General features: G+C 49.6%; 1 protein-coding gene and 1 long non-coding RNA gene across 2 annotated transcripts; both read right to left on the bottom strand.

The window, feature by feature from the left end:
* Positions 1-25,588: 25,588 nt before the first annotated feature.
* LOC144784992 (uncharacterized) lies at positions 25,589-31,918 on the bottom strand. The gene is made up of 3 exons (XM_078664114.1): positions 31,661-31,918; positions 26,510-26,725; positions 25,589-26,024 (listed from the first exon to the last, which is right to left on the bottom strand). Exons 1-3 carry the CDS (start codon positions 31,793-31,795, stop codon positions 25,740-25,742), a joined length of 636 nt encoding a protein of 211 aa, XP_078520240.1. The 5' UTR covers positions 31,796-31,918; the 3' UTR covers positions 25,589-25,739.
* Positions 31,919-31,960: 42 nt separating this feature from the next.
* On the bottom strand, positions 31,961-42,831 carry LOC144784993 (uncharacterized). Its single transcript, XR_013601737.1, has 3 exons — positions 42,767-42,831; positions 38,300-38,335; positions 31,961-32,097 (listed from the first exon to the last, which is right to left on the bottom strand). It is a non-coding gene; the product is annotated as an uncharacterized LOC144784993 (long non-coding RNA).
* Positions 42,832-71,740: the final 28,909 nt, after the last annotated feature.

Genomic DNA, 71,740 nt, shown 5'->3' on the forward strand with positions numbered 1-71,740 from the left:
GGAGCTCAGACTACACTCATTACACCGAGGGCCCAGTCACTGGAGGGAGCTCAGACTACACTCATTACACTGAGGGCACAGTCACTGGAGGGAGGTCAGACTACACTCATTACACCGAGGGCCCAGTCACTGGCCGGAGCTCAAACTACACTCATTACACCGAGGGCCCAGTCACTGGAGGGAGCTCAGGCTACACTCATTACACTGAGGGCCCGGCCACTGGAGGGAGCTCAGGCTACACTCATTACACCAAGGGCCCAGTCACTGGAGGGAGCTCAGGCTACACTCATTACACTGAGGGCCCGGTCACTGGAGGGAGGTCGGAGTACACTCATTACACCGAGGGCCCGGTCACTGGAGGGAGCTCAGACTACACTCATTACACCGAGGGCCCAGTCACTGGAGGGAGCTCAGACCTACACTCATTACACCGAGGGCCCAGTCACTGGAGGGAGCTCAGACTACACTCATTACACCGAGGGCCCAGTCACTGGAGGGAGCTCAGACTACACCCATTACACCGAGGGCCCAGTCACTGGAGGGAGCTCAGACTACACTCATTACACCGAGGGCCCAGTCACTGGAGGGAGCTCAGACTACACTCATTACACCGAGGGCCCAGTCACTGGAGGGAGCTCAGACTACACTCATTACACCGAGGGCCCAGTCACTGGAGGGAGCTCAGACCTACACTCATTACACCGAGGGCCCAGTCACTGGAGGGAGCTCAGACTACACTCATTACACCGAGGGCCCAGTCACTGGAGGGAGCTCAGACTACACTCATTACACCGAGGGCCCAGTCACTGGAGGGAGCTCAGACTATACTCATTACACCGAGGGCCCGGTCACTGGAGGGAGCTCAGACTACACTCATTACACCGAGGGCCCAGTCACTGGAGGGAGCTCAGACTACACTCATTACACCGAAGGCCCAGTCACTGGAGGGAGGTCAGACTACACTCATTACACCGAGGGCCCAGTCACTGGAGGGAGGTCAGACTACACTCATTACACCGAGGGCCCAGTCACTGGAAAGAGCTCAGACTACACTCATTACACCGAGGGCCCGGTCACTGGGGGGAGCTCAGACTACACTCATTACACCGAGGTCCCGGTCACTGGAGGGAGCTCAGACTACACTCATTACACTGAGGGCCCGGTCACTGGCCGGAGGTCAGACTACACTCATTACACTGAGGGCCCAGTCACGGGCCGGTGTTCAGACTACACTCATTACACTGAGGGCCCAGTCACTGGAGGGAGCTCAGACCTACACTCATTACACTGAGGGCCCGGTCACTGGAGGGAGCTCAGACTACACTCATTACACCGAGGGCCTGGTAACTAGAGGGAGGTCAGACTACACTCATTACACGGAGGCCCAGTCACTGGAGGGAGCTCAGACTACACTCATTACACTGAGGGCCCAGTCACTGGAGGGAGCTCAGACTACACTCATTACACTGAGGGCCCAGTCACTGGCCGGAGGTCAGACTACACTCATTACACTGAGGGCCCAGTCACGGGCCGGTGTTCAGACTACACTCATTACACTGAGGGCCCAGTCACTGGAGGGAGCTCAGACCTACACTCATTACACTGAGGGCCCGGTCACTGGAGGAAGCTCAGACTACACTCATTACACCGAGAGCCCAGTCACTGGAGGGAGCTCAGACTACACTCATTACACCGAGGGCCTAGTCACTGGAGGGAGCTCAGACTACACTCATTACACCGAGGGCCCAGTCACTGGAGGGAGCTCAGACTACACTCATTACACCGAGGGCCCAGTCACTGGAGGGAGCTCAGACCTACACTCATTACACCGAGGGCCCAGTCACTGGAGGAAGCTCAGACTACACTCATTACACTGAGGGCCCAGTCACTGGAGGGAGGTCAGACTACACTCATTACACTGAGGGCACAGTCACTGGAGGGAGCTCAGAATACACTCATTACACTGAGGGCCCAGTCACTGGAGGGAGCTCAGACTACACTCATTACACCGAGGGCCCAGTCACTGGAGGGAGCTCAGACTACACTCATTACACCGAGGGCCCGGTCACTGGAGGAAGCTCAGACTACACTCATTACACTGAGGGCACAGTCACTGGAGGGAGCTCAGACTACACTCATTACACCGAGGGCCCAGTCACTGGAGGGAGCTCAGACTACACTCATTACACCGAGGGCCCAGTCACTGGAGGGAGCTCAGACTACACTCATTACACCGAGGGCCCGGTCACTGGAGGAAGCTCAGACTACACTCATTACTCCGAGGGCCCAATCACTGGAGGGAGGTCAACCTACACTCATTACACAGAGGGCCCAGTCACTGGAGGGAGCTCAGACTACACTCATTACACCGAGGGCCCAGTCACTGGAGGGAGCTCAGACCTACACTCATTACACCGAGGGCCCAGTCACTGGAGGGAGCTCAGACCTACACTCATTACACCGAGGGCCCAGTCACTGGAGGGAGCTCAGACCTACACTCATTACACTGAGGGCCAAGTCACTGGCCGGAAGTCAGACTACACTCATTACACCGAGGGCCCGGTCACTAGAGGGAGCTCAGACTACACTCATTACACGAGGGCCTGGTCACTGGAGGGAGCTCAGACTACACTCATTACACCGAGGGCCCAGTCACTGGAGGGAGGTCAGACTACACTCATTACACCGAGGGCCCAGTCACTGGAGGGAGCTAAGACTACACTCATTACACCGAGGGCCCGGTCACTAGAGGGAGCTCAGACTACACTCATTACACTGAGGGCCCAGTCACTGGCCGGAGGTCAGACTACACTCATTACACCGAGGGCCCGGTCACTAGAGGGAGCTCAGACTACACTCATTACACCGAGGGCCCAGTCACTGGAGGGAGCTCAGACTACACTCATTACACCGAGGGCTCAGTCACTGGAGGGAGCTCAGACCTACACTCATTACACCGAGGGCCCAGTCACTGGAGGGAGCTCAGACTACACTCATTACACCGAGGGCCCGGTCACTGGAAGGAGCTCAGACCTACACTCATTACACTGAGGGCCCGGTCACTGGAGGGAGGTCAGACTACACTCATTACACCGAGGGCCCGGTCACTGGAGGGAGCTCAGACTACACTCATTACACTGAGGGCCTGGTCACTGGAGGGAGCTCAGACTACACTCATTACACCGAGGGCCCAGTCACTGGAGGGAGCTCAGGCTACACTCATTACACTGAGGGCCCGGTCACTGGAGGGAGGTCAGAGTACACTCATTACACCGAGGGCCCGGTCACTGGAGGGAGCTCAGACTACACTCATTACACCGAGGGCCCAGTCACTGGAGGGAGCTCAGACTACACTCATTACACCGAGGGCCCAGTCACTGAAAAGAGCTCAGACCTACACTCATTAAACCGAGGGCCCAGTCACTGGAGGGAGCTCAGACTACACTCATTACACCGAGGGCCCAGTCACTGGAGGGAGCTCAGACTACACTCATTACACCGAGGGCCCAGTCACTGGAGGGAGCTCAGACTATACTCATTACACCGAGGGCCCAGTCACTGGAGGGAGCTCAGACCTACACTCATTACACCGAGGGCCCAGTCACTGGAGGGAGCTCAGACTACACTCATTACACCGAGGGCCCAGTCACTGGAGGGAGCTCAGACTACACTCATTACACCGAGGGCCCAGTCACTGGAGGGAGCTCAGACTACACTCATTACACCGAGGGCCCAGGCACTGGAGGGAGCTCAGACCTACACTCATTACACCGAGGGCCCAGTCACTGGAGGGAGCTCAGACTACACTCATTACACCGAGGGCCCGGTCACTGGAGGGAGCTCAGACTACACTCATTACACCGAGGGCCCGGTCACTGGAGGGAGCTCAGACTACACTCATTACACCGAGGTCCCGGTCACTGGAGGGAGCTCAGACTACACTCATTACACTGAGGGCCCGGTCACTGGAGGGAGCTCAGACTACACTCATTACACCGAGGGCCCAGTCACTGGCCGGAGCTCAGACTACACTCATTACACCGAGGGCCCAGTCACTGGAGGGAGCTCAGACTACACTCATTACACTGAGGGCACAGTCACTGGAGGGAGGTCAGACTACACTCATTACACCGAGGGCCCAGTCACTGGCCGGAGCTCAAACTACACTCATTACACCGAGGGCCCAGTCACTGGAGGGAGCTCAGGCTACACTCATTACACTGAGGGCCCGGCCACTGGAGGGAGCTCAGGCTACACTCATTACACCAAGGGCCCAGTCACTGGAGGGAGCTCAGGCTACACTCATTACACTGAGGGCCCGGTCACTGGAGGGAGGTCGGAGTACACTCATTACACCGAGGGCCCGGTCACTGGAGGGAGCTCAGACTACACTCATTACACCGAGGGCCCAGTCACTGGAGGGAGCTCAGACCTACACTCATTACACCGAGGGCCCAGTCACTGGAGGGAGCTCAGACTACACTCATTACACCGAGGGCCCAGTCACTGGAGGGAGCTCAGACTACACCCATTACACCGAGGGCCCAGTCACTGGAGGGAGCTCAGACTACACTCATTACACCGAGGGCCCAGTCACTGGAGGGAGCTCAGACTACACTCATTACACCGAGGGCCCAGTCACTGGAGGGAGCTCAGACTACACTCATTACACCGAGGGCCCAGTCACTGGAGGGAGCTCAGACCTACACTCATTACACCGAGGGCCCAGTCACTGGAGGGAGCTCAGACTACACTCATTACACCGAGGGCCCAGTCACTGGAGGGAGCTCAGACTACACTCATTACACCGAGGGCCCAGTCACTGGAGGGAGCTCAGACTATACTCATTACACCGAGGGCCCGGTCACTGGAGGGAGCTCAGACTACACTCATTACACCGAGGGCCCAGTCACTGGAGGGAGCTCAGACTACACTCATTACACCGAAGGCCCAGTCACTGGAGGGAGGTCAGACTACACTCATTACACCGAGGGCCCAGTCACTGGAGGGAGGTCAGACTACACTCATTACACCGAGGGCCCAGTCACTGGAAAGAGCTCAGACTACACTCATTACACCGAGGGCCCGGTCACTGGGGGGAGCTCAGACTACACTCATTACACCGAGGTCCCGGTCACTGGAGGGAGCTCAGACTACACTCATTACACTGAGGGCCCGGTCACTGGAGGGAGCTCAGACTACACTCATTACACCGAGGGCCCAGTCACTGGCCGGAGCTCAGACTACACTCATTACACCGAGGGCCCAGTCACTGGAGGGAGCTCAGACTACACTCATTACACTGAGGGCCCAGTCACTGGAGGGAGGTCAGACTACACTCATTACACCGAGGGCCCAGTCACTGGCCGGAGCTCAAACTACACTCATTACACCGAGGGCCCAGTCACTGGAGGGAGCTCAGGCTACACTCATTACACTGAGGGCCCAGTCACTGGAGGGAGCTCAGACTACACTCATTACACCGAGGGCCCAGTCACTGGAGGGAGCTCAGACTACACTCATTACACCGAGGGCCCAGTCACTGGAGGGAGCTCAGGCTACACTCATTACACTGAGGGCCCGGTCACTGGAGGGAGCTCAGGCTACACTCATTACACCAAGGGCCCAGTCACTGGAGGGAGCTCAGGCTACACTCATTACACTGAGGGCCCGGTCACTGGAGGGAGGTCAGAGTACACTCATTACACCGAGGGCCCGGTCACTGGAGGGAGCTCAGACTACACTCATTACACCGAGGGCCCAGTCACTGGAGGGAGCTCAGACTACACTCATTACACAGAGGGCCCAGTCACTGGAGGGAGCTCAGACTACACTCATTACACCGAGGGCCCAGTCACTGGAGGGAGCTCAGACCTACACTCATTACACCGAGGGCCAGTCACTGGAGGGAGCTCAGACTACACTCATTACACCGAGGGCCCAGTCACTGGAGGGAGCTCAGACTACACTCATTACACTGAGGGCCCGGTCACTAGAGGGAGGTCAGACTACACTCATTACACCGAGGCCCAGTCACTGGAGGGAGCTCAGACTACACTCATTACACTGAGGGCCCAGTCACTGGAGGGAGCTCAGACTACACTCATTACACTGAGGGCCCAGTCACTGGCCGGAGGTCAGACTACACTCATTACACTGAGGGCCCAGACACTGGCCGGTGTTCAGACTACACTCATTACACTGAGGGCCCAGTCACTGGAGGGAGCTCAGACCTACACTCATTACACTGAGGGCCCGGTCACTGGAGGAAGCTCAGACTACACTCATTACACCGAGAGCCCAGTCACTGGAGGGAGCTCAGACTACACTCATTACACCGAGGGCCCAGTCACTGGAGGGAGGTCAGACTACACTCATTACACCGAGGGCCCAGTCACTGGAGGGAGCTCAGACTACACTCATTACACCAAGGGCCCAGTCACTGGAGGAAGCTCAGACTACACTCATTACACTGAGGGCCCAGTCACTGGAGGGAGGTCAGACTACACGCATTACACCGAGGGCCCGGTCACTGGAGGGAGCTCAGACTACACTCATTACACCGAGGGCCCAGTCACTGGAGGGAGCTCAGACTACACTCATTACACCGAGGCCCAGTCACTGGAGGGAGGTCAGAGTACACTCATTACACCGAGGGCCCGGTCACTGGAGGGAGCTCAGACTACACTCATTACACCGAGGGCCCGGTCACTGGAGGGAGCTCAGACTACACTCATTACACCGAGGCCCAGTCACTGGAGGGAGCTCAGACTACACTCATTACACTGAGGGCCCGGTCACTGGAGGGAGCTCAGACTACACTCATTACACTGAGGGCCCAGTCACTGGAGGGAGCTCAGACTACACTCATTACACCGAGGGCCCAGTCACTGGCCGGAGCTCAGACTACACTCATTACACCCAGGGCCCAGTCACTGGAGGGAGCTCAGACTACACTCATTACACTGAGGGCCCAGTCACTGGAGGGAGCTCAGACTACACTCATTACACTGAGGGCCCAGTCACTGGAGGGAGGTCAGACTACACTCATTACACCGAGGGCCCAGTCACTGGCCGGAGCTCAAACTACACTCATTACACCGAGGGCCCAGTCACTGGAGGGAGCTCAGGCTACACTCATTACACTGAGGGCCCGGCCACTGGAGGGAGCTCAGGCTACACTCATTACACCAAGGGCCCAGTCACTGGAGGGAGCTCAGGCTACACTCATTACACTGAGGGCCCGGTCACTGGAGGGAGGTCGGAGTACACTCATTACACCGAGGGCCCGGTTACTGGAGGGAGCTCAGACTACACCCATTACACCGAGGGCCCAGTCACTGGAGGGAGCTCAGACTACACCCATTACACCGAGGGCCCAGTCACTGGAGGGAGCTCAGACTACACTCATTACACCGAGGGCCCAGTCACTGGAGGGAGCTCAGACTACACTCATTACACCGAGGGCCCGGTCACTGGAGGGAGCTCAGACTACACTCATTACACCGAGGGCCCAGTCACTGGAGGGAGCTCAGACTACACTCATTACACCGAGGGCCCGGTCACTGGAGGGAGCTCAGACTACACTCATTACACCGAGGTCCCGGTCACTGGAGGGAGCTCAGACTACACTCATTACACCGAGGGCCCAGTCACTGGAGGGAGCTCAGACTACACTCATTACACCGAGGGCCCAGTCACTGGAGGGAGCTCAGACCTACACTCATTACACCGAGGGCCCAGTCACTGGAGGGAGCTCAGACTACACTCATTACACCGAGGGCCCAGTCACTGGAGGGAGCTCAGACTACACTCATTACACCGAGGGCCCAGTCACTGGAGGGAGCTCAGGCTACACTCATTACACTGAGGGCCCGGTCACTGGAGGGAGCTCAGGCTACACTCATTACACCGAGGGCCCAGTCACTGGAGGGAGCTCAGACTACACTGATTACACCGAGGGCCCAGTCACTGGAGGGAGGACAGACCTACACTCATTACACCGAGGGCCCAGTCACTGGAGGGAGGTCAGAGTACACTCATTACACCGAGGGCCCAGTCACTGGAGGGAGCTCAGACCTACACTCATTACACCAAGGGCCCAGTCACTGGAGGGAGCTCAGACCTACACTCATTACACCGAGGGCCCAGTCACTGGAGGGAGCTCAGACTACACTCATTACACCGAGGGCCCGCTCACTGGAGGGAGCTCAGACTACACTCATTACACCGAGGGCCCAGTCACTGAAGGGAGCTCAGACTACACTCATTACACCGAGGGCCCAGTCACTGGAGGGAGGTCAGACTACACTCATTACACCGAGGGCCCAGTCACTGGAGGGAGGTCAGACTACACTCATTACACTGAGGGCCCGGTCACTGGAGGGAGCTCAGACTACACTCATTACACCGAGGGCCCAGTCACTGGCCGGAGCTCAGACTACACTTATTACACCGAGGGCCCGGTCACTGGAGGGAGCTCAGGCTACACTCATTACACTGAGGGCCCGGTCACTGGAGGGAGCTCAGGCTACACTCATTACACCAAGGCCCAGTCACTGGAGGGAGCTCAGACTACACTCATTACACTGAGGGCCCGGTCACTGGAGGGAGGTCAGAGTACACTCATTACACCGAGGGCCCGGTCACTGGAGGGAGCTCAGACTACACTCATTACACCGAGGGCCCAGTGTAGTAACTTACTCCACGCAGGTAGGTGATATTCAGGTAGATTTATTTGATATTAATGGAGATTAGTAATACATTAGTAGATAGCCCCACCAGGAGTGTCCAGCTAGGCACTCAGCCCTATTCCAACTGCCAGCTTCCTAGATTAACACTCCAAATGACATCATACCTGAGTGTTCCATATGTGGAGCAGTGGGAGACTTGTATACACTTAATATACAGGATATTACATATCCTCCTTTCTAATGAAAGTAAAAGAAGGTATTCAGGTGTAAAGTTAAGTATATAGAATTAAAGAGAAGAGAAGTGTAGAAACAAAGCTGTAGACAGAAATAAAGAGAGAAGACATGTATAAACAAAACTACATCTGAGAGGATTGAGAAGAGAACTAGATAAACAAAGTAAAGCTGGATAACAAGAAAAACTAAAGCTGAGAGAATTGAAAAGAGAAGTAAAATAAAGCTGGATAATAAGAAACAGAAATACAAGATCCGTTTCCCATCCTCCTTTCTGATGAATGCGAAAAGAAATAAAGAGAAGAAACAGAAACCATCAATGAGAACCCTCTGTGCACGAACTGGCCAGGAAGGTACACAAAAGAGTAAACCACATCAGGAGAAATTAAGATGATAGAGAAGAAGTGAAAATCAAACTAGAATTCCTTCCTCTCTATACAATAAAAAACATTAGAATAAATAATACAATAGAAAAGTACTGGGCTACAGCGAAATAAGTTTGAAAAACACAATATAGAAATGCCCAGTCTTAAGCAGGCCTCTGCAGTAAAGCTAAACCATACACCCAACAGGGTAAAATATGAACGTGCAGAGGAAAAACGAGATACTTAAAACTTGTGCACAATTCACGTAAAACTATTACTCTTCATTTGACCCCTTATGAAAGGTTTAAAACGTGCACTAAAATGAAGGTAAACACATGGAATGCCATGAGTAGTTGTGCATAGTAAACAAAAAAAACATTGACCTACACTGAAGTGAAGGTATACATGCAATATTAAGAATAAAAACATGTGTGTTTTAAAACGTACCTCGACATGAGGTCAAGTTATGCACAGGATGATGGGCGGACCTAATAAACACACACCTCCAGAGTGGTCAAAATTGTGTAGAAAACAAGAGATAACACTTAGACTTAAGGTTTTAACAAAACCCAGAGAACAGCATATGATTGCGGCACAAGGTAACTAAAGTACACAGGGACATACCTCTGTATATAATAAACCCCAAAACATGCCAAGACGCATGTTCCGTTAACATTCATGTATCTATTAAATAAACATTTTATGAAGAACGCAATTTGACCTTGAAGCGTAAACAAACTCTTAACCTCCATTTCTATGTTAAAACATGTAATTGGTGTGCCTGTCACACTCACTACCAGTGTCCCTAAAGTAAAGGAGACAATAATATCAGCTATATAGGTAATATAAAAGAAACACCAATTATATTTTGCACTCATAAACTAGTAAGATAGATATATTATTACGAAAATTTCAAATGACAGTGAAGTACAAATAAACTTTTAACCCTCAGTTCTTTGTGACAGTGGTGTGCCTGTCACCGTGTATAAGTGGAGGCAACGTGGAGGGAACACCGGAGCTCGAAACTAGCCCCCGAGAAAGATATCCATAAAGTAAAGAAAAACAGTCTGTGGGTAAACTTCTAACTCTCTCACCAAGAAGAATAAAACACAGTACCTTTGATTTTGTACAGCGTTCAATGTACAGCATCAGAAAAACGGAAGCTTGTAAAATAGTTTTCTTCAAGGACATGAGAAACAAGCATCTACAATGCAACGGTTTCGCCTTTGGAAAAGTTAGAGCTATTGGCATTGTAAAAGAAAAAATTTGTTTTTATGTGTTGGTTTTGAAAACAGATAAATAAATGGCATTGTCATTTACATTGCCAATAGCTTAATCTCTCGCAAATGTGAGACCTATTGTACCCTACGGACGAGCTCAGCAGACAGCAATTACTACCACACACACACACCCAGAGCCACACACACACACCCAGAGCCAGACACACCCAGAGCCAGACACACCCAGAGCCACACACACACACCCAGAGCCCCACACACAAACACACACCCAGAGCAGTCACATACACACACCCACTGGAGCAGTCACATACACACACACACACTGGAGCAGTCACACACACACACTCTGGAGCAGTCACATACACACACACACACACTGGATCAGTCACATACACACACACACACACACACACTGGATCAGTCACATACATACACACACACACACTCTGGAGAAGTCACATACACACACACCCTGGAACCCCGGTGTGTCTAAGACGACAACGTACGTTTATCAAGCATCTCAACAAAGCATCAAGGGAACCCTGTTTTGCAAGACTATTTCACCTCAGTTATCATACCACAAATGAGCGGTTTTAAAAAAGAGACCATATTCCATATTTTTAATTGTACACCATGCACCCATAATGACATTTATCCCATATTCAGGTTTAACCATGCTCATTTTTGCGCCTCAAGTTCCTGCTGAATGACTTGTGCAGAGGTGGTCATGGTGCAGTCAATGAGGAGAAAGGTCACAGTTCAAACCCTCTAATCAATACCACTGTCGAGAAGGCTACACAGATTTACCAGCCCTGGATTTAAAGGTATCCTGGCAACAGCATCACCCCACGCCTGGGCGCTGACAGCAGTGACGGATTCACAGGGAGAGGACCCCCGAGCGGTCACAAACTATCCCCGCGCGTGCCGAGCAAGAGGGTGGCGCACATGTTGACAAAGACAAAAGAAGCCTTGGCAAAGCCAGAATGTTTGGTTTGCATTTTGAGTGCCGGCTAAAACATTAAGAGCGCCTGATGCACAGGAAAAAACGAACTAACCGATTTTTATATACGATGCATCTACGGAATATGTACTTTAATGTGCCATGATTTCAGAGTTCTTTTGAGATATAAAATATTCCTTCATGCGCTGCAATGCAATCATTCCATAGCAGGCTGAATACTATACCACCAAACGTCAGTGCTGAACGCTTACATCCCTCAGTCTTCTTGCCTATTAACCAACCTCATCTTAGCTATCCGTTTGTTTTTTGCCACATGTAGTTCCGCATTTATCAAGCGAAAACCAAAACAAAGGGCAACAACAAACATACACTGGAGATCTTTTAATAGAATATCCCATTTTCGGAGTTTTGGTACAACAGCGCACAGTGCATGTTCTGGACACAGGGGAAGCTATTTTAATCTAAAACTATAAACTACACTCTGCAATTTCCCAAACGTCATATTCATGCTATTAGCGTAGATGGGATGAAAAGTATGACATTAGGACCCCACCAGGATGGAACATAGCAAAAACAAATGGTCATGTTCCTTTTAAAATAAAATAAAAATCTGATTGAAAAACGACGTGTCTATAGCAGTCCAAGTGTGCACGTGTTCACACAAATAAAGTGAGGTGCCTCCTGGCACGTGGCAAGGACAAAAGGTAATTTCGGTGAAATGCCATCTGCCACTCAGCCGCCCTGTACCTCAGGCAGCCTCCCTAACGTCTAAAGTCAAATCATTTCTTCTTTTTCGGACATCAAAGGGCTGTAATACAAAGTTTCTCTTTTTCTGCCCAGAAACAGTGTTCATTTTCCAAATCCTTCGTGTACACGTTTCACTTATCCCTTGTGCAGCCTCTGATGTGCCTGTCACCTTGCACACTTTTTATCTGAACAGAAAAAAGCAGCTGCTACTTCCTAGACAAAACGCCTCGTGGAACACGTACGAAGTGGGAAGTGGGAAGTTGCAGCATAGCGCTGGCGGTACACGGACGGATGGGGGGGGGGCGCAAACGGACAGCGGGAACGGCGCAAGAAAAATAAAACAGCACTCACTGTGGTGTTTCCCAAATAAAGTAGACACTCACCTGGAGAGGGAGGCGGGGATCTGCTGTAGGAGGGGAGGGGGAGAGCGGAGGCCGTGTTACAACGGCATCGGGACCGGCTGCGGCTCGGGAGGCGGGGATCTGCTGTGGGAGGGGAGAGGGAGGCGGGGAGAGCGGATCGGGATCAGCTGCGGCTCGGGCGGCGGGGATCTGCAGTGGTAGGGGAGGGGAGAGGGAGGCGGGGAGAGCGGATCGACATGGAACGTGTTGTGAGGCAGCCGCCGACCAGCAAACATGCGCGAGAGACCAGGAAATGCCGACGTGGGCCCAGAATACAGCGTGAGTGAAAGATCGCTCATTGCAACGGTGACTGTAGCGCCGAAAACAGTAATTTTATTAAATGCACCTCGGCTCACCCTTACAGCAGGAAGGCGGGTGCCGGCAATGCCGGCTGTTCATCATGCAACGGTGACTGTAGCGCCGAAAATAACGAAACTTGAGGGGGCCCCCCTGCAAAACACATGGAGGGGGCCCCCCCCCGGCAGCCCAGCCCACCACTTTGCCCCGGAGCCCAAAATGCTGGCATATTTTGATTTGAAACCTCCAACGTTGTAACCGCGCAGTGCTTGATACAAACTAACCTCCTGGGCCAAGCATCATTGAAAACACATATCTAAATCTCATGCCAGGAAACAGAAATCAAAGTTCTTTGCCAACCTACGGGTTGAAAGTGTGTTTTGTCAAAAGCTAATAGGAGTGTTCCATAACGCAGGGCCGCTGGGAACACGGTTTAAGCACATCTAATGGCTTGTGGTACACATCATGACCAGTAAGGAAACTCCTGTGTTGTATGTGGGGGTAGAAGGAATATTTAAAACAGCTCCTGATATTTAATCTGCACATTCCCATATGCTTTTATGAAATACAAGATTGCTGCCTGCTGCAGAGGCGCCCCTTGGATTGCCAGTCTTTGCCAGCACTGGGCCCCCTCCCTACCAGCAATCAATCAGGAGAGGTCCAGGGCCTCTCTGTCCATGTGGGATGCAACCCAAAAGGATGCGAGGCAGTCCCAACAGGAATAGTTACAACACACGGATCCATCTTAGGTGCTAGTGTGACACTGACGCACGCTCGGACAGGCCCCATACTGCATTCTCCTCAGGCTGAGGGAGAAGCTGTGCAGTAATCTCACAGCAAAACCAACAGGTAGTATGACTGTCAGAAGGGACCCACCTGTTTTAAATTACCCCCAAGATACACAGAAGCACGGCTGCCAGAAAGCCGGCTGCATTTGCCAACAAGCGCTTGAAATAATGGGCGCACGTACCTGCAGCATTGCTGTCTAGTTTTTAAGATTGCTGATGTGCGACATTTCAATTGTGATTGCAATCGCAGAGCCCACCTAGGCACATAAGGCATGCATTAGGCAGAAGTGGTCTCGGAAGTGTAAGAAAGTGCACATAACATTCCCAACTTTCAAGGTTGTATGAGGAATTTAACATATCCCAGCCCTGTTTTTTCAGGGAGCGAAAAAGCAAAAATCATTGAGAAAGGCCTTTTTCAGAACAGAAAGGTAAGATGTAGATCTACCTCATGTAAGCCTATCGCTACGGTGAATCAGGTAAAACATCAGAAATTGTCACAGTGCATAGGCCTCTCTATGTATGCTGTAAGGTATGTTTCTTTGGTGACTACGCGGCCGCCCATTATCTCTAGACTGGAGGCCTATATTATGCTCCCAACTTTGATTATGGTTACGGCTTGCGCACTGTCGTGTGGCTGCAATAAATCACAATTTTTAATCATGATGATTTTGACAATAATTCAATTTAGTTGTATGAATTTGGACATTGCAGCAGAGCAGTCCACTTGCTGTCAGCTGTATGTAAATTATTATACCCCAGGCCGGCTTGTTTGTTTGTTGACACCCCCCAATTACCACCAAGCCAAGGACTCCCTCACTAACACGCTTTAACAGTGCCCCTCAAGTCTCCATAACCACTCTCTTGCTGAAATGCATTTAAATAGTTTTATAGCGCCACTCATACAAGTGTAGGGTGTCAGAGCACTCTACATCACACACACATTACACTGAGACAACCAATTAAAGTGTGAATACAGTGTATTTGGAATGTTACATAAGATAGAGGACTACAAGGGGTACGAGTCACATGCCATCCATACAGATAGACAGTATAGTTTGAGTGCTTGATCTAGAGAAGCACAAAAACTCAGAATTTAAAACGTTACACTGTGGTTAGGGGGTTCTCTTTAATAATAAGAAGTTGTTTTTTTTTACCAAAATGAACCCTTTTTGCAACATTCTAATAACAAGCATTGAAAATGCAATAGGTCTCGCAGCATTAGAGTTAGTGCATTTAGAATTGTTTATGGGTTTTTTGTTGTAAATCTTTTGCATTTTTTTTTTTTTGTAGCCAATGCTAAAGAATTACAAATCAAAAAAGCAATAAACAATTGTAAAAGCTGTAACTAAAAATCCTATGAGACCTATTGCACTGTGTGAGGGTGAGGTGTTGAGGGTGAGTGAGGGTGGGGGTGAGTGAGGAGTTGAGTGTGAGTGAGGTGTTGAGGGTGAGTGAGGTGTTGAGGGTGAGTGAGAGTGAGAGTGAGTGAGGGTGAGGGTGAGGGAGGGTTATTGTGAGTTAGGGTGAGGGGTTGAGGGTGGGTGAGGGTGAGGGTGAGGTGTTGAGGGTGAGTGAGGATGAGTGAGGGTGAGTGAGGAGTTGAGGGTGAGTGAGGGTGAGTGAGGGTGAGTGAGGGTGACTGAGTGTGAGTGAGGGTGACTGAGTGTGAGTGAGTGTGAGTGAGGGTGAGTGAGGGTGAGTGAGGGTGAGGGTGAGTGAGAGTGAGTGAGGGTGAGGTGTTGAGGGTGAGGTGTTGAGGTTGAGGTTTTGAGGGTGAGGTGTTGAGGGTGAGGTGTTGAGGGTGAGGTGTTGAGGGTGAGGTGTTGAGGGTGATTGAGTGTGAGTTAGTGAGGGTGAGGTGTTGAGTGTTAGTGATGGTGAGGTGTTGAGGGTGAGTGAGGGTGAGGGTGAGTGAGGGGGAGGGGGAGGCGTTGAGGATGAGTGAGGTGTTTAGGGTGAAGTGTTGAGGGTGTGGGTGAGGAATTGAGGGTGAGGGAGGGTGAGTGTGGGTGAATTGTTGAGGGTGAGTGATTGAGGGTGAGGTGTTGAGGCTGATGTTTTGTGGGTGAGTGAGGGTGAGATGTTGATGGTGAGTGAAGGTGAGGTGTTGGGTGAGGCGTTGAGGGTGAGTGAAGTTGAGGGTGGTTGAGTGAGGATGAGTGAGAGTGAGGGTGAGTGAGGAGTTGAGGGTGAGTGAGTGAGGGTGAGGTGTTGAGGGTGAGTGAGGGTGAGTGAGTGTGTGATGTTGAGGGTGATTGAGGATGAGTGAGAGTGAGGGTGAGTGAGGATTTGAGGGTGAGGCGTTGAGGGCGAGGCGTTGCGGGTGAGTGAGGGTGAGAGTGATTGAGTGTGAGTGAGTGTCAGTGAGGGTGAGGTGTTGAGTGTGAGTGAGGATGAGTGTGAGTGATGGTGAGTCAGGTGTTGAGGGTGAGTGAGGTGTTGAGGGTGAGTGAGGAGTTGAGGGTGAGTGATGTTCAGGCTGACTGAGGGTGAGGGTGGGTGAGGTGTTGAGGGTGAGGTGTTGAGTGTGAGTGAAGCGTTGAGGGTAAGTGAGGGTGAGTGAGGGTGTGCATTTGAAGGGTAGGCGTTGAAGGTGAGTGAGGGTGAGTGAGTGAGGGTGAGATGTTGAGGGTGAGTGAGTGATGGTGAGGCGTTGAGGGTAGGTGAGTGAGGTTGAGTGTTTGAGTGTGAGGCATTGAGCGCGAGTGAGTGAGGGTGAGGTGTTGAGGGTGAGCTGTTGAGGGTGAGCTGTTGAGGGTGAGTGTTGTTGATAGTTGTAGAGTGAGGATAATTGAGAGTGAGTGTGAGTGAGGTGTTGAGGGTGAGGTGTTGAAGGTGAGGGGTTGAGGGCGAGGCGTTGAGGGTGAGTGAGGGTGAGGGTTATTGAGGGTGATGTGTCGAGGGTGAGTGAGGGTGAGAGAGGGTGAGGGTGAGTGAGGGTGAGTAAGTGTGAGGATGAGTGTGGGTGAGGGTGAGAGTTTGTGGGTGAGTGAGGGTGAGTGTTTGAGTCTGAGTGAGGATGAGATGTTGAGGGTGGGTGAGGGGGGTGAGGGAGAGTGTGTGGGTGAGTGTTGATAGTGTTAAGGGTGTTGTGTATGAGGGGTGTTAGTATGAGGGATTTGAGGGTGAGGGGGTGAGGGTGAGTGTAATGGGAGGGGAGGCATAGTGAGTGATGTTGAGGGGTTAAGGGAGTGTAAGGGAGAGTGAGGGTGAGACTGAGCGGGTTTGAGCGGGTGAGTGAGGGAGTGTGTGAGAGTGTGAGTGAGGGAGTGTGTGAGGTGTTGTGTGAGAGCGTGATTGATGGGATGTGTGAGGGGTATGTGAGAGGGTGTGTGAGAGTGTGAGGCTGTGTTAGGGTGAATGAGGGTGAATGAGGGGGTGTGAGGGTGGTGAGGGTGGGGTGTTGAGGGAGTGAGTGTGAGTGTGTGAGGGGTGATGTAGAGGGGATGAGTGTGAGTGGGTGAGTGTTAGGGGGTGTGAGGGGGGAGGATGAGTGAAGTTATTTGCGTCAGAGAGTGTGTGAGTGTGTGAGTGTGAGGGTGAGTAAGTGTGTGTGAGGCTGAAGGTGTGTGATGGTGTATGAGGGAGATGTTGTTTTAGCGTTACTGAGCGGGTGTGAAAGAGTGTGATAGTTTTGTTGTGTGAGGGTGATGTTAAGAGTGTGTGTATATGTTAATATTAATTAAGTAATGTGTTGTTTTTAACAAAAGGTGTCACATGTCCCCTTTGTATTACTTCTGTCTTATGTGTATATTAGTATGTAATTTTCGTGTGTATGTATTGTACTAACTGTGTTATTTTTTTGTAACGTGTTTGTGGAGTCTGTTTTTTAATTTTTTTTAAAAATGGCCGACGTATAGCGTCACGTCGACGTCTGCTATGTTTAGCGGTCTAGTTTATTTTTGAGTTGTGTGTGTTTTTTGTTTACGTATTTTTCTAGCCAATCGGAGCGCGACGTTTTTGACGTAGCGTTCCGATTTGCATACGTCAACCGTTGAATTCCCCATTGATCGAGAATGTTGGTGCGCGGAAGGCGTGTTCTTGTTCCTGTGGTGTTGCTGCGTCGTTTGACAGGTAAGAATGTAATCCTAAGTTTCTTTTAATGTAATGTAATGTAGTATATATACTATGTTAAAGTTAAATACTTGCTAAATGTATTTATTTCGCTCGTAATATTTGTAAATGTTTGTAATGTAACATAAAGTTGTGTTTTTTATTGACGATATGTAATGCATATGTTTTGTTAAACTGTAATGTAATGTATTAATTTCCTTTTTTTGGTAATTTGACATACAAAAGGTGTTTGTTTCATTTTGAAGTGCTAAATGTGTTTTAATATATTGATGTAAGTTGTGTTTTGATTATCTTTTTGTGTGATGCTGAAGTAGTCGGATAATTTGTTATTGACGTACTTGAAGTATGAAATGAAACTTTGTATTTTTGCTGACTGTAGTATTCTTAGCAATGTATGAACGACATGTACAGTGAAGTAATGTATTTTTCGTTAGCTTTTTGTGACTGAATATTCCTATGTTCGTAATATGTTTTTTTTATTCGAACTAATTCCGTCTGGATAAATGCTATTGTGTTATGCGTATCTCTTTTTGTGTAACTGTCGACTATTGTATTCAATGCGTCCCATTTCCCGGATGAATCGTTCTTGTTTATTTCCCTCTGAAAAATTTGACTGTTTCCGAATATTTCTTTTTTCGTCATATTTGCTTTATATTAGACGGAATTCCGTGAGAAGAAGTGCTATTGTTGTATGCGTCCGGTTTTTTGTGTAACTGTTGACTACTGTCTTTAAACCGTCCCATTCTCCGGATGAATAGTGCTTGTTTATTGCCCGACGAAAAAGTTGCCTGTTTCACTTGTGTCTTTGTATCTCCTCGTCCTCGCTTCCTGCCACATATTTGTATTTGTTTCCTTTGTGTAATATTGTTGTAATATCGTACGAATTAAATTTACTTTTTGGCCCGAAGACTGATTAACATCCTTGCATCCTTTTAGGTCAATTATGTTAAGTTTTTTTTGTGTCTAACGTATCTGATGCTGTACTCCGTCGACCCCCTTGTTTTCCGTCCTGAAATTTTTTTATGTGTAAGAAAATGGCCTAACATTCCTAAAATTGCAGAGTGGGTGAATGCTGCAGAGTGGGTGAATGCTGCAGAGTGGGTGAATGCTGCAGAGTGGGTGAATGCTGCAGAGTGGGTGAATGCTGCAGAGTGGGTGAATGCTGCAGAGTGGGTGAATGATGGAGATTGGGTGAATGTTGGAGATTGGGTGAATGATGGAGATTGGGTGAATGATGGAGATTGGGTGAATGATGGAGATTGGGTGAATGATGGAGATTGGGTGAATGATGGAGATTGGGTGAATGATGGAGATTGGGTGAATGATGGAGATTGGGTGAATGATGGAGATTGGGTGAATGATGGAGATTGGGTGAATGATGGAGATTGGGTGAATGATGGTGAGTGGATGAATGATGCAGAGTTTCTGAAAGATGGATAGTGTGTGAATGATGGATAGAGTGTGAATGATGGAGAGGCAGAGTGCTGTTGCGTTTTTGAGGGTTAGTGTGTGTAACTGAGGGTGAGTCGTTGAGGGTGAGTGAGGGTGATGTTGAGTGAAGGTGAGGGTGAGGTGTTGAATGTTATTGAGGGTGAGGGTGAGGTGTTAAGGGTGAGTGAGTGTGAGTTGTTGAGGATGAGTGAGGGTGAGTGAGGTGTTAAGGATGAGATGTTGAGGGTGAGTGATGGTGATGTTGAGTGTAGATGAGGGTGATGTGTTGAGTGTGAGTGAGGGTGAGTGATGGTGAGGGTGAGTGAGGGTGTGGAATTGTGGGTGAGGTGTTGAGGGTGAAGTTAGTGAGGGTGAGGTGTTGAGGGTGAGGGTCTGAGGGTGTGCTGTGCTGTACCTGCTCCGTGTGTGAGGGAAGCTTGCACTGCTGCCGCCTGTGCTGTACCTGATCTATGTGTGAGGGAAGCTTGCACTGCTGCTGTCGGTGCTGTACCTGTTCCATGTGTAAGGGAAGCTTGCACTGCTGTTGGCTGTGCTGTACCTGCTCCGTGTTTGAGTGAAGCTTGCATTGCCGTTGCCTGTGCTGTACCTGCTCCGTGTGTGATGGAAGCTTGCACTGCTGCTGCCTGTGCTGTACCTGATGTATGTGTAAGGGAAGCTTGCACTGCTGTTGCCTGTGCTGTACCTGCTCCGTGTTTGAGTGAAGCTTGCATTGCCGTTGCCTGTGCTATACCTGCTCCGTGTGTGATGGAAGCTTGCACTGCTGCTGTCGGTGCTGTACCTGTTGCATGTGTAAGGGAAGCTTGCACTGCTGCCGCCTGTGCTGTACCTGATCTATGTGTGAGGGAAGCTTGCACTGCTGCTGCCTGTGCTGTACCTGCTCTGTGTGTGAGGGAAGCTTGCACTGCTGCCGCCTGTGCTGTACCTGATCTATGTGTGAGGGAAGATTGCACTGCTGCTGTCGGTGCTGTACCTGTTCCATGTGTAAGGGAAGCTTGCACTGCTGTTGCCTGTGCTGTACCTGCTCCGTGTTTGAGTGAAGCTTGCATTGCCGTTGCCTGTGCTGTACCAGCTTCGTGTGTGATGGAAGATTGTGAGATCTGGCATAACGGAAGGATTGGTAGTGCGTGCACAGCTTTGTTTTTTGTTTGTTTATTGTTGTAGAGAAAAGTTTTATGTATGCACTGTGTATGTTCTCTTTGTGTGTTTTCTTTTTTATATTTTCTTTATTTCAGGGAATGAGCTGCTACGATCGACAGGTAATGACAAATTAATTTGCATAATATTAAAGCGTGTCTTTGTGACTTTTATACTTTTGTTTATGCATTTGCTTATTGTAAAGCTAATGTAATTATTGTTTTAGGTCTCTCTGCTCGCATTTACTTTCTGCCTGGCTTCTTGCATTAGAGTTTTTTTTTTATTTTATCAATGGCTGCTATTTCGGTGTATTTGTTGCCATGGATTGAGTTCCGTTTTGCCGTACGTGTTTTTTGGTCGCACTTGGCTTGTGTATACGTTTGTAAAATTATTTAGTGTATGTACTTAAAATGTGTTTTATTTCTGTTCTAGTAAAGGGTATTACGCAATGTATTCCCTTTACGTTTGTTACGTAAGGGATGTTAGCGTTCTATTTTTTAATTGATGGTGATGTAATTATGAGCGTTACGTAATTTTTAGCCAATCGCAGCTCTACGTTGTGTGACGTAGCGTTGCATTTGACGTGCGTCAACGGGGCGTTTTCTACATTGATGTGAATGTTCGTGCGGTAAAGGTGTGTTATTCCTCCGTGTTTGTTGCTGCGTCGTCTGACTGGTAAGATGTACATTTATTAACATTGAGTACATGAATTTGAATGTATTAATACGTGTGTGTAATTACGTATTATTAATAATGTTTTATTAGGATGTATGAGTGTTTTATTTGTATTGCGCCTTGTGTATTATCAAGTTTTGAGTTACAATATTCTTTAGTACTGTTCTAAAAGATATATGTTTGAAAAATTGTTTTTTTTCGAAATGTTACATAAAGCAATGTTTATTTTTGTATGTGTTATGTCTTTGAAATTGCGTCCGTTGTTATTTCTCGCTCACTTTCCTTGTGTTTTGAATTTTTCTTGATCTTTATGCGAATGTTGGCTCGTGTTTAAGTTGATTCTTCGGGATGCATTGAGTAATCTTTGCTAGTGTCTTCCTGGTATGTAGTTTCAGTAGTTCCGTTTCGCCTGAGGTGGCACTGTGATGTTTATTTTTCCTCTGACTTAGCTTTTGCTTGTGTCATTTGTACCGGTATGTGACTTGTTTCGCCGCTATTCATTTATTTTGTTAGTTGCTTGTTGTAGTTAAAAGTATTATGTATGCACTGTGTATGTTCTCTTTTTTGTGTTTTTTTTTATATTTTCTACATTTCAGGGAATGAGCTGCTACGATCGACAGGTAATGACAATTTTATTTGCATATTATGAAAAAGTGCCTTTGTGAGTTCTTATACTTTTGTTTATGCATTTCCTTTTATTGATGTTAATGTAATTATTGTTTTCGGTCTTGCTTTGCTCGCATGTATTTTCTGTCTGGCTCCTCTCATTAGAGTGTGTTTAGTATTTTATCAATGGCTGCTATTTAGTTTTATTCTTTGGCATGGATTGAGTTTCGTTTTGCCGTACGTGTTTTTCGGTCGCACTTTCCTTGTGTGTAGTAATTTTCTCTTGCACGGCATCCCTTATGTCCATTTCGGCAGCAATAGCACATTATTAACATTCTGCAACCCCACACTACAATTGAGCAACATGAGATCATCACTCATTGCCACTAGAGCCGTATTTAGAACTCCCCCAGTCTCATTTAGACATAGAACTGCAGTACTGTACAGCACCAAAGCATGCTTGTATAGCTGTAATTGTGTGTGCAACGTACAAAAAGTTGTTCTAAAGCGTGCACTTCAGGCTGGTGGTGTGTGTGACTGTTGAAAGCGTGGATTGATGGCTGTTTGTGTGGGTGTATGCATGGTGAAAGGATGCACTGATGACTGTTGTGTGTGTACGCCTTGTGAAAGTGTCCATTGCTAGCTATTAGTGTGTGTGCCTGTTAAAAGCGCACATGTTTGGATTGTATGTCGTTTGTCTGCTGAGTAATGCTGTAGTGGTAATGAGTGGTGCTGTGGTGGTAAGTGTTTGTGTGTGGTTGTAGTGTGATAGTGTGTTGATGGTGAGTGAGGGTGAGGTGTTGAGGGTGAGTGGATGATGGTGTGAGGGTGACGGTGTGAGGGTGAGAGTGAGTGATTGTTGGCGAGCGTGAGGCTATGAGGCTTATTGAGAATGTGAGTGGGTGTGCGAGGATGTGTGAGTGTGTGAGTGTGGATGTGTGTGAGGGTGGGGGTGTGTGAGCGTGTGGGCATGTGAGTGTGTGGTGCTTAGTAATGCTGTAGTTGTGATGTGTTGTTCTGTGCTAGTGATGAGTGGTGTTGTGATGGTGTTTAATAATTACCACCACAGCATAACTCAGCACCACAACAGTTGCAGTTCTCCCAACAATGGCATCACTGATGTCCACGAATGCAACATGCAGCAATACCACTTTATCTTTCTGCAGCCCCACAGTACCATTGAGCAACAACACTGCATCACTCTGCACTTCCACATCCGTATTTTGCACACCCACAGTCTCATTTAGACATAATACTGCAGTACTGATGACTGTTGTGTGTGTATGCCTGGTGAAAGTGGCCATTGATAGCTGTTGTTGTGTGTGTGACTGTTAAAAGCGTACATGTTGTTATTGTATGACCTTTGATTGCTGCAGTGGTGATGAGTGGTGCTGTGGTGGTAATTGTTTTTTTGTGTGGTTGTAGTGTGATAGTGTGTTGAGGGTGAGTGAGGGTGAGGTGTTGAGGGTGAGTGAGGGTGAGGTGTTGAGGGTGAGTGAGGGTGAGGCGTTGAGGGTGAGTGAGATTGAGGGTGAGTCAGTGTGAGGCGTTGAGGGTGGGTGAGGCTATGAGGGTGAGTGAGGCGTTGAGGGTGAGTGAGGGTGAGGTGTTGAGGGTGATTGAGGATGAGTGAGAGTGAGGGTAAGTAAGGGGTTGAGGGGGAGATGTTGATCGTGATTGAAGTGGTGTTGTGGTGGTAAGTGTTTGTGTGTGGGTGTAGTGTGATAGTGTGTTGAGGGTGAGTGAGTATGAGGGTGAGAGGGTGAGAGTGAGTGAGAATGAGGGGGAGGTGTTGAGGGTGAGTGAGGATGAGTGAGGGTGAGGAGTTGAGGGTGAGTGAGGGTGAGGGGCTGAGGGTGAGTGAGGTGTTGAGGGTGAGGTGTTGAGTGTGATTGAGGATGAGTGAGAGTGAGGGTGAGTGATGTGTTGAGGTTGACTGAGGGTGAGGCGTTGTGGGTGAGTGAGGGTGAGGTGTTGAGGCTGAGGGTGAGGAGCTGAGGGTGAGTGTGGGTGAGGCGTTGAGGGTGAGGCGTTGAAGGTGAGAGAGAGTGAGGTGCTGAGGATGAGGGTGTGAGGGTGAGTGTGGGTGAGGCGTTGAGGGTGAGTGAGGGTGAGGTGTTGAGGGTGATTGAGGATGAGTGAGAGTGAGTGTGAGTGAGGAGTTACGGGTGAGGTGTTTAGGGTGAGTCAAGTGTTGCTGTGGCGAAAAGTGTTTGTTTGTAGTTGTAGTGTGATAGTGTGTTGACGGTGAGTGAGGGTGAATGAGGGTGATGTTTTGAGGGTGAGTGAGTATGACAGTGAGGTGTTGAGGGAGAGGTGTTGAGGGTGATTGATGATGAGTGAGATTGAGGGTGAGTGAGGAGTTAAGGGTGAGGTGTTGAGGGTGAGTGAAGTGTTGCTGTGGTGGTAAGTATTTGTTTGTTGTTGTAGTGTGATAGTGTGTTGACGGTGAGTGAGGATGAGTGAGGGTGAGTGAGGGTGAGGTGTTGAGTGTAATTGAGGGTGAGGTGTTGAGGGTGAGTGAGGGTGAGGGGCTGAGTGTTATTGAGGATTTGAGGCTGAGTGTGGTTGAGGTGTTGTATGTTATTGAGGATGAGTGAGAGTGAGTTTGAGTGAGAGTTTAAGGGTGAGGTGTTGAGGGTGAGTGAAGTGGTGCAGTGGTGGTAAGTGTTTGTGTGTTGTTTTAGTGTGATAGTGTGTTGGGGGTAAGTGTGGTTGAGGGTAATTGAGGCAGATGTGTTGAGGGTGAGTGAGGATGAAGTCTTGAGTGTGAGTGAGGATGACGGTGATTGAGGGTGAGGTGGTGAGGGGCTGAAGGTGAGTGAGGTTGAGGCGTTGAGGGTGAGTGAGGGAGAGGTGTTGAGAGTGAGGGTGATTGAGAGTTTGAGGGTGCGGTGTTGAGGGTGAGTGAGGGTGAGTGAGGGTGAGGTGTTGATGGTGATTGAAGGTGGGTGAGGGTGATGGTGATGTGTTGAGGGTGAGTGAGGGTGAGGTGTTGAGGGAGAGTGAGGGTGAGGTGTTGAGGGTGAGTGAGTGTAATTGAGGGTGGGTGATGAATTGAGGCTGAGTGAGTGTGAGTGAGGGTGTGATTGGCAAATGTGAGTGTTTTGCATGTGTGAATAGTTATTTTAATGTGAAGTGTGTTTGTGTTTTTGTATGTTGTTGTTGTAGAATGATGCTGTTGTGGTGGTGTAGAGTGATGTTGGTGTGTTGATGAGTGATGTTAGTGTGGTGCTTCCTAATGCTGTTGTTGTGATGTGTTGATGATGAGTTGTGGTTTGTTAGTGTTCAACTATTACCACCACAGCATAACTCATCCGAACAACAGTTGCAATTCTCACAACAACCTAATTTGTGATGTCCACCAATGCAACACGCAGCAATACCACCTTATCATTCGGCCCCCCCACAGTAACATTGAGCAACAACACAGCATAACTCGGCACCAGCACAGGCGTATTTAGCACAACAACAGTCTCATTCTATGTGCCTCGGAGGGTGTTACGATCTGTCGATCTGGCCAAATTGGAGGTGCCTCCGGCTAAGCGTGCTCGGATGGGAGAACGAGCCTTTCAATTTGTGGCAGCCCGATGTTGGAATGAGCTCCCTCTCCCTCTACGCAAAGCTACGAACCTCCTGGCGTTTAGGAAAGAGTTGAAGACTCTCCTCTTTTCTGCGTAATTCTTTTGACAACTGTGCTGCTCCTCTATGTGTCTGTAGATCTCAGGCCTCTTTGCAAAAGCGCCGGGACGCCCCTTTGGGCAGCCGTGCGCTCAAAAAATAGGCCCTTAACATAACATAACATAACATACTACTGTAGTGCGTGCAAGCTACAAAGTATGTGTATTTTGTATATGTGTTTGTCATGTCAAATGGATAGGCTGAATGTTGTATGTGGGTGTGACTATGTTGTATAAATTGAGTGTATTACTTATAATTTGCCTTTTGTATAGCAAAAAATACCATAGAAGTTGTAAAATTTGTATCCCACACTTTTTTATTTATTTTAAAAAAAAACAAATATTTATTGTTTAACTTTGTACAAAAATAAGATATCCTGGCAACATGCAAAATTTAGTCAGAACATATTGCATCGTCTTTTTCTTGCAGAATCTTTATGATTTGGCCATTACAAAAGACAACTTCAAAAGTTTGTGGCAAAAAATGGACAAGGGCATCTCCGATGTTGTCAACTTCCTCATCTAACATAAACCATTTAATTAAGATCTGGTTTTCGATGGGCATAGATTGATATTCGTCTGTGTTTGTCACTTTTATTGTGATAATACTATTTTGCTCTGTAGAGCTTTCCACACCATAAATTAGAATGTCCATCTTTTCCTCTGGTGGGGCTGTTACCTGTTGAGAGAAAACAAAAGCAACAATTAGTTTTTAAATTTGTATACTTTATGTTTTGTGTAAGGCCTATAGTGGGTGAAAGGAACAGAGTTGTTGAAAGTGCCACATTGGGTGAAATGGACTGAGTAGGTGAAAGGGTCCCTGTTGTTGATAGGGTTTGAGTGGGTGATAGGTCGAGAGTGGGTGATAGGTCTAGAGTGGGTGATAAGTCTAGAGTGGGTGATAAGTCTAGAGTGGGTGATAAGTCTAGAGTGGGTGATAGGCCTAGAGTGTGTGAAAGGGCCAGAGTTGTTGAAAGGTCCCGAGTGGGTGAAAGTTCCCGAGTGGGTGAAAGCTCCCGAGTGGGTGAAAGGTCCCAAGTGGGTGAAATGTAAAAGGTCCAGAGTGGGTGCAAGGGGCAGAGTGGGTGAAAGGGCAAGACTGGGTGAAAGTCCAAGAGTGGCTGAGAAGAGATAATTGACAAAAGTTTTGTTTGTTGTGCTTACCTCCATTTTGCTATGGCGCGTTGTATTCAATATTTTTTGGCAATTGAATTCATGTACAGTGACGTGAGTCAGGGTAACATATTTCCCAAGATGTATTTTAAATAGTGACGCTTCTCTCCACAGTGTCACTTTTATATCATCAGTTGCATCTTTTATTGTAATCGATTTGAGTGGGGTATCTTGCCCATTGATAAACACAGTCTTTGCATCCTCTTCCTACACAAAAAGAAAGCATTCTATTAAATAGTGACTGTAAAAACACATATTACTAGTGCCTTGTATGAAAGGCAATATAATGTATCACATTTAACGACCCAAATGAACATCCTTTCTAAAAGATTGAATTGTTTATTTGAAAAAATGGCTTTGTAGAGAGTACTTGTGTTTGTAGTATACACCAAAGCACTGCCATCTTATAGTTTTCAAAAGTCATACTTGCTACTATGTGTGAAGAGTGTATAATTCTAATTTTTTTGAGTTAGTTATTGAAGTTACTAAAGGTGTAATGTGTGTGTAAGTCAACTATGCATTTTTTAAGTAGACATGATGACATGAGTGAGGGTGAGGGTGAGTTATTGAGTGTGAGGTGTTGATAGTGAGTGAGGGTGAGGAGTTGATGGTGAGTGAGGGTGAGTGAGGATGAGGTGTTACGTGAGTGTGAGGGTGAATGTAAGTGAGGGTGAGTGAGGGTGAGTGAGGGTGAGAGGGTGAGGGTGAGAGATTGAAGGTGAGTGAGGGTGAGAAGTTGAGGGTGAGTAAGGATGAGGGTGAGTGTGAGTGAGGCTGAGTGAGTGTCATTTAGGGTGAGGAGTTGAGGGTGAGAGATTGAGGGTGATTGATGTTGAGAAGTTGAGGGTGAGTAAGGATGAGGGGGAGTGTGGGTGAGTGAGGGTGAGTGATTGAGTGAGGGTGAGGTGTTGAGGGTGAGTGAGGGTGAGGCTGAGGGTGAGGCTGAGGTGTTGAGTGAGAGTGAGGTTGACTGAGGAGTTGAGGGAGAAGGGTAAAGTTTTTGAGGGGGAGGTGTTGATGGCTAGTGAGGGTGAGTTAGGGTGAGGAGTTTAGTGTGATTGAGGGTGAGTGAGATTGAGGGTGAGTGAGGCGTTGAGGCTGAAGTGTTGAGGGTGAGGTGTTGAGGGTGAGTCAGGGTGACGTTTTGAGGATGAGTGAGGGTGACTAAGGGTGAGGCATTGAGGTAAACACAGTGTTTGCGTTCTCTTCCTAAAGAAAAAGTAAGCATTGTATAAAATAGTGACTGTAAAAACACATATTATTAGTGCGTTGTATGAATGGCCATATAATGTATTATATTTAGCGACCCAAATGAACATCCTTCCTAAATGATAGCAATATTTATTGCAAAAAATGGCTTTGTAGAGAGTACTTGTATTTGTAGTATACAGCAAAGCGCTGGCATATTATAGTTTTCAAAACGCGTACTTTCTACATAGAGTGAAAGAGTGTATTTGTAGGGTGAATTAGGACTCAGGATTTCAATCTAGGAGTTAGAGTGTGGATTAGGATAGTTTATTTCTATTCTTCTTTTTGTTGTTGTATGTGTGTGTGTGTGTGTGTGTGTGAGGGTGAGTGAGGGTGTGTGAAGCTGAGGGTGTGTGACGGTGTGTGAGGGAAGCTTGCACTGCTGCTGTCGGTGGTGTACCTGTTCCATGTGTAAGGGAAGCTTGCACTGCTGCTGCCTGTGCTGTACCTGATCTATGTGTGAGGGAAGCTTGCACTGCTGCTGCCTGTGGTGTACCTGATCTGTGTGTGAGGGAAGCTTGCACTGCTGCTGTTGGTGCTGTACCTGTTCCATGTGTAAGGGAAGATTGCACTGCTGTTGGCTGTGCTGTACCTGCTCCGTGTGTGAGGGAAGCTTGCACTGCTGCCGCCTGTGCTGTACCTGATCTATGTGTGAGGGAAGCTTGCACTGCTGCTGTCGGTGCTGTACCTGTTCCATGTGTAAGGGAAGCTTGCACTGCTGTTGGCTGTGCTGTACCTGCTCCGTGTTTGAGTGAAGCTTGCATTGCCGTTGCCTGTGCTGTACCTGCTCCGTGTGTGATGGAAGCTTGCACTGCTGCTGCCTGTGCTGTACCTGATGTATGTGTGAGGGAAGCTTGCACTGCTGCTGTCGGTGCTGTACCTGTTCCATGTGTAAGGGAAGCTTGCACTGCTGTTGCCTGTGCTGTACCTGTTCCGTGTTTGAGTGAAGCTTGCATTGCCATTGCCTGTGCTATACCTGCTCCGTGTGTGATGGAAGCTTGCACTGCTGCTGTCGGTGCTGTACCTGTTGCATGTGTAAGGGAAGCTTGCACTGCTGCCGCCTGTGCTGTACCTGATCTATGTGTGAGGGAAGCTTGCACTGCTGCTGCCTGTGCTGTACCTGCTCTGTGTGTGAGGGAAGCTTGCACTGCTGCCGCCTGTGCTGTACCTGATCTATGTGTGAGGGAAGATTGCACTGCTGCTGTCGGTGCTGTACCTGTTCCATGTGTAAGGGAAGCTTGCACTGCTGTTGCCTGTGCTGTACCTGCTCCGTGTTTGAGTGAAGCTTGCATTGCCGTTGCCTGTGCTGTACCAGCTCCATGTGTGATGGAAGATTGTGAGATCTGGCATAACGGAAGGATTGGTAGTGCGTGCACCGCTGCTTGGGGTATCTGCGAGATTTGTGTAAGTAAATGGAGAGGGGGGTGAGAGTTGGAAGAGAGAGTGAAACAGGCAGAAACGTGGAGAGTTAGAAGAAAGAGCGAAGGAATCTAAGCTGCGAGATGTGGCATAACCGAAGGATTGGTAGTTCGTGCACCGCTACTTGGGGTATCTGCGAGATTTGTGTAAGTAAATGGAGAGGGGGGTGAGAGTTAAAAGAGAGAGTGAAACAGGCAGAAACGTGTACAGTTAGAAGAAAGAGCGAAGGAATCTAAGCTGCGAGATGTGGCATAACAGAAGGATTGGTAGTGCGTGCACCGCTGCTTGTGGTATCTGCGAGATTTGTGTAAGTAAATTGAGCGGGGGGTGAGAGTTGGAAGAGAGAGTGAAACAGGCAGAAACGTGGAGAGTTAGAAGAAAGAGCGAAGGAATCTAAGCTGCGAGATGTGTCATAACAGAAGGATTGGTAGTGCGTGCACCGCTGCTTGGGGTATCTGCGAGATTTGTGTAAGTAAATGGAGAGGGGTTTGAGAGTTGAAAGAGAGAGTGAAACAGTCAGAAACGTGGAGAGTTAGAAGAAAGAGCGAAGGAATCTAAGCTGCGAGATGTGGCATAACAGAAGGATTGGTAGTGCGTGCACCGCTGCTTGTGGTATCTGCGAGATTTGTGTAAGTAAATGGAGAGGGGGTTGAGAGTTGGAAGAGAGAGTGAAACAGGCAGAAACGTGGAGAGTTAGAAGAAAGAGCGAAGGAATCTAAGCTGTGAGATGTGGCATAACAGAAGGATTGGTAGTGCGTACACCGCTGCTTGGGTGTACTGTGTGTGTAAGGCAAGTATGCATTTTTTTAGTACATATGATGACATGAGTGAGGGTGAGGGTGAGGGTGAGTGATTGAGGGTGAGGTGTTGAGGGTGAGTGAGGGTGGGGTTGAGGGTGAGTGAGGATGAGTGAGGATGAGGTGTTACGTGAGGGTGAGTGTGAGTGAGGCTGAGTTAGGGTGAGGTGTTTAGGGTGAGTGAGAGTGAGGGAGTGTTGAGGGTGAGAGATTGAGGGTGAAAAGTTGAGGGTGAGTAAGGATGAGTGTGAGTGTGGGTGAGTAAGGGTGATTGAGTGAGGGTGAGTTGTTGAGGGTGAGGCTGAGGTGTTGAGGTGTTGAGTGAGAGTGAGGGTGACTGAGGAGTTGAGGGAGAAGTGTAGACTTTTTGAGGGGGAGGTGTTGAGGGCTAGTGAGGGTGAGTGAGGGTGAGTGAGTGGGAGGTGTTGAGGGTGATTGAGGGTGAGTGAGATTGAGGGTGAGTGAGGCATTAAGGGGGAATTGTTGAGGGTGAGGTGTTGAGGGTGAGTGAGGGTGAGGTGTTGAGGGTGAGTGAGGGTGAGAAGTTGAGGGTGAGTAAGGATGAGGGTGAGTGAGGGTGAGTGATTGATGTTGAGGGTGAGGCTGAGGTGTTGAGGTGTTGAGTGAGAGTGAGGGTGAGTGAGTAGTTGAGGGAGAAGTGTAGAGTTTTTGAGTGTGAGGTGTTGAGGGCTAGTGAGGGTGATTGAGGGTGAGTGAGGAGGAGGTGTTGAGGGTGATTGATAGTGAGTGAGATCGAGGGTGAGTGAGGCATTAAGGGTGAATTGTTGAGGGTGAGGTGTTGAGGGAGAGTGAGGGTGGGGTGTTGAGGGTGAGTGAGGGTGACTGAGGGTGAGGCATTGATGTAAAGACAGTCTTTGCGTTGTTTTGGTAAACCCAAAAAGAGCAATTCTATAAAATAGTGACAGTAAAAACACATAGTAGTAGTGCGTTGTATGACTGGCAATATAATGTATTAGATTTCACGACCCAAATGAACATCCTTTCTACCATATTGCATATTTTTTTGTAAAAAAAGGCTTTGTGGAGAGTACTTGAATTTGTAGTATACCCCAAAGCACTGGCCTATTATATTTCCCAAAACTCTTACTTTCTACATAGTGTGAAAGAGTGTATAATGCAACCTTTTTTGAGCTTGTTAGTGAAGTTACTAAGGGCACGATGTAGGTAAATCCCATTTACCTATTTTGAAATACCGAATAATACCGATTTGGTATTTAAAAATCGGTAAATGGTATGTAGGTCCCAACATCTGTATTCGTACCGAATCCTAAACAATTCTTTACATACCGAATCGGTAAATACCGAATAGGTAATGCCCATTCATTCCTATGGGCTTTGAAGCCCATAGGAATGATTAGGCATTATCGATTTGGTATTTACCGAATCGGTAATTAAAGAATTCAGAAGGGTGCAGGGGGTGTCACTTTGACACCCTCTGGCATCCCCAAAAAAGGCACAGGTGCCATGTGGCAAGCATACCTGCCCTAAGAGCAGGTCTGCCTGTCACATGACATAGGTGTGCTATTTAGACTTGCAATTTAAAAAAGTAAAAAATACATAAGATATGTCATTTACAATACTAATAAGCCCAACTTTTCAAATGCGAGACAATATGTTTTTTTAGTTGACATGATGACATGTTTGTGTTCATACTTACGGCAATTATTGTCCCTGAAACGGTCATCAGGCTTTTTAGACTTGCCCGTTTGATTTCCTTGATGGGAGAAGCCGATGGTGCAGGCGGATGCAAAATGTTGTTTGCTTGTTGGATCAGGCCATCCTCGATTGCCATTGCGGGAAATTTGGTTACTTTAGTTTGTTTTGTAATTAAAATTGTTTTGTTTTTGATAATAAAGTTTCGTATCAGTAGTCCACAGTTATTTTTCGTTTGCTCATATAAATTTTCTTGGTAACAAGTACATTTTATTGTTCCAGTTTATCTGCTAAAGCCAAATGGAATAAAATTTTCTGCTCTTGTTTAGCATTTTTGTACGTAGTTTTCCCTGAGCAGTTGATGACATTAACTCTTATTGGTTTCTGGTATGGTTTGTTGTCATCGGTATTAATGTTCATAATTTCTTCAATAGACATCATCTGAAATAGAAAATGTGACATAACATGTTAAATACAAACCCATATTGCTTTATGATCACTGTAATAGCATTCTAAAGTACCATAGTTGTGTAGTTGGACATTTGTATATATATGATCTAAAATGGATTGGTAGTTAGTTGTGTAACTGTTAATGAGTTGTTGACATTGTAATTGCGTTTCAAAGAATCCAAGTAATTGCTTGCTGTTTGCATTTTGTTGAGATACATCCACATTGAAATCCCCTATAATAATGAATTTGTGTGTGGGGTAAAAATCCGTAATATTTGTGATGAAATCAAAAAGAGAAGTTATACTTTTTAGGGGTGGTTTGTATAAAATAATAATAAGGTAATCTGTGTTATCAATCTGTAGAGTAAAATGTAAAATGTCAATCCCTTCAAGTGTCTCATAAATAGGCAATATAAATAAATCTTTTTTGTAGTACATAATCATTCCATGGTTTGTGTTGTATGTATGAAATTTATCAAATATAATGTGATGATATTGTTCTATCGTGAAATCATTAGCTGTAGCATTTCTTGTAGTGTTGATCTCAGTTAAGCAAATAATGTCTGCTTGTAATATATTCCTATCCGCTACCATAGATGAAAAATTTTTCTGTAGTGATCTGATATTGTGTGCAATGATATTGAAATGTGCACTGTATGTATGTAACTGTGGGATATGTATTTCAAGTGGCATTTCTGTCCTTAATCTGTGCATTTCCTCATTAACTTGTGGATGTACTACAATTTTACGTTCATCAAAATTGTGTACATATACATTTTGTATTGATTTTGCCCTGCTAATAGCAACATAATGCAAATGATGAATCTTGCTGTTATTAAAGTGTATATAAAGTGGTTCGAGAGTTGCACCTTGTGTGCGATGTATAGTGCGTGCTGATGCTTGGCGTAAAGGAAATTGCTTCCGTATAATGGTAATAAATTTTTTAGTGTATTGGAAATGTCTAGCTATAGCATGTATTGGTGTCCATGTATTTTGTATTTGTGAATGAAATAAGTGTTTATATTGTTGTCTGGTTGTTTGTCCTATAGTGGGATTGTCAAATAACAACCAAACGATAATAGGTGTATTGTTAATCAATTCAACTAATTGTACAACACCAGTTGCGCCATTTGTTAAACCATCATTGACATCCACATTGCAACTTAAATCATAACGAAGTTGTAAGGCAATGTGTAATGTATGTGAAAGGCCCATTGTTTTCTGTGGATCTTTGGGCAGTTGCTTAAGAATCGTTTTTTTCACATTTTCAGACAAATCTGAACTGACGGTATCGCTTGCTACTGTTATGTAGACTGGATAATCTTTGCAATGTTGTTCTAAAACCTTTTGGTTAATTTCATTAACTTCTAGATTAGTTGACATGATATATGGAATTGTTTCTAATAAAGTCTCATCAGGTTGTATTTCCCTTTGCTTAATTTGTGAAATATCTTCTTCAGTATGCTTGCCTTCTCTCAATCGGTTTAGTAATTCAGCAAATTGTAGATCTTCTTTTTGGCGCATAATTTTTGTTAATTCAAAAATTTTAAAATGTTCTTTCCATAAGTTAGCACTTAAAGGACCATACATTTGTGTAGAATCCTGAAAAATGTATCTGTCAAATACAGGTTTTAATTGGTAAAAGTCACCAATGGCTAAAATAGAAATTCCTCCAAATGGTTCATTAGATGATTTAATTTCTTGAAGCCTGTTATGTATAAAATTCAACATATTGTGTCCTACCATTGAAATTTCATCAATAATAACAACTCTAACATGCATCATTTCCATTTGTAGAGCAGTTCTATGTTCATGACTCAGTTGTTTATAAGTCAAACTTTGCGACACAGGTATTTTGAAAGTGCTATGCAGTGTTTTTCCATTAATATTATGGGCAGCCTTTCCTGTTGGAGCAGTAAGTAAGATATAAACATTATCTGGATTTTCACCGGCCTTAGTGTTATAATAGCGTAGTAAAGTTTGATATAGTGCAGATATTACAAAACTTTTCCCAACACCAGCCCCTCCAGTGCAAAAAGTATAGCATGGAGTGCTTGTAGTTTTAAACCAATGCAAGTGATGGTAAACAAATTTAAGTTGTTCTTCCGTTAAGTTTTGCATAAGTTGTTGGTATTTGTCATTGGGTAAAATAACGTTAGTTGAGCTTTGTTCTTCAGTTGTAGTTCTAATTCCTAAATCTAGAGCCAAATCATATCTATTATTATGTTCTGGATTTTGGTCTTCTGTCTGTATATTAACAGTTGGTGATAGAGGAGGTGAAATTACATTTTCATGACACTGTTCATGAATAATGTTTGTAACTTCGCCATGCTGTTTGTTATAGATTTTTAGTTGTGTGTCAACAAATGATTTAACTTCCAGATACCTCTCATAGTAAGTTTCCTTGTTGATTAGTATTTTTTCTTCTTCCCTCCATGGATAGTGCAACATTAATATTTCTCTATAATACTCTTCTGGTTCATTATTTTTGCTAAATCTGCAAAAGCGTAGTATTTTCCCTTGTCTGCGCTTATTTAAAGCATAATCATAATTCTGTTTCTTTTGTTGTTTATTTCCGTGACTACATTCTATTTCTAATTCTTCCTCATCTGAGCTGTAAAAGTTTTGTTCTGCAAGTAAATCTTCGCAATCATTTATTTCTTTCCCATGTGTTTTTTTCTTCACATAGTTGAAATTAGCCGCATAGTCTGCTAACGTGCACATCTCTAATGATTGTGGCCGTTTGCAGTACTTAATAATAATATTTTCACATTGAATGTCAGTTGAATTTTCGGGCAAGTTATTAATAGTTTCGATATCACGCATTAAATAAGTTCTTTTCTCTGGACGGCTAGTATTAATAAATACAAATGATCGTGAGCTTTTCCGTAATGGTATTTGAAGAATTAGATATGCTGCTTCTTGAGCACTAATTTCTGTGCAGTTGAGGAATTTGTTTCCTATGTGTTTAAGTTGATCTTTGATATTACTATTGCTTGTTACCTCTTTAGCAGCTTGCGCTAGAAGTTTGCTAATTCCTCTTTGCGATTTACTGATATATGAGATAATATAGACTGCACAAGCATAAGGGTCTAGTATAAACTGCAAGTCTATGTTTGCTCGCCAAGCTTCTAAAAGAGTACTATTGTAGTTATTGATGAAGCATTCGCCTGGTGTTCTTTTTAAAAAAATAGTTGTTTTTTGTAAGCTAGTTTGTATAGAAGTAATATATTCTTTATCATCCATTTTAATGAACTCTAAAAATTCCTCAAAAGAAAGTGTATTAAAAGTAGTATTATTCATAGCTTCATGTATTATTTTCATATTATCTTGCCATTGCTTATTTGTCTCCTCAAGTGTTAATGGCTCTAATATGAGCGTTCTTGACATTAGATATTTGGGATATTGATATTTGCATGTCCGTTGCTGTTTACGTCTGCAATTTTTGGTGTGACCATGCCTTTGTAGATTTATTAACGGTTGTAAAACAGGGTTCTCAGACTTATGACAAGTGATATATTTGTCAATAAAGCTATTGACTTCTTCGACTGGTGAAACACCATACAATGGTGCTTTGTTTACCCAGAGTAATGCATGTATATGTGGAGAACCTCTTTGTTGGAATTCGACTCTGTAAAAGTAGTCTACTATTTCCCCAATTGGATTAGTGCCATTCAGCAAAACACAATTAAAGAATTTCCTAACTTGATAGTCAAACTGTCTTGCACATGTTATTGGATCTTCTTGTATTAATTTACTTTTAGTTTCCCAAGACATGTTTAAGAATTCTTCCTCTGTACATTCCTTTAAGTTTCTAACTCTCAATAGTATATTTATTAAATGGTGCCATTTTGTTTCAGCAGCAGATAAAGTCAAAAAGAAAGTGGGTATGCCAAGTTGCCTTATCATTGCAAAAATATCTTTTTTGCAACCTTCCCAATATGGAGGTGAACTGCGTATAGTTTTTAATACTTTGTACCCCTCATTAAACTGAAAAACATTGGCAATATTACATTTAATGTCTTTAGCAGTTATTTTATTTCCATCTGTAAAATGTTTTCTGATGGAAATGTTGATTTTACCATGGATCTGCTTAATATGTAATTTCTTCAGTTTAAAAAACATATTACTAATAGATTTAGCGACTCTTCTATCATAACTCCTTAACTCTGCTTGGCAAATAGTACTATAATGTACCGGTATGTGTCTTTCCTTATTGTTAGGCCTTCGTTCACCACAAAAAATAGTAGGGAAAGCCAAAAACTCTGAATCTTTATCCTCATATAAACCTCTTGGCGTGTTATGTTCAGCTGGAGCGAAACTTAACACATTCAGCGAATTACTAGTAATAGTTTCATTTGTTAACATAGTATCCAAATTCCCAGCTTCTATGTTGTCAGAACTATCAGATGAATTGTTTGTCTCAGAAGTCTCATTGTGAGATTCTATTTCTGGAGGTATATACTCCCAGTCAGGGTTAATCGTAACACCATATTCATTAAACATTGTACTATTTTTAGCTAGCCAAGTAGCTGCCTTTTTTACTGTATTTGGTCTAATATTCTCATAATGTGTATATGATTTATAGATTAATTTCCTTTTTAATTTCACTGGGATTGTCATGGCGTCATTAATTTGCCTTGGTAAAATTGTAACAGTTGTCATAACATCTGCAGGTACATTAACTACTGCACCTGATAATGATTTTTGAAAACCGCGTGGCAGACTCCGAATTTGTAAGAATGGTATCCTAGGTGAAACTAATCTTTCTTCTAAATCATATAATTCTAATTCAACTGGTACATTTGGGAAGCCCATGCCATTTACAATAGAACATGGTGGTATTTTGTTTTTGCGAATGTAATAATAGCAAGTCTTACAAATAAAATTGGTTTTCTTGTTACTAATGTTACACTTGTTGAAAATTTCAGATTGGCTAACACTGCGTATATTTAGCAACGTTTGTTTATGCCACAGTTGATTGCAAAGAGTACAAATGTACTCTGGCCCATGCAATATTTCCCGGTGGAATTTGCGAATGATTGTATGGATTTGTTTACCTCGTTTCTGTCTTTGGCCCTGCGTGAAGATGGGGATGTTATTATCAGTAGCACTTAGTTGACTGTTGGTAATGTCTTCTTCAGCTGTATTAACTTTTTTTCTTTGTACAACTTTAGTTGGACATGTACTTGAATCCCTTTTTCTTTTCCGAGACTGTTTATTTGTTCCCTGTATAGCTTTACTATTACCTGGTAATTGTGCTAAATGATTACTATTGCTATTCCCTCCCTTACTTTTATTCAGTAAATCATCAGAAGACATTGATGTTGATGTTATCGTCTGATTAGGAGTACATTCAGTAGTATGTACCCAAATTTTTCTTTCTTGCGGTAGGTGACTATTTTTTTTATGCACAGTAAGTGCTTTTGTAAAGGATTTCCTTTGAATGACTTTTATATCTATTGGTGTTAATTCAAATTGGACACATTGCTCAGCCTGATGTGTAAAGTTATATGCTAGTTTCATAACATATTGAATTAGGCCTTCAAACGAATTAAATGCAATTGTAACACATGTTCCGTTTGAATGAGGCATGCCTTCATGGTCCCTACTATGTGAATCAAATACAAAGTATGATTGCATATGTTTGAAAATAGCTATTACATAAACATTCATACAAAGTAGAACACCACAGTGCTTATTAATAGTAACATTTAATGCTGTGCTAATATCTGGGTAGGCTTTATCAAAACGTTTAAGGACATCACCGTAGTAAGCATTCCGTAGCAAAAGTGAATATATCTCTTGATTGTGGTCTATATACCTTGGCAGGTCATCTGGATGCATAAGTGTTTCGTTGTTAATAGAATGCATTTGGAGATATAAAGCGTCCCCACGGTCCATTATATAATGCAGATCATTAGAGTTCCAAGTAGTTACTGGCTTGCATAAATTGTGCAAGACAGCAAAAGCACTATTTGGTAAGCATTGCTTACCTTGTGATTTGCTATTAAATTTGCTATTCCCTTGATGGTAACTTGCTTTCAAGCATCTCTGCATCTTATAAGTTATACTGAAATGTTGTTATCAACAAATGTAAATTAAGAAGGTTTGTGAACTAACAAATATTTTTGGGGACTGTAAGGTCTGAACTTTTAACAAATTTTAAACTAAGTGGCAAAGTAGTATTTACCTTAACTTCTGTTTCTTTTGTTGTTGTTTTAATAATCTGAAAGGAGAAAAAAAATACATAATGTTTAGAAGAGATTTTTTCGAATTTTTCCCATAAAGGGCACATTAGCATGTAAATAGTCTTTTAAAGACCTGTTAAGAGCTCTAGTGCTGCTGTGAGTGTATGCGCCACGGGTGGCACACAGGCAGGGTGAGATGATAGAGGGAGAGAGAGGGAGTGGGAGGAAAAGGGGGACAGAGAGAGAGTGAGTGAGTGCGTGAAAAGTTAATACTGAGAGACGTAAAAAAATGTGTGTGTGTGTTATCTTGTAACTTGGACTGGTTAATGTGTTGCATTGAATCTGAGAATGAATGCGGTGTGCGTGTAATATTGAAAGTGTACCCAGTTAGTGTGCAAGTAATGTACAAAGACAGAAAGGGAGTGAAGGGGAGGGAAATGCCGAGGGAGTAAAAGGGAGGGAGAGTGAGGGAGAGGGAGGGAAAGTGAGGGAAAGGAAGGAAAATGGAGTGAGAGGAAGGGAAAGGGAGTGAGAGGGAGAGTGATAGGAAGGGAGACGGGGATGGAGGGAGGGAGAGAGAGGGGGAGGGAGACAGAGGGATTAACAAAGTAAGAGTGATAAAGAGGAAGGCGAGAGGGAGGGGGAGCTAGAGAGGGAGTTAGAGGGTGAGTGTGGGTGAGGGGTTGAGGGTGAGTAAGGATGAAATGTTGATGGTGTGAGGGTGAGGTGTTGAGTGTTAGTGAGGTGAGGGGTTGAGGGTGAGGGTGAGTGAGGGGGAGGGGATGAAGGTGAGTGAGGGTGAGTGGTATTGAGGGTGAGTGAGGGTGAGGGTGAGTGAGGGTGACGGTTTGAGGGTGAGTGATGGTGAGGGTGAGTGAGGATGATGTGTTGAGGGTGAGTGATCATGAGGGTGAGTGAGCATGAGGGTGAGGGTGAGTGTGAGTGAGGGTGAGGGGTTGAGGGTGAGTGAAGGTAGGTTAGGCTTAGAGATTGAGGGTGAGTGAGGGTGAGAAGTTGAGGGTGAGTAAGGATGAGGGTGAGTGTGGGTGAGTGAGAATGAGGTGTTGAGGGTGAGTGAGGTGTTGAGGGTGAGTGAGGGTGAGGGTGAGGCTGAGGCTGAGGTGTTGAAGTGTTGAGTGAGAGTGAGGGTGAGTGAGGAGTTGAGGGAGAAGTGTTGAGGGTGTGTGTGTGAGGTGTTGAGGTCTAGTGCGGGTGGGGGAAGTGTTGAGGATGAGTGAGGGTGAGTGAAATTGAGGGTGAGTGAAATTGAAGGTGAGTGAGATGTTGAGGGTGAGTGAGAGTGAGGTGTTGAGTGAGAGGTTGAGTGAGTGTGAGTGAGGATGAGGGGTTGAGTGAGGGTGACTGAGTGTGACTGAGGGTGAGTGTGGGTAAGTGAGGGTGAGTGAGGATGAGCGTGAGGGTGGGTGAGGGTGAGTAAGGGTGAGTGAGGCTGAGGGTGAGGGAGGGTGAGGGAGGGCGAGGCGTTGAGGGTGAGTGAGGGTGAGGTGTTGAGGGTGACTGAAGGTGAGTGAGAATGAGGGTGAGTGCGGGTGAGGGTGAGGCGTGGAGGGTGAGTGAGGGTGAGGGTGAGGAAGGGAGAGGCGTTGAGGGTGAGTGAGGGAGAGCTGTTAAGGGTGACTGAGGGTGATGCGTTGAGGGTAAGTGAGGGTGAGGGTGAGGTGGTGAGTGTGAGTGAGGGTGAGTGAGGGTGAGGCGTTGCGGGTAAGTGAGGGTGAGTGTGTGTGTGAGGCTTCAAAAAATAGCGACCCCCTTAAAGTAGTGTCGTTATTTGTATTACGAAAATAGTTGAGAATTGCTGAGGATGTGGGACTTGAATGTGTCTGTGGGTAGTTTTAAAAGCTGGAATTGTTGTTGGGGATGGAGAGGGAGTGAGTGTGTGCGTGAAGAGTTAATAGTGCGAGACGTACCGAAAAATGTGTGTGTGTGTCATCGTGTAACTTAGATTACTTACTATATTGCATTGAATATGAAAATGAATGCGGTGTGCGTGTAATATTGAAAGTGTACCCAGTTAGTGTGCAAGTAATGTAGAAAGATAGAGAGGGAATAAAGGGGAGACAAATGGAGAGTTATATACAAAGACAGAGAGGAAGGGAAAGTTAGGGAAAGGAAGGGAAATGGAGGGAGAGGAAGAGAAAGGGAGTGAGATGCAGGGTGATAGGGAGGGAGACGGAGAGGGAGGGAGAGAGGAGGAAAAAGAGAGGGGGAGTGAGACAGAGGGAGGAACACAGTTAGAGTGAGACAGAGGAAGACAGGAGAGAGGGAGGGGGAGCTATAGAGAGGGAGAGAGAGCTATAGAGATGTAGGGAGACAGCGAGAGAAAGAGAGCGAGAAAATTATGTGTATGCCGGGAGGGCTCAGTGCACGAAGCCTTCGGCTGCAGGGTCCTGTGATTAACCTCATGGTCAGTTTTATGTTGTTGCTGTCGCCCCGACCCTTAACCACTAACCCTGCCCCCACCGACGCGGTCCTTGGACACAAAGTAAACAGTAAATTATTCACCTGCGAGAAAGCTTGTGAGTAGCCATGTAATAGAGGGTGTGGGCGAAAGTCCCCTTGATCGTGTGTATGAAAAGTTTGTTGTGGTGTGGCGAAGTGTTGCGAACGGATTATGACTGTACTATTCCCCCTAATGTTCCAATGTGCCTGTGAATAGTGTATTAAGTGTAAGGTCAAGTTTTTTTTTGGGTAGGCAGCTAATCCTGGCTAATGTGTTATTGGATGTGTGATTGTGAAAATGTAATACTAGTAGTTGTACGAGCGGCTGTTTCCGTGTGTCAGCTTGTAACTTGGATTACTAACTGTGCAAGTAAAGCTGCGAATGAATGCATTCTGCGTAAATGTTGTAAAGTGTTGCCTGTTTACGTGCAAATTAATGTGCAATTAGAAGTTCTGACTGAAAGTTTGGTGCTGTAGTGGCGAAGTGCTATGATGTTACATTGCGTAGGAGTTGCACGTGCTGTATAAGGGTGGCAGTCAGTGTTTTGCCTAATGTGACAGGCTGTGTGTGATTAGTGTAAGATGCAGTGTTTTGCCTAATGTGACAGGGTGTGTGTGATTAGTGTGCTATAGAGAGGGAGGGAGACGAAGAGAGAAAGAGAGCGAGAAAATTATGTGTATGCCGGGAGGGCTCAGTGGACGAAGCCTTCGGCTGCAGGGTCCTGTGATTAACCTCATGGCCAGTTTTATGTTGTTGCTGTAGCCCCGACCCTTAACCACTGACCCTGCCCCCACCGATGCGGTCCTTGGACACAAAGAAAACATTAAATTTGTCCCCTGAGAGAAAGATTGTGAGTAGCCATGTAATAGATGGTGTGTGTGAAAGTGCCCTTGTTCGTGGAATGTGTGTATGAAAATTTTGTTGTGGTGTGGCGAAGTGTTGCGAACGGTTTATGGCTGTACTATTCTCCCGATTGATACAATGTGCCTGGGAATAGTGTAGTAACTGTAAAGTGAAGTGTTTATTTTTGTAGGCCGCAAATCCTGGCTAATGTGTTATTGGGTGCGTGTTTGTGGAAAGGTAATACTAGTAGTTGTACGAGCGGATGTTTTCGTGTGTCAGCTAGTAACTTGGATTACTTAATGTGTGCCAGTAAAGCTGCGGGTGAATGTTGTAAAGTGTAGCCTGTTTGCGTGCAAATAAATGTGCAATTTGAAGTTGTTCCTGAAAGTTTGGTGCTGTAGTGGCGAAGTGCTATGATCTTAGATTGGGTTTGAGTCGCACGTGCTGTATAAGGGTGGCAGTCAGTGTTTTGCCTAATGTGACAGGCTGTGTGTGATTAGTGTAAGATGCAGCTCTGTTGACTCTTGAGTCCGATCATCCAGTTTACTGTTTTGCTATGAAGCTGTCAATGAAAGCGTAATGAGTGTTCTAATGTGGTCGCACTCATTTCGGCGTGCGTGTGATATAGTATGTGTTCCTAACAGTGTGTGCGTGAAAAGTTAATACTAATAGATGTAAAAAAAAGGGTGGGTATGTGTCATCTTGTAACTTGCACTGGTTACTGTGTTACATTTAATCAGAGAATGGAAGCGGTATGCATGTAATCTTGACAGATAATCTGACAAGGTGTGTGTGAGTAGTGTAAGCTGGAGCTCTGTTCACTGTTCAGTCCGATCATCCTGTTTACTGTATTGCTGTGAAGCTGTGAAAAAAATCGTAAGGAGTGTTCTGTTGTGGTTGCACTCAATTCGCCGTGCGTGTTATATAGTATGTGTTCTTAACCGTGTGTGCGTGAAAAGGTAATAGTAACAGACGTAAAAAGGTGTGTGTGTCATGTTGTAATTAGGAGTAGTTACTGTGTTGCATTAAATATACGAATGAATGGGTGTGTGTCAAACTTATGTTGTGCCTTGAATTATTGGAAGGAATGTTCTGTGTGGCGAGTCGGAGTGTTAGGAACGGAAGTAAAAATTGTGTAGAAGAGTGAACAGTTGGCTGTACTTACATGATATATGTTGGTGCGCAGTTTCTTTCCCCCTATCAAGGAAATGTTGAAAGCGTACCAATAACCTACAAGAGATAACGATAAAAAAAACAATATGTATCGGTTGGTTTAAACAAAGGTATGACCTGTTTGAGAAATTACGTAGTCCTTTGCTAAGTATTACCATAGAAAATGTAGATTTGCAAACAAACATGTCGCAGAATAATTTAACAGAGGTGCGATGTTGATATAGTAACAGTTGTAATAAACGCAAGTAAATGTATCAATACTGTCCCTTAGATGTATAGAAATAAAACTTGCATGCACTTACGTTGTAAGATTGAATGCCGTAATTTTTCAGTGGCTGTTGGTCGATAGCAGCAAGTACAGCGCCGTTCTGTAAGTCGAAGTTCTGTCCTCGCAGGTAAAAAGAGAGTATGACTTAAAGTGACCCGTCCCTCTGCTTAAATAGGGGGTAACGATGCAAGAATAATTTTTTTTTTTTTTGGTTTAAGAAAGGATCAAAGCTTTTAGTCCTTCCCTTGCCCCAAGGAAAAGTCACACTAGCTGATGTGCGCGACTTGGAAGTGTGAATGTTTGAATGTGTATGCAGATGGAGTTTCGACATTGGCGCGCCAGTAGACTTCCCTGGGCAACTCCCTTAAGGCCACATAAGATTTTGCTCGGAACTGACAAAGCAAAGGGCCTTTTTTTTTTACGTTAGTGTAATTAGACTTCAACTGTCTGCTCGAAGTTACACTTAAAAATGGCATATATAAAGCATCCAAAGTATACAAAGTTTCACTTTTAAACATACAACTCTTGTAATATACTGGCTCAAAGTTGTGGCGTTTATGTTTAGTATGAAAATACTGAAAATTGCTGCTGATGCGTCCATAAATGTGTGTGTGGCAACGTGAAAATACAGTGGGTGAATGAGAAAGATGGTCGATGATTTTGTTTGGCAAAAAAGAAATGTAAAGACAGGTGTGGTGCTGAACGGGTCAGAGGCCGGATGCAATATTTGCCATAAAAGTTGTGTTCTTCGTTTTATTATGAAAATCGTGAACATTGCTGCGTAAGTGGCGTGTGTGTGGCGTTGCGTGTGTGTGGCGTTGCGTGTGTGTGTGGCGTTGCGTGTGAGTGGCGTTGCGTGTGTGAGTGGCGTTGCGTGTGTGAGTGGGGTTGCGTGTGAGTGGCGTTGCGTGTGAGTGGCGTTGCGTGGCTGAGTGGCGTTCCTTGGGTGAGTGGCGTTGCATGGGTGAGTGGCGTTGCGTGGGTGAGTGGCGTTGCGTGGGTGAGTGGCGTTGCGTGTGTGAGTGGCGTTGCGTGTGTGTGTGGCGTTGCGTGTGTGTGTGGCGTTGCGTGTGTGTGTGGCGTTGCGTGTGTGAGTGGCGTTGCGTGTGTGAGTGGCGTTGCGTGTGTGAGTGGCGTTGCGTGTGTGAGTGGCGTTGCGTGTGTGAGTGGCGTTGCGTGTGTGAGTGGCGTTGCGTGGGTGAGTGGCGTTGCGTGGCTGAGTGGCGTTGCGTGGCTGAGTGGCGTAGCGCGTGTGAGTGGCATAGCGCGTGTGAGTGGCGTAGCGCGTGTGAGTGGCGTAGCGCGTGTGAGTGGCGTAGCGCGTGTGAGTGGCGTAGCGCGTGTGAGTGGCGTTGCGCGTGTGAGTGGCGTTGCGCGTGTGAGTGGCGTTGCGCGGCTGAGTGGCGTTGCGCGGGTGAGTGGCGTTGCGTGGGTGAGTGGCGTTGCGTGGCTGAGTGGCGTTGCGTGGCTGAGTGGCGTTGCGTGGCTGAGTGGCGTTGCGTGGCTGAGTGGCGTTGCGTGGCTGAGTGGCGTTGCGTGGCTGAGTGGCGTTGCGTGGCTGAGTGGCGTTGCGTGGCGTTGCGTGTGTGAGTGGCGTTGCGTGGGTGAGTGGCGTTGCGTGGGTGAGTGGCGTTGCGTGGGTGAGTGGCGTTGCGTGGGTGAGTGGCGTTGCGTGGGTGAGTGGCGTTGCGTGGGTGCGTGGCGTTGCGTGTGTGAGTGGCGTTGCGTGTGTGATTGGCGTGTGTGAGTGGCGTTGCGTGGCTGAGTGGCGTTGCGTGGCTGAGTGGCGTTGCGTGGGTGAGTGGCGTTGCGTGTGTGAGTGGCGTTGCGTGGGTGAGTGGCGTTGCGTGGGTGAGTGGCGTTGCGTGAGTGAGTGGCGTTGCGTGGGTGAGTGGCGTTGCGTGGGTGAGTGGCGTTGCGTGTGTGAGTGGCGTTGCATTGCGTGGGTGATTGGCGTTGCGTGGGTGAGTGGCGTTGCGTGGGTGAGTGGCGTTGCGTGGGTGAATGGCGTTGCGTGGCTGAGTGGCGTTGCGTGGCTGAGTGGCGTTGCGTGGCTGAGTGGCGTTGCGTGGCTGAGTGGCGTTGCGTGGCTGAGTGGCGTTGCGTGGCTGAGTGGCGTTGCGTGTGTGCGTGGCGTTGCGTGTGTGAGTGGCGTGTGTGAGTGGCGTTGCGTGGCTGAGTGGCGTTGCGTGGCTGAGTGGCGTTGCGTGGCTGAGTGGCGTTGCGTGGGTGAGTGGCGTTGCGTGGGTGAGTGGCGTTGCGTGGGTGAGTGGCGTTGCGTGGGTGAGTGGCGTTGCGTGTGTGAGTGGCATTGCGTGTGTGAGTGGCGTTGCGTGCCTGAGTGGCGTTGCGTGCCTGAGTGGCGTTGCGTGGCTGAGTGGCGTTGCGTGGGTGAGTGGCGTTGCGTGGGTGAGTGGCGTTGCGTGGGTGAGTGGCGTTGCGTGGGTGAGTGGCGTTGCGTGGGTGAGTGGCGTTGCGTGGGTGAGTGGCGTTGCGGGTGAGTGGCGTTGCGTGGGTGAGTGGCGTTGAGTGGCGTTGCGTGGCTGAGTGGCGTTGCGTGGCTGAGTGGCCTTACCGTAATTCGACTTGAACTGTCTGCTCCAAGTTACCCTTCAAAATAGCATGAGGGGTTGAGGGTGAGTGAGGGTGAGGGTGAGTGATGGTGAGGCTGCTGCGGATGCGCCCCTTAATGTGTGTGTATAAGAAATATGGTAGTTATCCAAAAGAAGGCAGCATCGGAAATGTTTCACTGAAGGCAACATAGGAAATCTTTAGTCTGTACAAGCGTCGACGTAGAATAGGCCGATTTTAAATACCACGCTGTAGAGGGAAGTTGTGAAATACTAGGCATGGTTATGTAAAGTAAATAAGTTTTGTTAAAAAAACATCACGTTTCTAGTGTTAGTATTTTCGTTCAGTGGGATTGTTTAAGTTTAGCGAAAAAGCATCACGTTTCTAGTGTTAGTATTTTCTTCCAGTGGGTTTGTTTTTGGGGGGGTTTGTTGTTGTTCTCGAGGTAACACCCGGCTCGCATCCTGCTGTTCTAACTTAGCACATCCCCAAAGGAACTTCACAAGTGATTACAATCTTGACGACGGCGCTTAAAGTAGTCTAGCATCCTGGAGTTTTGGTAACGAAAGCCTTGGAGTCTGTGGCCTGGCTTTGTGTTCATGTAAATGGTATTAAAGAATGGTCCCAGCAGGTCCGTCGTATTGTTGGGGGTTATGGCGGGTTGCGAGGACTGTTTAGTCACGTGGATGTGCTAGAGGCTCTGTGATGTCACTCTGTGTCGGAGGAGGGAAATAGTAGGCCCGTTGAATTGAACTGACTCTGTGTGTTTCATTCCGTTTATAAACATGTCAAAATATTACATTTTTTTTAGGTGCAATGCTATAGATACAAGCGCTATTTTTGGCGTAGCAGCCTGTAGAGGGAGGGGTGGGAATAGTAGGTCTGCTGATTAGGGAATGTACAAGGCCATGTAGCTTGTAATGCGTCTGTCATTATTTCATTTTGTCGACGATTTCACTTTCAAGTCATTTTGTGTTCTGAGAGCCTGGCTGTGTGCAGGGACAGAGAGGGGAGGTGCTGGCGTCTGGGGAGGGGGAGTTGAATTGCGAGCCTGGATGTGTACGGGAACAGAGGGGAGAGGTGCTGGCGTTTGTGGGTTGTAATATTAACTGTTTTTTAGGTGCAATGCTATACATACTAACGGCGTTGCGTGTGTGAGTGGCGTTGCGTGTGTGAGTGGCGTTGCGTGTGTGAGTGGCGTTGCGTGTGTGAGTGGCGTTGTATGTGTGTGGCGTTGCGTGTGTGAGTGGCGTTGCGTGTGAGTGGCGTTGCGTGTGTGAGTGGCGTTGCGTGTGTGAGTGGGGTTGCGTGTGAGTGGCGTTGCGTGGCTGAGTGGCGTTCCTTGGGTGAGTGGCGTTGCGTGGGTGAGTGGCGTTGCGTGGGTGAGTGGCGTTGCGTGGGTGAGTGGCGTTGCGTGGGTGAGTGGCGTTGCGTGTGTGAGTGGCGTTGCGTGTGTGAGTGGCGTTGCGTGTGTGAGTGGCGTTGCGTGTGTGTGTGGCGTTGCGTGTGTGTGTGGCGTTGCGTGTGTGTGTGGCGTTGCGTGTGTGAGTGGCGTTGCGTGTGTGAGTGGCGTTGCGTGTGTGAGTGGCGTTGCGTGTGTGAGTGGCGTTGCGTGTGTGAGTGGCGTTGCGTGTGTGAGTGGGGTTGCGTGTGTGAGTGGGGTTGCGTGGGTGAGTGGCGTTGCGTGGGTGAGTGGCGTTGCGTGGGTGAGTGGCGTTGCGTGGGTGAGTGGCGTTGCGTGGGTGAGTGGCGTTGCGTGGCTGAGTGGCGTTGCGCGTGTGAGTGGCGTTGCGCGTGTGAGTGGCGTTGCGCGTGTGAGTGGCGTTGCGCGTGTGAGTGGCGTTGCGTGGGTGAGTGGCGTTGCGTGGGTGAGTGAAACAGGCAGAAACGTAAATGGAGAGGGGGGTGAGAGTTAAAAGAGAGAGTGAAACAGGCAGAAACGTGGAGAGTTAAAAGAAAGAGCAAATGAATATAAGCTGCGAGATGTGGCATAACAGAAGGATTGGTAGTGCGTGCACCGCTGCTTGGGGTATCTGCGAGATTTGTGTAAGTAAATGGAGAGGGGGGTGAGAGTTAAAAGAGAGAGTGAAACAGGCAGAAACGTGGAGAGTTAGAAGAAAGAGCGAAGGAATGTAAGCTGCGAGATGTGGCATAACAGAAGGATTGGTAGTGCGTGCACCGCTGCTTGGGGTATCTGCGAGATTTGTGTAAGTAAATGGAGAGGGGGGTGAGAGTTAAAAGAGAGAGTGAAACAGGCAGAAACGTGGAGAGTTAGAAGAAAGAGCGAAGGAATGTAAGCTGCGAGATGTGGCATAACAGAAGGATTGGTAGTGCGTGCACCGCTGCTTGGGGTATCTGCGAGATTTGTGTAAGTAAATGGAGAGGGGGGTGAGAGTTGGAAGAGAGAGTGAAACAGGCAGAAACGTGGAGAGTTAAAAGAAAGAGGGAATGAATCTAAGCTGCGAGATGTGGCGTAACAGAAGGATTGGTACTGCGTGCACCGCTGCTTGGGGTATCTGCGAGATTTGTGTAAGTAAATGGAGAGGGGGGTGAGAGTTAAAAGAGAGAGTGAAACAGGCAGAAACGTGGAGAGTTAAAAGAAAGAGCGAATGAATCTAAGCTGCGAGATGTGGCATAACAGAAGGATTTGTAGTGCGTGCACCGCTGCTTGGGGTACGACAAACGAGATGGTGACTAAAGTTTCAAACATGAGGTTGGAAGGCAGTGAAGTGAAATGTGAGGAGGCACCTCTTCAAATTGTAAAACAGACGGAGGGCATTGCTGTGGGGAGGGGGTGTAGGAGAAATGTACAATGTACACGCGTTGCGTGGCTGAGTGGCGTTGCGTGGGTGAGTGGCGTTGCGTGTGTGAGTGGCGTTGCGTGGGTGAGTGGCGTTGCGTGGGTGAGTGGCGTTGCGTGGGTGAGTGGCGTTGCGTGGGTGAGTGGCGTTGCGTGGGTGAGTGGCGTTGCGTGTGTGAGTGGCGTTGCGTTGCGTGGGTGATTGGCGTTGCGTGGGTGAGTGGCGTTGCGTGGGTGAGTGGCGTTGCGTGGGTGAGTGGCGTTGCGTGGCTGAGTGGCGTTGCGTGGCTGAGTGGCGTTGCGTGGCTGAGTGGCGTTGCGTGGCTGAGTGGCGTTGCGTGGCTGAGTGGCGTTGCGTGGCTGAGTGGCGTTGCGTGTGTGCGTGGCGTTGCGTGGCTGAGTGGCATTGCGTGTGTGCGTGGCGTTGCGTGTGTGAGTGGCGTGTGTGAGTGGCGTTGCGTGGCTGAGTGGCGTTGCGTGGCTGAGTGGCGTTGCGTGGGTGAGTGGCGTTGCGTGGGTGAGTGGCGTTGCGTGGGTGAGTGGCGTTGCGTGCCTGAGTGGCGTTGCGTGGCTGAGTGGCGTTGCGTGGGTGAGTGGCGTTGCGTGGGTGAGTGGCGTTGCGTGGGTGAGTGGCGTTGCGTGGGTGAGTGGCGTTGCGTGGGTGAGTGGCGTTGCGTGGGTGAGTGGGTGAGTGGCGTTGCGGGTGAGTGGCGTTGCGTGGGTGAGTGGCGTTGCGTGGGTGAGTGGCGTTGCGTGGGTGAGTGGCGTTGCGTGGGTGAGTGGCGTTGCGTGGGTGAGTGGCGTTGCGTGCCTGAGTGGCGTTGCGTGGCTGAGTGGCGTTGCGTGGGTGAGTGGCGTTGCGTGGGTGAGTGGCGTTGCGTGGGTGAGTGGCGTTGCGTGGGTGAGTGGCGTTGCGTGGGTGAGTGGGTGAGTGGCGTTGCGGGTGAGTGGCGTTGCGTGGGTGAGTGGCGTTGCGTGGGTGAGTGGCGTTGAGTGGCGTTGCGTGGCTGAGTGGCGTTGCGTGGCTGAGTGGCCTTACCGTAATTCGACTTGAACTGTCTGCTCCAAGTTACCCTTCAAAATAGCATGAGGGGTTGAGGGTGAGTGAGGGTGAGGGTGAGTGATGGTGAGGCTGCTGCGGATGCGCCCCTTAATGTGTGTGTATAAGAAATATGGTAGTTATCCAAAAGAAGGCAACATCGGAAATGTTTCACTGAAGGCAACATAGGAAATCTTTAGTCTGTACAAGCGTCGACGTAGAATAGGCCGATTTTAAATACCACGCTGTAGAGGGAAGTTGTGAAATACTAGGCATGGTTATGTAAAGTAAATAAGTTTTGTTAAAAAAACATCACGTTTCTAGTGTTAGTATTTTCGTTCAGTGGGATTGTTTAAGTTTAGCGAAAAAGCATCACGTTTCTAGTGTTAGTATTTTCTTCCAGTGGGTTTGTTTTTGGGGGGGTTTGTTGTTGTTCTCGAGGTAACACCCGGCTCGCATCCTGCTGTTCTAAATTAGCACATCCCCAAAGGAACTTCACAAGTGATTACAATCTTGACGACGGCGCTTAAAGTAGTCTAGCATCCTGGAGTTTTGGTAACGAAAGCCTTGGAGTCTGTGGCCTGGCTTTGTGTTCATGTAAATGGTATTAAAGAATGGTCCCAGCAGGTCCGTCGTATTGTTGGGGGTTATGGCGGGTTGCGAGGACTGTTTAGTCACGTGGATGTGCTAGAGGCTCTGTGATGTCACTCTGTGTCGGAGGAGGGAAATAGTAGGCCCGTTGAATTGAACTGACTCTGTGTGTTTCATTCCGTTTATAAACATGTCAAAATATTACATTTTTTTTAGGTGCAATGCTATAGATACAAGCGCTATTTTTGGCGTAGCAGCCTGTAGAGGGAGGGGTGGGAATAGTAGGTCTGCTGATTAGGGAATGTACAAGGCCATGTAGCTTGTAATGCGTCTGTCATTATTTCATTTTGTCGACGATTTCACTTTCAAGTCATTTTGTGTTCTGAGAGCCTGGCTGTGTGCAGGGACAGAGAGGGGAGGTGCTGGCGTCTGGGGAGGGGGAGTTGAATTGCGAGCCTGGATGTGTACGGGAACAGAGGGGAGAGGTGCTGGCGTTTGTGGGTTGTAATATTAACTGTTTTTTAGGTGCAATGCTATACATACTAACGGCGTTGCGTGTGTGAGTGGCGTTGCATGTGTGTGTGGCGTTGCGTGTGTGAGTGGCGTTGCGTGTGTGAGTGGCGTTGCGTGTGTGAGTGGCGTTGCGTGTGTGTGGCGTTGCGTGTGTGAGTGGCGTTGCGTGTGAGTGGCGTTGCGTGTGTGAGTGGCGTTGCGTGTGAGTGGCGTTGCGTGTGAGTGGCGTTGCGTGGCTGAGTGGCGTTCCTTGGGTGAGTGGCGTTGCGTGTGTCAGTGGCGTTGCGTGTGTCAGTGGCGTTGCGTGGGTGAGTGGCGTTGCGTGGGTGAGTGGCGTTGCGTGGGTGAGTGGCGTTGCGTGTGTGAGTGGCGTTGCATGGGTGAGTGGCGTTGCGTGGGTGAGTGGCGTTGCGTGGGTGAGTGGCGTTGCGTGGGTGAGTGGCGTTGCGCGTGTGAGTGGCGTTGCGTGGGTGAGTGGCGTTGCGTGGGTGAGTGGCGTTGCGTGGGTGAGTGGCGTTGCGTGGGTGAGTGGCGTTGCGTGGGTGAGTGGCGTTGCGTGGGTGAGTGGCGTTGCGTGGCTGAGTGGCGTTGCGTGGCTGAGTGGCGTTGCGTGGCTGAGTGGCGTTGCGTGGCTGAGTGGCGTTGCGTGGCTGAGTGGCGTTGCGTGGCTGAGTGGCGTTGTGTAGCTGAGTGGCGTTGCGTGGCTGAGTGGCGTTGCGTGGCTGAGTGGCGTTGCGTGGGTGAGTGGCGTTGCGTGGGTGAGTGGCGTTGCGTGGGTGAGTGGCGTTGCGTGGCTGAGTGGCGTTGCGTGGCTGAGTGGCGTTGCGTGGCTGAGTGGGGTTGCGTGGCTGAGTGGGGTTGCGTGGGTGAGTGGGGTTGCGTGGGTGAGTGGGGTTGCATGGGTGAGTGGCGTTGCGTGGGTGAGTGGCGTTGCGTGGGTGAGTGGCGTTGCGTGGGTGAGTGGCGTTGCGTGTGTGAGTGGCGTTGCGTTGCGTGGGTGATTGGCGTTGCGTGGGTGAGTGGCGTTGCGTGGGTGAGTGGCGTTGCGTGGCTGAGTGGCGTTGCGTGGCTGAGTGGCGTTGCGTGGCTGAGTGGCGTTGCGTGGCTGAGTGGCGTTGCGTGGCTGAGTGGCGTTGCGTGGCTGAGTGGCGTTGCGTGGCTGAGTGGCGTTGCGTGGCTGAGTGGCGTTGCGTGGCTGAGTGGCGTTGCGTGGGTGAGTGGCGTTGCGTGGCTGAGTGGCGTTGCGTGGCTGAGTGGCGTTGCGTGGCTGAGTGGCGTTGCGTGGCTGAGTGGGGTTGCGTGGGTGAGTGGCGTTGCGTGGGTGAGTGGCGTTGCGTGGGTGAGTGGCGTTGCGTGGGTGAGTGGCGTTGCGTGGGTGAGTGGCGTTGCGTGTGTGAGTGGCGTTGCGTTGCGTGGGTGATTGGCGTTGCGTGGGTGAGTGGCGTTGCGTGGGTGAGTGGCGTTGCGTGGCTGAGTGGCGTTGCGTGGCTGAGTGGCGTTGCGTGGCTGAGTGGCGTTGCGTGGCTGAGTGGCGTTGCGTGGGTGAGTGGCGTTGCGTGGCTGAGTGGCGTTGCGTGGGTGAGTGGCGTTGCGTGGGTGAGTGGCGTTGCGTGGGTGAGTGGCGTTGCGTGTGTGAGTGGCGTTGCGTGTGTGAGTGGCGTTGCGTGTGTGAGTGGCGTTGCGTGTGTGAGTGGCGTTGCGTGCCTGAGTGGCGTTGCGTGGCTGAGTGGCGTTGCGTGGCTGAGTGAAACAGGCAGAAACGTAAATGGAGAGGGGGGTGCGAGTTAAAAGAGAGAGTGAAACAGGCAGAAACGTGGAGAGTTAAAAGAAAGAGCGAATGAATCTAAGCTGCGAGATGTGGCATAACAGAAGGATTTTTAGTGCGTGCACCGCTGCTTGGGGTATCTGCGAGATTTGTGTAAGTAAATGGAGAGGGGGGTGAGAGTTGGAAGAGAGAGTGAAACAGGCAGAAACGTGGAGAGTTAAAAGAAAGAGGGAATGAATCTAAGCTGCGAGATGTGGCATAACAGAAGGATTGGTAGTGCGTGCACCGCTGCTTGGGGTACGACAAACAGGAGATGGTGACTAAAGTTTCAAACATGAGGTTGGAAGGCAGTGAAGTGAAATGTGAGGAGGCACCTCTTCAAATTGTAAAACAGACGGAGGGCATTGCTGTGGGGAGGGGGTGTAGGAGAAATGCACATTGCGGACAGGGGAGGGGGCGGAGAGGGGAGAGCGGCATGTGGGTGTGAAGAACCCGGGGCCTTTGAAGTGGTTCAAAGGTGTCGGAGGAATGCGGCAGAGGGAACAGACGGCGATTGCGGCTGAGGGAACTGATGTGCACGAGCTTTTAAGCTCAATGCACATGCGCATTGAGCTTAAAAGTCACGGGCACTGCAAGGAATCGCCACGATTCCTTGGAAAAGTTGGATAAAGAGTGGATAAGCCCCCATAGTCTCGCAAGCTCGATGCGCATGCGCATCGACAGGCGAGACCTAATGAAAAACTGGGGGGGTCATAGCACTCTCCGTTTGTATGCACTCTTTTATGACACTTAATAGCTCACTGGGATTTTAACTTAAACACTCACTGTAAATAAAAAAAAAAGGATGTCTCGAACAAAGTGCTAACCTATTTTCATCATATGCTCTCCCTGATCTGCATTTAGCATACAGTTTGCAGCAGACATATTAACTCTCTGTCCTACTTACTAATTAGCCAAAACTTCCACTAGACAAAATTCCGATCTGTATCGTGATATTTTTATTGTATGTAAATTTATTGAGGAAAGAAAGACCGTAACAGATGCTTGTAAAATTCAAATACTTGCAAAGAAGGTGAATACTATTTGTAGTTATTAATAACGCAATGGCTCCTAATTGATTGTATTCAGGTTTCATTGACAAGGGATGCCATCCACAGCTAACTTCTAGAGCTTGAGCCACGTAAAAAATCAAGGTAAAAGTCTCAGGAATAAATACATATTTAGATATGGCTCTGACCTGAAGGCGACTATAGGGAATCTTCCTCATGCTAACAGGCCGGAAAAGGGTACAGTCCCCGAGAAAACAGCCTAGACTTGAAAATATAAACCTTTACCCGAGGCAGGAGCTGAAAGAAACCGCCGATGCAATAAGGTTGGTGCCTCATAATCGCACTGGAGCAATCATCACGGTCTCTGCCTCTTGACTCCACAGAACGGTCGGAACAGAGGCGTAAATTAACTTTTACTTTTATTCCTTGCTGCCTGCCCCACGATGCATCCCTGCGGGCTTCAGAAGACGGGGCAAGAAGGCAGGCTAGCCAGAGGAGGCTATAAATAATTAAATGAGGGCCTGCGGCCATGCGTTCTCTCTCGGTCATCTCTTGCAACTGTGATGCGTGCCTCGCTTCACCAGACGCGCACTTTCAGTTGCGCTTTGCGCATGGCAATGGTCACCAAACCAGCCACCACCCTGCGCGCCGTGCACCAATCAGAAAAGGCCACGGCGAGGTGCTGGTGCAACAAACGACGTACTTTACCAGATAATCACAACACAATACCAAATATACATGATGAATCTGTAGGGCTTGCTGGCTCTGCTGAACTTGGTCACCACTCACCAGCAGCCCGCCCCCCCCCCCCCCACGGTGACACGGCACGCGCATACGCGGCGGCGGAACGAAAGACCGAAAGTGAAAGAATTTCTTTCAAAGAAAGTCTACTCTGTCCTGCGGCCGCCATTTCATGAGATTCGAGTGGCTCTGTGGCTGGCGGCTCAGAGAGTGTAATAAATGTTATGCACCAGCACCATTTCGGACTACGGACTTGCTCTGGGGGGGCCCCGCACCATTTCGAAGACTGTCTCGGGGCCCCGGGCCGGCCCGGGCTGCCCGCACCATTTTGAAGACTGCCCCTCTCTCTCTCCTGGTCCCAGGGGGGCCCCGCCGGTGGCGGCCGGGGCCCCGCACCACCATTTTCAAACAGACAAATATCACCACTAGTAGTCTCGGAGAGGCCCCGGCCTAGGGCCCCGCGGCCCGCACCATTTCAGTCGCAGGGGCCCCGGCCGGCCCGGGGCCCGCGCTGCGCAACATTTTAGAGCCACTCTACCACAATTGTTTTGTTGTATGATGACGTGAGGACTGAGGAGGGGGCCGGGGGCCCCCAGGCAGCGCGAGGCCCCCCCGCAATGCGGGGCCTGCGGGGGCTTGTTACGCCCCTGATTAAATGCACCTCGGCTCACCCTTACAGCAGGAAGGCGGGTGTCGGCAATGCCGGCTGTTCATCAAGAGGGACGGGGGCGGGAGAGGACACGGACGGCGGGAGACACCGGAGCAGGAAGGCGGGTTCCGGCAAAACTGCACGTGTACTTTGTAAACTCGCGCAGGCTCGGGGGACGTCCCCGCTGGCGGGATAAATATATAAAACAAGTCAGTCCCGGGCCGGCCAGCTAATCACAGCGCGGCCCGGGGAATGACATCACGGAGGTGTGGGGGTGTCCCGGGCCGGCAGCCAATCACAGCGCGGCCCGGGAATGACGTCACGGGGGTGTCCCGGGCCGGCAGCCAATGGCAGCGCGGCCCGGGACAAAGGGGCGGGGCTTAAAAAAAGCACCAGAAACGCCCCCGAATCGCGTTTTCGAGAGAAAACGCGATTGACAGCCTCTGCCTCCCAATGGCTAGCCTCCATTTATGGAGCTAGCCAATTGGAAACAGAGGCTGTCCTAACCTCACTATTAAAAACAACAGATTTCGATCTGGGAGGGGCTTCGCCCCTCGCCAGGTTACGAAACCTAAAAATTGGTGTTACTTTACCGCTGGCATGGAAGAAACAGGGAGTGAATTGTAAAACAACAGCCGAAGAGATGGAGAGCAACGTCGTAGTTCAATATAAGTCGACTGAATAAAAAAATGGAGGCACGCTTTCTCACGTCCTCCCGTGTGGCTCAGGGCACGTCCATGCACAAACAGCAACAGAGGAACGGGAGAAGAAGATACGTCACAGGAGCTCTCGAGGAAGAAACAGGTAGGAGCACGCTCAGCAATTTAAATTGTGGTAAATGACGGTTGAACTGACTAGGACTGCAGTGACTTGACTTTCTGTGATATTTCCTTCAAAATAGGTAAAATTAATGTACAGAAATCAAATAAATTACAGTTAAATCGGCAAACTTGTAAGTTAAAGTTTTTTTTTTTTTTGCTTTTCTTCCTTCGCTTTATTCTCTATGCTCAAACCACAGCAGCCAGAAAAGCAACAAAGATGTATTTTCTTTTACAAATCAAGAAAAAAACATCATTTAGTCATAACAAAACAAACACAGTATAGTCCCAAGAACATCAACTCCCATCAATCCATGGGGAAACATCATAATATAGTCCTTCTACATTGTCCATGCACTCCTCTGAAAGGTCCTCCATCTTGTGAAGCCTTCCTCTTTCTTCGCGCAAGTCACGCCTGAATCCTATTGGTCCTGTTTTGCACCATCATGTCCTGAAACATAATGAAAACACAAGGAGTTAATCCGTCCAAGGTCGAGTCATCTTGACACTTACTAGCCACGTCAGTGCACTCCAAACACCAAGCAACATTGAAGAAAACAGGTTACTTACAGCCATACGGGTGGGTTCGCACTAACCGTGCACGGGAGGGATAATCCTCGCCTCCGCGTCCTTAATAGAATTGAAACTTACCGTTACTATGCTAGGCAAATTTCGATTCTATGTCAGGACCGGAGGCTCCGATTATGCTAGTTCAAAGCTTACTTACCACCAACCGTGCCACATCCACCACCGGTTTAAAATAAAACCTCTTAAAGGTGGAATCAGAAGACCAATCCGCTGCGCGCATAAGGTCTTCCAATCGAGCTCCCAGAGAGAAAGCCTTAGAAGCCATCGCGCCTCTAGCCGAATGCGCCCCAAAAGTATAACAAAATTAATAAAATTATGTCATTGATGTCAACGATAGTCTTCCCCTCAGATTATTTATGCATCCCATAAAAACAGTGTGACCCGGTCCCTGTTTTACCCCCGCCTGGACTGTGCCCCCCTGAAACCTTACCGTTGTCAAGGACTTCCCACTCACGCACTTTTAGACAACCCCCTCGGGTCCGTAACCGTGTCAGAGCGAACAGCATGACCCACAGTGCCCCGCCCCTCTCTCTGTTCCAGGAACCTATCACCGGGCCTCAGGCACCGGAAGTACGTCACCGTGAACCCGGAAGGCCCACCTCCGAGGCAGCGACAGCACCAGTGAAAAGCGAACGCCACTGTGAGGACGAGGTCGGAGCATTGTGGCAGGATACTCAGACTGGCGTCGGAGAGCGAGAGGAAGAGCAAGCCGAAGAAGACGAGTGGTCGGAGGACTGGTGGAGCCCTTGAGGAGGTGGCTGAAGAGCGGCCGTAGCTCAACTGGAGAGCTACGGCGGACCGGGTGAGTAGCGTAAACCTCCCCGTGAGCACGCTAGGTGTTCAGTGTATATATTGTATAGTCCTCTCACCTTTAGGCACTTGTCGCACGTTAATTGCACTGTGATTATTGTAAAGCACTTCACCTTGCAAACACCCCTCTTCCCGCCACCGTCACCCTAACACACTTTTCTCTGACCTACTTCCCTGACTTCCGTACGTTCCTCCTCCCCATAGAACCCTACCTCACTAGTCCTTCTTTTCTTCCCCCACACGTCCCGGTGTCGGTGTCAGCATACGATTGAGACCAGGTTCGGTCTAACGGTCCCTTCTCTCTCTTATTGCCCTCCGAGGTATCTCCCCAGCTACGGAGACGAAGAACATCCCAAGACCCGGCAATAGAAGATCGTCGACCAGGAAGAACCACCCGTCGTACCGGACTGCCTTTGTCATCCTGTCTATTGACTTTCGTACCAATAAAACTCTACTATAGCCCACTATATCCGGCCTCCTTGCCTGATTTTCCGGCCCGCGACACCCCCACGATCACAAACAGCTTTTGTGCAGTAATCGACTGATGGTTGCTGTAACTGACTGATTTTTCTTTTCCAAAATAAGGAGATACAGATGTACTTCGTGAAATTGAAAATCAGCCGACCAAGAACAAATGTGAAATTGCATCATTAGGTGGCAGCAAATATTCATTTCCTCTTTCAGGAAATCAAATAAATTACACCACTGCTTCCATAAATGAAATGCTCGGTTCACGAGGCACTCAAACAGCTCACTGTTATGTAAAGCTTGTAACTGATTAAGACCATTTTTAAGGGTTTTAAACAAAAACGCTGACTATGGGCTCCGTTACTGGTTTTCTCTATTTCTTTAATTTTCCGATCTGATTACTAATTTCCTTCCCTTACTCACGATTAAGACGTGATCCTTAAGGGACTGGGAAATTTCAGATGACAGGCAGCCAGGTAATCGCGTTATAGATGAGCAGTGGCAGTTGTCTGGTGTAGAGTACAGCACGTTTTGGCTTGCTCAAAGTCACATAAACACAGCACAGCAGGGCTGCCAGGTCAGATGAACACTGGTGAAAGTTTAATAGGTAAACAGATCACGCAGGACGCATATTGAAGAAACAGGAACTCTAACTGGCATTTAAGCGTGGAGGGCGACCGGTGGGTGGTCACTGGTGGGGCTGATTTGTGCTAGATGAAGAGTTGGAGAAAAATTGTAGGTTGCTTGAAGTTATTTGAGGTTGAGTAGGAACAAAGGATGTCTTCAGTCGTTTTTAGAGGTTGCAGATGCAGGTTCTTTAGTCCAAATCGTCGCCAAATTAATGTAGTAACTGACTCCACGCAGGTTGGTGATATTCAGGTAGATTTATTGAAGATAGATGGAGATCAGTAGTACATCAGTAGATAGCCCCACCAGGAGTGTCCAGCTAGGCACTCAGCCCTATTCCAACTGCCAGCTTCCTAGATTAACACTCCAAATGACATCATACCTGAGTGTTCCATATGTGGAGCAGTGGGAGACTTGTATACACTTAATATACAGGATATTACACCCAGTCACTGGAGGGAGCTCAGACTACACTCATTACACCGAGGGCCCGGTCACTGGAGGGAGCTCAGACTACACTCATTACACCGAGGGCCCAGTCACTGGAGGGAGCTCAGACTACACTCATTACACCGAGGGCCCAGTCACTGGAGGGAGCTCAGACTACACTCATTACACCGAGGGCCCGGTCACTGGAGGGAGCTCAGACTACACTCATTACACCGAGGGCCCAGTCACTGGAGGGAGCTCAGACTACACTCATTACACCGAGGGCCCAGTCACTGGAGGGAGCTCAGACTACACTCATTACACAGACGGCCCAGTCACTGGAGGGAGCTCAGACTACACTCATTACACCGAGGGCCCGGTCACTGGAGGGAGCTCAGACTACACTCATTACACCGAGGGCCCAGTCACTGGAGGGAGCTCAGACTACACTCATTACACCGAGGGCCCAGTCACTGGAGGGAGCTCAGACTACACTCATTACACCGAGGGCCCAGTCACTGGAGGGAGGTCAGACTACACTCATTACACCGAGGGCCCAGTCACTGGAGGGAGCTCAGACTACACTCATTACACCGAGGGCCCGGTCACTGGAGGGAGCTCAGACTACACTCATTACACCGAGGGCCCAGTCACTGGAGGGAGCTCAGACTACACTCATTACACCGAGGGCCCAGTCACTGGAGGGAGCTCAGACTACACTCATTACACCGAGGGCCCAGTCACGGGAGGGAGGTCAGACTACACTCATTACACAGAGGGCCCAGTCACTGGAGGGAGCTCAGACTACACTCATTACACTGAGGGCCCAGTCACTGGAGGGAGCTCAGACTACACTCATTACACCGAGGGCCCAGTCACTGGAGGGAGCTCAGGCTACACTCATTACACCGAGGGCCCAGTCACTGGCCGGAGCTCAAACTACACTCATTACACCGAGGGCCCAGTCACTGGAGGGAGCTCAGACTACACTCATTACACCGAGGGCCCGGTCACTGGAGGGAGCTCAGACTACACTCATTACACCGAGGGCCCAGTCACTGGAGGGAGCTCAGACCTACACTCATTACACTGAGGGCCCAGTCACTGGATGGAGCTCAGACTACACTTATTACACCGAGGGCCCAGTCACTGGAGGGAGGTCAGACTACACTCATTACACCGAGGGCCCAGTCACTGGAGGGAGGTCAGACTACACTCATTACACCGAGGGCCCAGTCACTGGAGGGAGCTCAGGCTACACTCATTACACTGAGGGCCCGGTCACTGGAGGGAGCTCAGGCTACACTCATTACACCAAGGGCCCAGTCACTGGAGGGAGCTCAGGCTACACTCATTACACTGAGGGCCCGGTCACTGGAGGGAGTTCAGAGTACACTCATTACACCGAGGGCCCGGTCACTGGAGGGAGCTCAGACTACACTCATTACACCGAGGGCCCAGTCACTGGAGGGAGCTCAGACTACACTCATTACACAGAGGGCCCAGTCACTGGAGGGAGCTCAGACTACACTCATTACACCGAGGGCCCAGTCACGGGAGGGAGGTCAGACTACACTCATTACACAGAGGGCCCAGTCACTGGAGGGAGGTCAGACTACACTCATTACACTGAGGGCACAGTCACTAGAGGGAGCTCAGACTACACTCATTACACCGAGGGCCCAGTCACTGGAGGGAGCTCAGACTACACTCATTACACCGAGGGCCCAGTCACGGGAGGGAGGTCAGACTACACTCATTACACAGAGGGCCCAGTCACTGGAGGGAGGTCAGACTACACTTATTACACCGAGGGCCAGTCACTGGAGGGAGCTCAGACTACACTCATTACACCGAGGGCCCAGTCACTGGAGGGAGCTCAGACTACACTCATTACACCCAGGGCCCAGTCACTGGAGGGAGCTCAGACTACACTCATTACACCGAGGGCCCAGTCACTGGAGGGAGCTCAGACTACACTCATTACACCGAGGGCCCGGTCACTGGAGGGAGCTCAGACTACACTCATTACACTGAGGGCCCAGTCACTGGAGGGAGGTCAGACTACACTCATTACACTGAGGGCCCAGTCACTGGAGGGAGCTCAGACCTACACTCATTACACTGAGGGCCCGGTCACTAGAGGGAGGTCAGACTACACTCATTACACCGAGGCCCAGTCACTGGAGGGAGCTCAGACTACACTCATTACACTGAGGGCCCAGTCACTGGAGGGAGCTCAGACTACACTCATTACACTGAGGGCCCAGTCACTGGCCGGAGGTCAGACTACACTCATTACACTGAGGGCCCAGTCACTGGCCGGTGTTCAGACTACACTCATTACACTGAGGGCCCAGTCACTGGAGGGAGCTCAGACCTACACTCATTACACTGAGGGCCCGGTCACTGGAGGAAGCTCAGACTACACTCATTACACCGAGAGCCCAGTCACTGGAGGGAGCTCAGGCTACACTCATTACACCGAGGGCCTAGTCACTGGAGGGAGCTCAGACTACACTCATTACACCCAGGGCCCAGTCACTGGAGGGAGCTCAGACTACACTCATTACACCGAGGGCCCAGTCACTGGAGGGAGCTCAGACTACACTCATTACACCGAGGGCCTAGTCACTGGAGGGAGCTCAGACTACACTCATTACACCCAGGGCCCAGTCACTGGAGGGAGCTCAGACTACACTCATTACACCGAGGGCCCAGTCACTGGAGGGAGCTCAGACTACACTCATTACACTGAGGGCCCGGTCACTGGAGGGAGCTCAGACTACACTCATGACACCGAGGGCCCAGTCACTGGAGGGAGCTCAGACCTACACTCATTACACCGAGGGCCCAGTCACTGGAGGAAGCTCAGACTACACTCATTACACTGAGGGCCCAGTCACTGGAGGGAGCTCAGACTACACTCATTACACCGAGGGCCCGGTCACTGGAGGGAGCTCAGACTACACTCATTACACCGAGGCCCAGTCACTGGAGGGAGCTCAGACTACACTCATTACACTGAGGGCCCAGTCACTGGCCGGAGGTCAGACTACACTCATTACACTGAGGGCCCAGTCACTGGCCGGTGTTCAGACTACACTCATTACACTGAGGGCCCAGTCACTGGAGGGAGCTCAGACCTACACTCATTACACTGAGGGCCCGGTCACTGGAGGAAGCTCAGACTACACTCATTACACCGAGAGCCCAGTCACTGGAGGGAGCTCAGACTACACTCATTACACCGAGGGCCCAGTCACTGGAGGGAGCTCAGACTACACTCATTACACCGAGGGCCCAGTCACTGGAGGGAGCTCAGACTACACTCATTACACTGAGGGCCCAGTCACTGGAGGGAGCTCAGACTACACTCATTACACCGAGGGCCCAGTCACTGGAGGAAGCTCAGACTACACTCATTACACTGAGGGCCCAGTCACTGGAGGGAGGTCAGACTACACTCATTACACTGAGGGCACAGTCACTGGAGGGAGCTCAGAATACACTCATTACACCGAGGGCCCAGTCACTGGAGGAAGCTCAGACTACACTCATTACACTGAGGGCACAGTCACTGGAGGGAGCTCAGACTACACTCATTACACCGAGGGCCCAGTCACTGGAGGGAGCTCAGACTACACTCATTACACCGAGGGCCCAGTCACTGGAGGGAGCTCAGACTACACTCATTACACCGAGGGCCCGGTCACTGGAGGAAGCTCAGACTACACTCATTACTCCGAGGGCCCAATCACTGGAGGGAGCTCAGACTACACTCATTACACAGAGGGCCCAGTCACTGGAGGGAGCTCAGACTACACTCATTACACCGAGGGCCCAGTCACTGGAGGGAGCTCAGACCTACACTCATTACACCGAGGGCCCAGTCACTGGAGGGAGCTCAGACCTACACTCATTACACCGAGGGCCCAGTCACTGGAGGGAGCTCAGACCTACACTCATTACACTGAGGGCCAAGTCACTGGCCGGAGGTCAGACTACACTCATTACACCGAGGGCCCGGTCACTAGAGGGAGCTCAGACTACACTCATTACACGAGGGCCTGGTCACTGGAGGGAGCTCAGACTACACTCATTACACCGAGGGCCCAGTCACTGGAGGGAGGTCAGACTACACTCATTACACCGAGGGCCCAGTCACTGGAGGGAGCTCAGACTACACTCATTACACCGAGGGCCCAGTCACTGGAGGGAGCTAAGACTACACTCATTACACCGAGGGCCCGGTCACTAGAGGGAGCTCAGACTACACTCATTACACTGAGGGCCCAGTCACTGGCCGGAGGTCAGACTACACTCATTACACCGAGGGCCCGGTCACTTGAGGGAGCTCAGACTACACTCATTACACCGAGGGCCCAGTCACTGGTTGGAGCTCAGACTACACTCATTACACCAAGGGCCCGGTCACTGGAGGGAGCTCAGACTACACTCATTACACTGAGGGCCCAGTCACTGGAGGGAGCTCAGACTACACTCATTACACCGAGGGCCCAGTCACTGGAGGGAGCTCAGACTACACTCATTACACCGAGGGCCCAGTCACTGGAGGGAGCTCAGACTACACTCATTACACCGAGGGCCCAGTCACTGGAGGGAGCTCAGACTACACTCATTACACCGAGGGCCCAGTCACTGGAGGGAGCTCAGACTAGACTCATTACACTGAGGGCCCGTCACTGGAGGGAGCTCAGACTACACTCATTACACTGAGGGCCCGTCACTGGAGGGAGCTCAGACTACACTCATTACACCGAGGGCCCAGTCACTGGAGGGAGCTCAGACTAGACTCATTACACTGAGGGCCCGTCACTGGAGGGAGCTCAGACTACACTCATTACACCGAGGGCCCAGTCACTGGAGGGAGCTCGGACTACACTCATTACACCGAGGGCCCAGTCACTGGAGGGAGGTCAGACTACACTCATTACACTGAGGGCCCGTCACTGGAGGGAGGTCAGACTACACTCATTACACTGAGGGCCCAGTCACTGGAGGGAGGTCAGACTACACTCATTACACTGAGGGCCCGGTCCCTGGAGGGAGGTCAGACTACACTCATTACACCGAGGGCCCGGTCCCTGGAGGGAGGTCAGACTACACTCATTACACTGAGGGCCCGGTCCCTGGAGGGAGGTCAGACATACACTCATTACACTGAGGGCCCGGTCACTGGAGGGAGCTCAGACCTACACTCATTACACTGAGGGCCCGGTCACTGGAGGGAGGTCAGACTACACTCATTACACCGAGGGCCCGGTCACTGGAGGGAGCTCAGACTACACTCATTACACTGAGGGCCCGGTCACTGGAGGGAGCTCAGACTACACTCATTACACCGAGGGCCCAGTCACTGGAGGGAGCTCAGGCTACACTCATTACACTGAGCGCCCGGTCACTGGAGGGAGGTCAGAGTACACTCATTACACCGAGGGCCCGGTCACTGGAGGGAGCTCAGACTACACTCATTACACCGAGGGCCCAGTCACTGGAGGGAGCTCAGACTACACTCATTACACCGAGGGCCCAGTCACTGAAAAGAGCTCAGACCTACACTCATTAAACCGAGGGCCCAGTCACTGGAGGGAGCTCAGACTACACTCATTACACCGAGGGCCCAGTCACTGGAGGGAGCTCAGACTACACTCATTACACCGAGGACCCAGTCACTGGAGGGAGCTCAGACTATACTCATTACACCGAGGGCCCAGTCACTGGAGGGAGCTCAGACCTACACTCATTACACCGAGGGCCCAGTCACTGGAGGGAGCTCAGACTACACTCATTACACCGAGGGCCCAGTCACTGGAGGGAGCTCAGACTACACTCATTACACCGAGGGCCCAGTCACTGGAGGGAGCTCAGACTACACTCATTACACCGAGGGCCCAGGCACTGGAGGGAGCTCAGACCTACACTCATTACACCGAGGGCCCAGTCACTGGAGGGAGCTCAGACTACACTCATTACACCGAGGGCCCGGTCACTGGAGGGAGCTCAGACTACACTCATTACACCGAGGGCCCGGTCACTGGAGGGAGCTCAGACTACACTCATTACACCGAGGTCCCGGTCACTGGAGGGAGCTCATACTACACTCATTACACTGAGGGCCCGGTCACTGGAGGGAGCTCAGACTACACTCATTACACCGAGGGCCCAGTCACTGGCCGGAGCTCAGACTACACTCATTACACCGAGGGCCCAGTCACTGGAGGGAGCTCAGACTACACTCATTACACTGAGGGCACAGTCACTGGAGGGAGGTCAGACTACACTCATTACACCGAGGGCCCAGTCACTGGCCGGAGCTCAAACTACACTCATTACACCGAGGGCCCAGTCACTGGAGGGAGCTCAGGCTACACTCATTACACTGAGGGCCCGGCCACTGGAGGGAGCTCAGGCTACACTCATTACACCAAGGGCCCAGTCACTGGAGGGAGCTCAGGCTACACTCATTACACTGAGGGCCCGGTCACTGGAGGGAGGTCGGAGTACACTCATTACACCGAGGGCCCGGTCACTGGAGGGAGCTCAGACTACACTCATTACACCGAGGGCCCAGTCACTGGAGGGAGCTCAGACCTACACTCATTACACCGAGGGCCCAGTCACTGGAGGGAGCTCAGACTACACTCATTACACCGAGGGCCCAGTCACTGGAGGGAGCTCAGACTACACCCATTACACCGAGGGCCCAGTCACTGGAGGGAGCTCAGACTACACTCATTACACCGAGGGCCCAGTCACTGGAGGGAGCTCAGACTACACTCATTACACCGAGGGCCCAGTCACTGGAGGGAGCTCAGACTACACTCATTACACCGAGGGCCCAGTCACTGGAGGGAGCTCAGACCTACACTCATTACACCGAGGGCCCAGTCACTGGAGGGAGCTCAGACTACACTCATTACACCGAGGGCCCAGTCACTGGAGGGAGCTCAGACTACACTCATTACACCGAGGGCCCAGTCACTGGAGGGAGCTCAGACTATACTCATTACACCGAGGGCCCGGTCACTGGAGGGAGCTCAGACTACACTCATTACACCGAGGGCCCAGTCACTGGAGGGAGCTCAGACTACACTCATTACACCGAGGGCCCAGTCACTGGAGGGAGGTCAGACTACACTCATTACACCGAGGGCCCAGTCACTGGAAAGAGCTCAGACTACACTCATTACACCGAGGGCCCGGTCACTGGAGGGAGCTCAGACTACACTCATTACACTGAGGGCCCGGTCACTGGAGGGAGCTCAGACTACACTCATTACACAGAGGGCCCAGTCACTGGCCGGAGCTCAGACTACACTCATTACACCGAGGGCCCAGTCACTGGAGGGAGCTCAGACTACACTCATTACACTGAGGGCCCAGTCACTGGAGGGAGGTCAGACTACACTCATTACACCGAGGGCCCAGTCACTGGCCGGAGCTCAAACTACACTCATTACACCGAGGGCCCAGTCACTGGAGGGAGCTCAGGCTACACTCATTACACTGAGGGCCCGGTCACTGGAGGGAGCTCAGGCTACACTCATTACACCAAGGGCCCAGTCACTGGAGGGAGCTCAGGCTACACTCATTACACTGAGGGCCCGGTCACTGGAGGGAGGTCAGAGTACACTCATTACACCGAGGGCCCGGTCACTGGAGGGAGCTCAGACCTACACTCATTACACTGAGGGCCCAGTCACTGGAGGGAGCTCAGACTACACTCATTACACAGAGGGCCCAGTCACTGGAGGGAGCTCAGACTACACTCATTACACCGAGGGCCCAGTCACGGGAGGGAGGTCAGACTACACTCATTACACTGAGGGCACAGTCACTGGAGGGAGCTCAGAATACACTCATTACACCGAGGGCCCGGTCACTGGAGGGAGCTCAGACTACACTCATTACACCGAGGGCCCAGTCACTGGAGGGAGCTCAGACTACACTCATTACACTGAGGGCCCAGTCACTGGAGGGAGCTCAGACTACACTCATTACACTGAGGGCCCAGTCACTGGAGGGAGCTCAGACTACACTCATTACACCGAGGGCCCAGTCACTGGAGGGAGCTCAGACCTACACTCATTACACCGAGGGCCCGGTCACTGGAGGGAGCTCAGACTACACTCATTACACCGAGGGCCCGGTCACTGGAGGGAGCTCAGACTACACTCATTACACCGAGGGCCCGGTCACTGGAGGGAGCTCAGACTACACTCATTACACCGAGGTCCCGGTCACTGGAGGGAGCTCAGACTACACTCATTACACTGAGGGCCCGGTCACTGGAGGGAGCTCAGACTACACTCATTACACCGAGGGCCCAGTCACTGGCCGGAGCTCAGACTACACTCATTACACCGAGGGCCCAGTCACTGGAGGGAGCTCAGACTACACTCATTACACTGAGGGCCCAGTCACTGGAGGGAGGTCAGACTACACTCATTACACTGAGGGCACAGTAACTAGAGGGAGGTCAGACTACACTTATTACACCGAGGGCCAGTCACTGGAGGGAGCTCAGACTACACTCATTACACCGAGGGCCCAGTCACTGGAGGGAGGTCAGACTACACTTATTACACCGAGGGCCAGTCACTGGAGGGAGCTCAGACTACACTCATTACACCGAGGGCCCAGTCACTGGAGGGAGCTCAGACTACACTCATTACACTGAGGGCCCAGTCACTGGCCGGAGGTCAGACTACACTCATTACACTGAGGGCCCAGTCACTGGCCGGTGTTCAGACTACACTCATTACACTGAGGGCCCAGTCACTGGAGGGAGCTCAGACCTACACTCATTACACTGAGGGCCCGGTCACTGGAGGAAGCTCAGACTACACTCATTACACCGAGAGCCCAGTCACTGGAGGGAGCTCAGACTACACTCATTACACCGAGGGCCTAGTCACTGGAGGGAGCTCAGACTACACTCATTACACCCAGGGCCCAGTCACTGGAGGGAGCTCAGACTACACTCATTACACCGAGGGCCCAGTCACTGGAGGAAGCTCAGACTACACTCATTACACTGAGGGCCCAGTCACTGGAGGGAGCTCAGACTACACTCATTACACCGAGGGCCCGGTAACTAGAGGGAGGTCAGACTACACTCATTACACCGAGGCCCAGTCACTGGAGGGAGCTCAGACTACACTCATTACACTGAGGGCCCAGTCACTGGAGGGAGCTCAGGCTACACTCATTACACTGAGGGCCCAGTCACTGGAGGGAGCTCAGACTACACTCATTACACTGAGGGCCCAGTCACTGGCCGGAGGTCAGACTACACTCATTACACTGAGGGCCCAGACACTGGCCGGTGTTCAGACTACACTCATTACACTGAGGGTCCAGTCACTGGAGGAAGCTCAGACTACACTCATTACACTGAGGGCCCAGTCACTGGAGGGAGCTCAGACTACACTCATTACACCGAGGGCCCAGTCACTGGAGGAAGCTCAGACTACACTCATTACACTGAGGGCCCAGTCACTGGAGGGAGCTCAGACTACACTCATTACACCGAGGGCCCGGTAACTAGAGGGAGGTCAGACTACACTCATTACACCGAGGCCCAGTCACTGGAGGGAGCTCAGACTACACTCATTACACTGAGGGCCCGGTCACTAGAGGGAGCTCAGACTACACTCATTACACTGAGGGCCCAGTCACTGGAGGGAGCTCAGACTACACTCATTACACTGAGGGCCCAGTCACTGGCCGGAGGTCAGACTACACTCATTACACTGAGGGCCCAGACACTGGCCGGTGTTCAGACTACACTCATTACACTGAGGGTCCAGTCACTGGAGGGAGCTCAGACCTACACTCATTACACTGAGGGCCCGGTCACTGGAGGAAGCTCAGACTACACTCATTACACTGAGGGCCCAGTCACTGGAGGGAGCTCAGACTACACTCATTACACCGAGGGCCTAGTCACTGGAGGGAGCTCAGACTACACTCATTACACCGAGGGCCCAGTCACTGAAGGGAGCTCAGACTACACTCATTACACCGAGGGCCCAGTCACTGGAGGGAGCTCAGACCTACACTCATTACACCGAGGGCCCAGTCACTGGAGGGAGCTCAGACTACACTCATTACACCGAGGGCCCAGTCACTGGCCGGAGCTCAGACTACACTCATTACACCGAGGGCCCAGTCACTGGAGGGAGCTCAGACTACACTCATTACACTGAGGGCCCAGTCACTGGAGGGAGGTCAGACTACACTCATTACACCGAGGGCCCAGTCACTGGCCGGAGCTCAAACTACACTCATTACACCGAGGGCCCAGTCACTGGAGGGAGCTCAGGCTACACTCATTACACTGAGGGCCCGGCCACTGGAGGGAGCTCAGGCTACACTCATTACACCAAGGGCCCAGTCACTGGAGGGAGCTCAGGCTACACTCATTACACTGAGGGCCCGGTCACTGGAGGGAGGTCGGAGTACACTCATTACACCGAGGGCCCGGTTACTGGAGGGAGCTCAGACTACATTCATTACACCGAGGGCCAAGTCACTGGAGGGAGCTCAGACCTACACTCATTACACCGAGGGCCCAGTCACTGGAGGGAGCTCAGACTACACTCATTACACCGAGGGCCCAGTCACTGGAGGGAGCTCAGACTACACCCATTACACCGAGGGCCCAGTCACTGGAGGGAGCTCAGACTACACTCATTACACCGAGGGCCCAGTCACTGGAGGGAGCTCAGACTACACTCATTACACCGAGGGCCCAGTCACTGGAGGGAGCTCAGACTACACTCATTACACCGAGGGCCCAGTCACTGGAGGGAGCTCAGACCTACACTCATTACACCGAGGGCCCAGTCACTGGAGGGAGCTCAGACTACACTCATTACACCGAGGGCCCAGTCACTGGAAGGAGCTCAGACTACACTCATTACACCGAGGGCCCAGTCACTGGAGGGAGCTCAGACTATACTCATTACACCGAGGGCCCGGTCACTGGAGGGAGCTCAGACTACACTCATTACACCGAGGGCCCAGTCACTGGAGGGAGCTCAGACTACACTCATTACACCGAGGGCCCAGTCACTGGAGGGAGGTCAGACTACACTCATTACACCGAGGGCCCAGTCACTGGAGGGAGGTCAGACTACACTCATTACACCGAGGGCCCAGTCACTGGAAAGAGCTCAGACTACACTCATTACACCGAGGGCCCGGTCACTGGAGGGAGCTCAGACTACACTCATTACACCGAGGTCCCGGTCACTGGAGGGAGCTCAGACTACACTCATTACACTGAGGGCCCGGTCACTGGAGGGAGCTCAGACTACACTCATTACACCGAGGGCCCAGTCACTGGCCGGAGCTCAGACTACACTCATTACACCGAGAGCTCAGTCACTGGAGGGAGGTCAGACTACACTCATTACACTGAGGGCCCGGTCACTGACGGGAGCTCAGACTACACTCATTACACCGAGAGCTCAGTCACTGGAGGGAGGTCAGACTACACTCATTACACTGAGGGCCCGGTCACTGACGGGAGCTCAGACTACACTCATTACACCGAGGGCCCAGTCACTGACGGGAGCTCAGACTACACTCATTACACCGAGGGCCCAGTCACTGGAGGGAGCTCAGACTACACTCATTACACCGAGGGCCCAGTCACTGGAGGGAGCTCAGACTACACTCATTACACTGAGGGCCCAGTCACTGGAGGGAGGTCAGACTACACTCATTACACCGAGGGCCCAGTCACTGGCCGGAGCTCAAACTACACTCATTACACCGAGGGCCCAGTCACTGGAGGGAGCTCAGGCTACACTCATTACACTGAGGGCCCGGTCACTGGAGGGAGCTCAGGCTACACTCATTACACCAAGGGCCCAGTCACTGGAGGGAGCTCAGGCTACACTCATTACACTGAGGGCCCGTCACTGGAGGGAGGTCAGACTACACTCATTACACCGAGGGCCAGTCACTGGAGGGAGGTCAGACTACACTCATTACACAGAGGGCCCAGTCACTGGAGGGAGGTCAGAGTACACTCATTACACCGAGGGCCCGGTCACTGGAGGGAGCTCAGACTACACTCATTACACCAAGGCCCCAGTCACTGGAGGGAGCTCAGAGTACACTCATTACACCGAGGGCCCAGTCACTGGAGGGAGGTCAGACTACACTCATTACACCGAGGGCCCGGTCACTGGAGGGAGCTCAGACTACACTCATTACACCAAGGCCCCAGTCACTGGAGGGAGGTCAGACTACACTCATTACACCGAGGGCCCAGTCACTGGAGGGAGCTCAGACTACACTCATTACACAGAGGGCCCAGTCACTGGAGGGAGCTCAGACTACACTCATTACACCGAGGGCCCAGTCACTGGAGGGAGCTCAGACTACACTCATTACACCGAGGGCCAGTCACTGGAGGGAGGTCAGACTACACTCATTACACAGAGGGCCCAGTCACTGGAGGGAGGTCAGACTACACTCATTACACTGAGGGCACAGTCACTAGAGGGAGGTCAGACTACACTTATTACACCGAGGGCCAGTCACTGGAGGGAGCTCAGACTACACTCATTACACCGAGGGCCCAGTCACTGGAGGGAGGTCAGACTACACTTATTACACCGAGGGCCAGTCACTGGAGGGAGCTCAGACTACACTCATTACACCGAGGGCCCAGTCACTGGAGGGAGCTCAGACTACACTCATTACACTGAGGGCCCAGTCACTGGAGGGAGCTCAGACTACACTCATTACACCGAGGGCCCGGTCACTAGAGGGAGGTCAGACTACACTCATTACACCGAGGCCCAGTCACTGGAGGGAGCTCAGACTACACTCATTACACTGAGGGCCCAGTCACTGGAGGGAGCTCAGACTACACTCATTACACTGAGGGCACAGTCACTGGAGGGAGCTCAGACTACACTCATTACACTGAGGGCCCGGTCACTGGAGGGAGCTCAGACTACACTCATTACACCGAGGGACCAGTCACTGGAGGGAGCTCAGACTACACTCATTACACTGAGGGCCCAATCACTGGCCGGAGGTCAGACTACACTCATTACACTGAGGGCCCAGTCACTGGCCGGTGTTCAGACTACACTCATTACACTGAGGGCCCAGTCACTGGAGGGAGCTCAGACCTACACTCATTACACTGAGGGCCCGGTCACTGGAGGAAGCTCAGACTACACTCATT

This window comes from Lissotriton helveticus, chromosome 10 (assembly GCF_964261635.1).
Source record: "Lissotriton helveticus chromosome 10, aLisHel1.1, whole genome shotgun sequence".
In the NCBI taxonomy this organism is placed as follows: Eukaryota; Metazoa; Chordata; class Amphibia; order Caudata; family Salamandridae; genus Lissotriton; species Lissotriton helveticus.

What these genes read in the sequence shown, in the direction of transcription:
- LOC144784992 (XM_078664114.1), bottom strand. Translation starts at nt 31,795, where the DNA reads ATGGCAATCGAGGATGGCCTGATCCAACAAGCAAACAACATTTTGCAT. An exon ending in TTTCAGGGACAATAATTGCC is followed by an intron (nt 26,726 to 31,660) that starts GTAAGTATGAAC and finishes CTTTTTGTGTAG; the next exon opens with GAAGAGGATGCAAAGACTGT. An exon ending in CGCGCCATAGCAAAATGGAG is followed by an intron (nt 26,025 to 26,509) that starts GTAAGCACAACA and finishes TTCTCTCAACAG; the next exon opens with GTAACAGCCCCACCAGAGGA.